At 62.1% G+C, this 61,501-nt stretch overlaps 5 protein-coding genes across 6 annotated transcripts; 2 read left to right on the top strand and 3 right to left on the bottom strand.

Annotated features, from left to right (window-relative positions):
- Nucleotides 1-274: 274 nt before the first annotated feature.
- On the bottom strand, nt 275-3,297 carry PPP1R14A (protein phosphatase 1 regulatory inhibitor subunit 14A). Of its 2 annotated transcripts, XM_060258498.1 has the most exons (4): nt 3,041-3,297; nt 1,051-1,131; nt 932-961; nt 275-642 (listed from the first exon to the last, which is right to left on the bottom strand). In XM_060258498.1, exons 1-4 carry the CDS (start codon nt 3,257-3,259, stop codon nt 520-522), a joined length of 453 nt encoding a protein of 150 aa, XP_060114481.1. In that variant the 5' UTR covers nt 3,260-3,297; the 3' UTR covers nt 275-519. The 2 variants fall into 2 exon arrangements, with proteins under 2 accessions (XP_060114481.1, XP_060114482.1); XM_060258499.1 differs by lacking the exon at nt 932-961.
- A 593-nt stretch (nt 3,298-3,890) lies between these two features.
- On the top strand, nt 3,891-8,835 carry SPINT2 (serine peptidase inhibitor, Kunitz type 2). The gene is made up of 7 exons (XM_060258500.1): nt 3,891-4,043; nt 4,436-4,600; nt 6,396-6,464; nt 6,667-6,723; nt 6,818-6,988; nt 7,234-7,311; nt 7,516-8,835. Exons 1-7 carry the CDS (start codon nt 3,920-3,922, stop codon nt 7,671-7,673), a joined length of 822 nt encoding a protein of 273 aa, XP_060114483.1. The 5' UTR covers nt 3,891-3,919; the 3' UTR covers nt 7,674-8,835.
- A 1,863-nt stretch (nt 8,836-10,698) lies between these two features.
- On the bottom strand, nt 10,699-13,255 carry YIF1B (Yip1 interacting factor homolog B, membrane trafficking protein). The gene is made up of 7 exons (XM_060257812.1): nt 13,064-13,255; nt 12,873-12,977; nt 12,181-12,259; nt 12,016-12,073; nt 11,654-11,809; nt 11,394-11,487; nt 10,699-11,241 (listed from the first exon to the last, which is right to left on the bottom strand). The coding sequence occupies exons 1-7, from the start codon at nt 13,253-13,255 to the stop codon at nt 11,086-11,088; spliced, it is 840 nt and encodes a 279-aa protein (XP_060113795.1). The 3' UTR covers nt 10,699-11,085.
- Nucleotides 13,256-17,835: 4,580 nt separating this feature from the next.
- Nucleotides 17,836-22,558, top strand: KCNK6 (potassium two pore domain channel subfamily K member 6). Its single transcript, XM_060258366.1, has 3 exons — nt 17,836-18,168; nt 20,756-21,151; nt 21,783-22,558. Exons 1-3 carry the CDS (start codon nt 17,838-17,840, stop codon nt 22,031-22,033), a joined length of 978 nt encoding a protein of 325 aa, XP_060114349.1. The 5' UTR covers nt 17,836-17,837; the 3' UTR covers nt 22,034-22,558.
- Nucleotides 22,559-24,038: 1,480 nt separating this feature from the next.
- On the bottom strand, nt 24,039-44,438 carry LTBP4 (latent transforming growth factor beta binding protein 4). Its single transcript, XM_060257949.1, has 29 exons — nt 44,216-44,438; nt 38,241-38,465; nt 36,847-37,088; nt 36,366-36,471; nt 35,474-35,551; nt 35,230-35,355; nt 33,023-33,187; nt 32,684-32,855; nt 32,373-32,488; nt 32,163-32,294; nt 31,754-31,879; nt 31,535-31,660; nt 30,593-30,718; nt 30,249-30,374; nt 30,048-30,173; nt 28,965-29,090; nt 28,745-28,867; nt 28,311-28,442; nt 27,919-28,050; nt 27,713-27,838; nt 27,465-27,611; nt 27,110-27,334; nt 26,847-26,924; nt 26,619-26,747; nt 26,367-26,510; nt 25,583-25,735; nt 24,771-25,142; nt 24,531-24,680; nt 24,039-24,223 (listed from the first exon to the last, which is right to left on the bottom strand). Exons 1-29 carry the CDS (start codon nt 44,436-44,438, stop codon nt 24,075-24,077), a joined length of 4,401 nt encoding a protein of 1,466 aa, XP_060113932.1. The 3' UTR covers nt 24,039-24,074.
- Between the last annotated feature and the right edge of the window lie 17,063 nt (nt 44,439-61,501).

Genomic DNA, 61,501 nt, shown 5'->3' with positions numbered 1-61,501 from the left:
CAGCTGGGGTGGGGGTGAAGAATCTTCCTGGAGGGCAAGGGTCAGCAAGCCCTCCTCTTGGACTGGCCGGAGGGGGGAGCCGGGAGCACAGGACCTTGTGGAGAAGCAGAGCTGGGCTGCAGGGGGGGCCCTCGTTTACCCAGAGGCAACAGCAGCCTCCAGGCAGCCCAAAGAAACACCCGGGGAGCCTACAATGAGATGGGGGGGGGGGGCAAGTCAACCTCCACGTGCCGCCATCCCCCCCCCCCCCACACACACACAGCTGAGCCCGCAGGAGCAAAGACTGAGCAATTTTATTACAGGGTAAAAGCAGCACAAAGACCACATCTTACTATACAGAGTTTTATACAAAAGGAGTAGCAGGCTTGGGAGGGCTGCGGGACATCAGACTCCGGGGGCAGGGATGCGTTTGGGGCAGGGGCCAGCCGGGGGCTGCCTCCTTGCACCTTGAGCTGGCTCCCCCCCTCCCTCCCCACGTTCTGCAGCAGCTTCTCTTCCCAGAGCTCCTGCACCCCTTGCCTACTCCCCGCTCTCCGGGCCCCGCCCGCGGGAGGTTTCCAGGCTGTCTGGGCTGGTTGTCCGCCGGAGGACGTGCTCTGTCCGGAGGCCACGCAACTTCTCAAGCAGCTCCTGGATGAAGCCCTGGGGTGGGGGAGAAAAAGCATGTCTAGCCCGCTCTGCCCCCCTCCCCAAGGACGGCCAACGGGGCAGCCACTGAGGGGAGGCCAGTGGGACTCCCCATGTCCCCAAGGCGTGTTGGCCTTCACCAGCTGCCAGCCAGAGCCAGACTCACTCTGGAAGAGCCAACTGGGAGAGGAAGGCCCCCCCTCCAGGCAGCTCCTGCCCTACTCCTGGACCTGTGGGGGGCAAGGAGAGGGCAGAGCAGAAAGGGGGGAGCAGCCATCCTCCCCCTCCCTGCACAGACACCCACCTCTGCATCGCCGCACGACTCCAAGAGGCCCTAGGAGGAGACAAGAATGAGAGATCGTCCCAACAGCAAATCTCCCCACCCAGGTTGCCTGAGGAGAGGCAAAGGCCTGCCCGCCTCACCTGCAGCCTGGCGGCCCTCTCCGCATCCGTGCCCATCTCCAGAAGATCGTCAATGTTCACCTCCTCAGGCATCTCGGCTTCCTGCAACAAGAGCAGTCAAAGTTCGTCAGGCTGGCCGGCCCCTTCCTTCAAGAGCAGGGGGGCGCCAGGAGACAGGAGGTTTGGAGGCAGACCCTGCCCTTCACGCAGAGTGGCCCCCAGTCTCCTTCCCCCGGGGGGCAGGTGGGGCTGAGGGAGCTCTGAGAGAGCTGTGGTCACCCAGCTGGCTGCAGGTGGAGGAGGAGAGGGGACTCAAACCCGCTTCTCCCAGGTTAAAGTGGGCGCTCTTAACCATGACTCCACGCTGGCTCTCTGGAGGGAAGGCATGCCCCCCCGCCCCCCCCCCATCTCTGTGCTCAGGGGAAGGTGTGTGCAGGAGAGAGGCCACGGCCGGCCCCAGACGCTCTGGCCCCCCAGGCAAGGCTACCTTCGGACCCCCCCTCACACTGAGTCACATGGGGAGCTCCCAGTTTGGTGCCCCGGGCAATTACCTAGCAGCGGGAAAGCCTGGTGCCCTCTCCCCTTCTGGGTCCCTACCAGCCGCTGCTACTAACTCCCCCCCCCCCCGGCTCCCCCAGCCAGAGGGGGCAGGGCCCGGGAGCAGCTGTGTCTCCTCTTGAGCACCCTGGAAGCCGCCTCGGAGAGGCCACCAAAGGCAGCCTGGCTGTGGCAAAACGCTGCTGGGGACCTTCTGCAGGCGCTCATCCAAGGGGGAGGAAGATCCGTCTCCTGACTGCTTCCCAAGGGGGTGGGGGATGCAGGGCTGCCCCCTTCTGCACTGGTGGGAGGTGTCTGCCAGCATTCCCAGTCCTGAGGCTGCTGCTTCTCGAAGAGGGGAGGGGGGAATTGGGGCCATAATGTAGCCCAAGCCAAGCTCTGCAAGCACATCTGTGGGCTTCCTCTCAGGCCCAGTCGGCTCCCCCGGGACCGGATGCGAGAGAGGCTGCAGAGAGCGGCCCTTTCCTTTCATGGCAGGGTTGAGGCGCCCTGGCTTCAGGAATCTGTTCTGGGGGGAGAGGGAGGGGGAAGCGGGCCAGAGAGGAGGCACAGCTGCAAAGGGGGCCGCCTGCACCCACTCCCTCTCTTGACGCTGCCCCCCTCTAGAAAGCACCCTCCGCCCAAGGCTGGCTCTTGGCAGAGAGAGGAGGCTCCCAGCCGCCCTCCACACCTCTTTGGGGTGAGCTGGCAGCCCCCCCTCCCCGCACTTAGGGGGCAAAAGCAGGCCGAGCCCTGAGGATCTGGCCTCCAGCTGCCCCCCCCCCCCGCAGGGGCAGGGGCCCAGGGCTTTTGCTGTGGCATGGGCGCCTTGGGAGCTCCTGAATCCTGCCCCGCCAAAGAGGAAAGTAGTGAGAAGGACAACGGGGGGAGGGGGAGGGGAAGATCTGTCCAGAAGAAACGGGGGGGGGGGATGGGGGAAGGGATTCCTGGCCTCCTTGCAAGGCCCCCCCCCAAACCCATTAGCTGGCTGCCAGGGCCAGCTGCTGGAACGGGAAGGAGCCCCCCCCCCTGTACACAGACCGGTGTTCGCTGGAAGGGGGCGGGGGTCTGGGGCATCCGCTCCTGGCTGCCAGGGGAAAGAATTGACAGGGGGGGGGGAGGGAGCCGACGAGACTTCCAGGCAGCACCATTCGTGCCCCCCGCCCCCCTCAGCCAGATGCTCCCCTCTCCTCCAGCGAGGCAGATGGCGTCACCTGACCGGGAGGGGGGGGGAGACCCTACAAGAGAGAAGAGTTGGGCCCGAAGAGGGGAGGGGGTGACACTCCAGCAGCCCCTAACGCCTCCCCCAAGAGGGCTCAGGGGCCGCAGCGCCTCTGGAGCGCCTTCTCTATCCTCCCCGCCCACCCCCGGCCTCCTGCAACTCGCGGTTCCTGCCCGCAGAGAGGAGACGCCGTCGGGGGCGTCCAGAGAAGGGGGGCGAGGAGAAAGGAACCCCCCACCCCAGCCTTCTCACCCTGCCCCGGTAGAGATCTTCCAGGCGGCCGTCGATCCACTTCTCCGTGTCCAGGCGGCGCTGCAGCTCCCGCCGGTCATATTTGACGGTGACCCGCGCCTGGCGCCGCTGGATGCCCGGGCTGGGGGTCCGCTCCGCCCGGCTCAGCGCCGGAGACAGCCCGCCCGAGCGCGCCGGCGATGCTCGGCCCAGCCGCCGCCCCACGCGGTTCGCTGCCATGCCTGCACAGCCCCGACGGGGCGCCCGGCGGCCACTTATAGCGGGGGCGGGACGGGGCCGGGCTGGGGGCGGCGCCGCGGGCGGGGGGCTCCTTCCGGCGGGGCAGGCTGCTCCCGAGCGCCGCCTCCTGGCCGGACCCTCAGCTCGGCTCGACGGCGGGCTGGTTCCGCGGGACTGAAGGCCCGGCCATCCCCTCCAGGCGCTGGGCCGGGGAGCCCCTTTGGGGCCACACGAACCTCCTGCTTGCCCTTGGGAAGACGCGGCGAGGGGGGCAGGGGCCAGGAGCGCGTCCTGTTTCCACCGGCCAGGCGACCCCTCCTGGGGGGGGGGGGCGACGGCGCGGAGTCCGGCGGCCACGTGGCCTGCTGGGCAGGAGCCCCCTCTTCGGACCTCCCCTCCCCTCCCCCCCCGACCTGGGCGGCTCTTCCCCGGGGGGGCGGGGGCTGGCGCGGGAGGATCCCTCCGGGCGTCCTGCGCCCCTCGGCGGCAAGAGAGCGCAGCTCAGGCCGGCCCGTCCAGTCTCACGCGGCCCCGCCCCTCCCCTCCCCTCCTTTGTGACGCGTGGGGGCGGGGCTCACCTGCGGGCGGCGGCGGCGGCGGGGGGCGGCGAGAGCGGGCGCCGCGCAGTTGCCTCGGGAGGCGTCGGAGAAGGAGGCAGCCATGGGCTGGCTCGACGGGGCGCTGCGAGCGGGACGAGGCCGAGGCGGGCGGCCACTGGCGCCGCTGGAGCTGCTGCTGCTGCTGGGGGTGGCGACGGCGACGGGCGCGGCCAGAGAGCCGCCAGGTGAGGGTGAGGGGGGCACGGGGGGCTCTGGGGTTCCTCCTCGGGCAGGGCGGCGCAGCGGGGGGGGGGGGGAGGCGGCCGCCTGGAACTGCGTCACACACACACCTCCCCCCCCCCCTGCCGGAGAGGCGCTGGAGGGAGGCGGCGGCCCCGAAGGCGAGGGCTGCGCAGCGGCCGCCAGACCTGCTCGGGCACTTTGGGCTGCCAAGCGGAAGTCTCTCTCCGCAGCAGCCACCTGGGCCGGGCTTGGCAGCAGGCGGCAGGGGAGGGCGTGCCCTTCTCGCCTGCCTGCCCCTCCCCCCCCCCCCAGCAGCGGGGCCCGTGGGGCTGAGCTCCGACGGCTGGGGGCTGGCCTCCCTCCCTGAGGCGCGGCTGTGCCTGTGTGCTTGCAGACGAGTGCTTGTTGCCCCGCGTGGTGGGCCGCTGCCGGGCTGCTTTCCCCAAGTGGTGGTACAACGCCTCCGCCCAGCTGTGCCAGGAGTTCATCTTCGGGGGCTGCGGAGGCAACTCCAACAGCTTCTGGTCGGAGAAAGAGTGCTTCCGGACCTGTGTCCCAGGTGAGGGCCGATCCCCCCCCCCTCCTCCGCGAAGGTGCTGAGCCCCCCACAGCACGCCGGCCTGGCCTCAGCACCCTTCAGACCCACACTGCACAGGCCGGAATGGGGGCGCCTCTCCTCCGGGCAAGAGGTTGCCTCGGGCTCTTTTCATGTGACCTCGGCTTCTCGCTGGATTTCTTCCAAATCCAAGATGTCTGGCATATTTTCAGCAAACTTTTAGGCCCTCACCAAGATCAATGTTGTGTCCTGTTAATTTAAAACCTACAACCATTGATACTCTCAAACAGAAATTCACATTTAATTGGACTGAAAATTCCTGGCATTATTTAGGAATCCAACTCCCAGTGGACTTCACCAAATTTTATGAATAGAATTTTTTGAGAATCTACAAAGAGATACAATCTCTTTTGACAAATGGAAACTTGGTCAGACAGTTTAATTATGATTGAATCTTTTATTCTACCCAAATATTTGTTTTTATTTCAGACCCCCCATATTCAAATCCCAAATAAAGATCTAAAACTCTGGCAAATGGCACATGAAAAGAATTGTGGCCAGTTAGCTGGCTTTCTACATTGTTGGTGGTTGCGCTCATTTATTAGCCAGTTTTGGAAACAATCCTATTTATTATCTAATTAATCTTCTGTTTAACCCAGAAGTTTTACTTTTAGATAACTGACCAGAGTCTGTTTTCAAATTTAAAAGAGTGAACTGATTTTGACCCAGCTGTCAATAGCCAGAGTGCCCCGCCCCCCACATCTGGCATCTTGGGAAAGCCAATTGTGGGAAAACTTTATTTGAAGCAGAGTTTTGTCACATTTTTGAAAGTTAACTCCTGAAAAACATGAACGGAAATGTGCCGCTGTATAAGACATTATACCTGTAAACTCCTTATATACAATTTACTTTTGATCTGGCTAGGTTTATATAACATTGTAACATTTTATTTATATCCCGCCCTCCCCACCGAAGCAGGCTCAGGGTGGCTAACAACATATCAATCCATACAATAGGTTATACATAAATTTAAAATCAACAATCAGCTTAAAACATTCCAATTTAAAATTAACATTTCTGGTGCTATTCTGTTAAATGTTTCTGGGTTTTAATGCAATGCTAACTGTTAAGCATATATTACTCTCTTTATCTGACATTTTGTGTTTTCTGTATGATTATTTTGATAGGTTGTGTATGTTAATTTTATAATACAACAGGCGGCCTAACTGCAGCTTGGGAGCCACATGTGGCTTTTCCACACATCTGCCGTGGCTCTCAAAGCCCCCACTACCCCGTCAGCTGGCCTAGAGAAGGCATTGCTCTCTGTAACTCACTTCTGCAAGCCAAGCCAGCTGGCTGCTTGGAGATTGCATTTAATGTTAAAGTTGTTTTCTTTCTCTCTCCCTCACCCATCTTCCTTCCTTCCTTCCTTCCTTCCTTCCTTCCTTCCTTCCTTCCTTCCTTCCTTCCTTCCTTCCTTCCTTCCGTCCGTCCGTCCTGCAGCTCTCAAACATCTGACGTTTATTCTATGTGGCTCTTACATTTAGCAAGGTTGGCCACTCCTGTATATCTAGTATTAGCAGGTATTTTTAAAAGAGACGTCTGGCACATCTTCGTCACTCGCTGGGGTCCAGCTCAACAGACTCGATGGCCCTGAATTCCCCTTCTGGCGCTTGGAAACCCAACACCAGTTTGGGAGTGGGCCCTGGGCACAGGAACGATCCCGGTCCGTCTGTCTGACTCGGGCTGCGGCTCCTCTGCCCGGCTCAGCCTGACTTGGGCTCCTCTTGGCTTTCAGGTGGAGAAGAGGCCGTGACGGGCACTCGGCTAACCAACCCAGGAGGGGCAGAGAGGCCTGCCACGGAGGGTAAGGGCAGAGGGAGGCACGGTCCTTGCCTGCCTGGGCTCAGGCTCCTGGCCCCCCGCTTTGCCTGCCGTCTTTGGGGGGGGGCAACGGCAGCTGTTCCCCAGTGGGGGGCAGGGAGGCTTTGCAGGGACTCGAGGGGGGGTCGCTTCAGGGGCAGGGGAGCAGCCTGTGCTCTGACCTGCTCTGTGCTCTCTTCTGCCAGCCGTGCCCACCTCCGGCCCCCGTCGCCCCCCTGCGGAGGACACGATCCGCTTCCAAGGTGAGGCTTTGTTCTCTGGGGGTGGCCTGCACTCCCGTGGTGGGGGGCAAAGAGGGGGCCACTGCAACAGCCTGCTGCTTCTGTCTCCCGGCAGAATTCTGTGCCGCTCCGCGGGTGACGGGCCACTGCCGGGCCTCCTTCCCCCGCTGGTTCTTTGACACGGAGACCCAGAGCTGCAAGATGTTCATCTACGGGGGCTGCGGGGGCAACAGCAACAACTACCTCCTGGAGGAGGACTGCCTGGCCCAGTGTGCAGCAGGAGGCCGTAAGGAAGGCCAGGCGGGCCGCGGGGGGGAGGGTGGCATCTCTGCCAGCCGGGCTGAGGGGGCTCCTGGGTTTGCTTCATGGCGGCACAGGGAGGGAAGAAGCCATCTTGGCGTGTCCCTCCGCCCACCCCCAGTCCCGGGCTCTTGCTTCCCTCCTTGCAAAGAGCAGAGCCCTGCAGCTTCTGGGCTCTGGAGAGGAGGGCCTGCCCCTCACCAGGCTGCCTTCATCTCCCCACACTTGTAGAGCTGCCCAGGGAGCCAGAGGAGGACCTCAACACACACGGCCCCCTTTTCCCCGACGCAACGCTGCATTCCACCAGAGGTCAGTCGGGAACCCAAGCCTCATTCAGGAGAGAATGGACCCCTTTGGCCAAGGAGGCGGGGCCAGCCTCAGTCTGCATTGCTGCTGAGCGGGGGGGGGGTGTGTGGAAAGAGGTGGCCCTCCTGGCTTCTCTGAGAGGGAGACGTGGGCGGTGGGCATTCTCTTCCTCCCCCGCCTGACGCCTCCCCTTCTCCCCCTCTGCAGCTGTGATTCTGGCTGTGCTCCTGGCTCTCCTGCTGGCCGCTCTGGTGCTGGTGGGGGTGAAGATCTGCCGCCACGGCCGGGAGCCCTCGCTCAGCACCGTCTGGAGCACCACTGTGGAGGACAAGGAGCTCCTGATGAGCAGCGGCTACACCCTCTGAAGGGGTGGGGGCGGGGGGGCGCACTCTGGGGGCTGTCTCTAGCACATGCTCTGTGGGAACATGGATCATCAACCTCTCCTCTGCGTCTGGTCTTTGGCTTCCGGCTCTTCTGCACAGCTCCCTCCTCCTGCCCCGGGGCTCTCCCCCTCCCCCCACTGGGGAGGGGGGCTGCCTTCTGGCTATGACCAGGATGTGAGGGAGGCTGCAGGGGGAGAGAAGTGCCCCCCACCTGTCCTGTTGGCACCATCTGCAAGGAGGCCCACCTGGGAGGTGTCAGCAAGCCCCTCCTCTTCTGAGGCCGAGGTGCAAGCAGGGAAAGGCTCAACGGGGTGGGGGTCACATCTCCAGCCTCCTCTGCCTCCCCCCAGGAGGGAAGTCTCGGCCAGGTCCAGCTGCTTCGGGGGGGGGGGGGGGCTGCCTGTGGAAGGTGGGAGTGAGCTCTGCTGATGCTGCTGTTTCCCCCCTGCTAGCCCTTCCTCTCAGCCTCTGTGGGGCCAGGGGGTCTGCTCTCAGGCGGGGGCTGTAGGGCCTCTCTGTGGCTCACCCCCTTCCCTACAAGAGAGGGCCAGCAGGCTTGGTGATGGGACCTCCGGAGAGGCGCCGACGAGCACCAGGCTGCACTGACTTCTGGTTGAGCGCCACTGAATGCCATGCTTCTGACGGACACCGGCTTCCTTCTGGAGCAAAACCAGCCGCTGAGGTGTTTCCTAGGAGGAGGTGGGGGCCAGGGGCTCTCAGGACCAGATGCCTGGGGCAGGAGAGGGTGGGCTCTTCTTGTGCCTGCCGCTGAGCGCAAACGGGGGGGGGGGCTCCTGAGGACAGAGCCTGGCCCTCTCCTCTCTGGGGGGAGGCCTTTGAGTAGAAGATGGTTCTCCGTTGCCCTCCTTGCGTTCCCTTCCAGCACAGCCCCCTGCCCAAGCCCTGCCGGGTGCAGCCTTTGAGCCACTGCCTGCCCCTTTGCCTCCAAGGGGCAGCCATGGGGCAGGGAGGCGCCCCGAGTGAGGAGTGGAAGAGGAAGAGCTGCCTCTGCTGGAGCCGCTTCCGTGTGCTGCATGTGGAGGATTTTTATACTTTTTTAAGAAATTGAAACTTGATTGTGTGAAATATTTGTGGGATGATCCTTTTAATACCAGAAGGTCTTTGAATAAACCAACAAAAGGAAGTGTGTTCTTGTAGGAGTGAACAGTCTTGTCTGAGGGGGGGGGGGCTTCAGGGCTGGAGGAGGCAGCTGCTTTCTGCCAGATGTGTCCCAGTGAGATGGGGGCTGAGTGGGAAGCGCCCCCCCAAAGGTGAGCTGGGAGGCGTGGCCTTTGGCAGGGCGGGCTGAGTGGCCCTGCTCAGGAGCCATGCGGTGGAGGCTTGGGAGCGAAACTTCTGCTCTGGGACCCTCCTTCCTGCGTGAAGACAAGAATGTGTGAGCTGGGGGACACTGCTCAGGGTGGCTGCCCTAGATGTTGAAGAGCTGAGGGTTGCCTCGCTGGGGCTGTCCAAGGGGTGAGCTCCACCCAGTGCTGAATGAGCAGGGGGGGGCAAACTTCCCGCCAGGTGTGAGCTCCCCCCTTTCCTGCCCTGCTGTGCTACAGCATCTGGGACTCTGCCTGCGTTCTGGCAGGGGGGCAGTGGAGAAGAGGCAGGTGATCCTGGCAGCTGATATCCACTGCTGCCTTCTCTAACCCCGCTTCCCAGTGCCTGGACAAATGCTGAGGGTCAGAGATGCTCCAAGCTCATCCTGCACTGAGCAGGGGTTGGACTAGATGGCCTCCATGGCCCCTCCTGCCTCGGAGAGCCTGTGCAGCTGTGGCCAAGGGAGGGGTGGGGAGTGGAGGGAGCAGCCAAGGGGGCTTCTCACCCTCCTCCCTTCTGGCACCTGCCCAAACAGACCGGTTCCCCAGAAGCTGGAGCTTGGTCTGAATTCTCTGGCTGGGAATTGTTTGATGGCAGAAGATGTGGGGGGCAGACTGAGGACAGGCTACTGAACCCTTCGGCAGGTGAGCCTGGGTTTGCAAAGAGCCGGAGGACCCGGAAGCGAGCGAGGCACAGCTGCGCCCTCCAGCCCATCGGCCGCGCCTGCACCGAGACCTCGGAGCTTCTGCTGCGCCCGAGATGCCGCCCCCCGCCCCCCCTCTGCCCTTCGCCTGCAGAGATCAAGCCAGAGCCCCCCAAGGCGGAGGAGGGCCCCCAGGCCAGCCCTCCCCACAGACAGCCGCAGGAAGGGGAGCGGAGGGGCGAGATGGTGGTGCGTGTGCAGGGGTGGGAGGAGGGGGAAGTAGGGGCTCGCTCCCCCCCCAGCCTCCTCCACTTCCAGCACCTCCTCCAGCCACAGCAGCAGCAGTCGAGCCTAGGAAGGCCTGGGGGGGGGGGGAGGGAGGCAGGCCGGCCAGGCAAGCCCCTGGTAGCACCTCTGCCTGGAGGGGGTTTGCCTCCCAAGGGCGAGGAGGGCTCTGTGTCCAGCCCAAGCCAGGACAGGCAGCTGGAGAAAGCACCTCTGCCTGGTTAAGCTGCCCAGCAGGGCGGCTGGGGAGAAGCGCTGCAGCCTCTTCCCCTTCCCAGCAGTAGCCAGGCCCCACTCTTCTGCTCTCCCTCCCTCCCCCTCAGCCCCCAAGGCAGCAGAGGAGAAAAAGCAGAGCCCCTGCCTGGCCCCCCTCCCCCCACCACACCAGAGCAGAGCAGGGCTCCAGGAAAGGCACAGCTCACGACCTCACTCCAGCCAGCTGATTCCCTGTAAATAAAGGCTGGGCCTCCCCTGCCCTAGAGAATACTCCTGCCTTTGTGCAACTTTATGTAGGAAGGAGCTGAGAAACCTCGCCTTGGAGCCCAGCAAGCGGGTGCACTCCGCCCAGAACTAGGCACCCGAGAAGGCATCTGTCCACCTCCCCCTCCCCTTCTCCCACCCACTGAAGCCCCTCAGAGCAGAGACAGGTGCTACTGTGAGGGTGAGTGTTGGAGCCTCCTTTCCATGAGGAACCAAAAAAGCTGCCCCTGCCAGCTGATCTCTGCCCTCCCCCCTTCAAGAAACAGAGAGGTGTGCCAGCCCCCCTGGGGCAGGGGGTTGCTCTTTATTTGCTCCATGTTGGGACACAAGCCACCCACCTGGCAGCATTGAAACAGAAAAGCGAGCCCCTGAAGGGGTGGGGCAGGATCTCTGCCACAGTAATACTGACACACAAACTAGCAAGAATGTAAACAGATGCCAGGAGACATGTTCCAGCCAGGCTCACAGGCCACTGAGGGGTCCACGCAGAGTGACGGGGGAGAGCCGGACAGTCACAGTGCAGGGCATCCACTCACCATGCCCCCCAGCAGGCTGCTGCCCCCCCCCCATGTGCTTTGGGCCGAGTTGGAGAGGGGCTGCCCTGTCGATGTCCAGAGACACCTGCCTCCTAGCTGGAGCTGCCCAGCCTCAGCTGGACCATCAGCGAACAAGGTGGAAAGTGAGCCAGTACATGAAAATCGGCTGCAGGCCGGCCACAGCCATGGTCAGGTACATGCGCAGCTGGTTCTTGGCCCCCCGCACCAACACCCCTTCTGCCACTGCCTCCGACAGGATCTTCAGGCGCAGAGTCCGAATCTGTGGCAGGAAGGAACGGGGGCTGAGAACAGGCCCTGGGCAAGGATGGCGGTGAAAGGTGGGTGGGCACGGGCAGGGAACACCAAGGAGGAGCGGCGGGTCCCTGCCCCGGTCGTGCCTTCCAGGTCTCCCACCCCCACACCAGTTCTTACCGTGAAGACAAAGATGGAGAGGCAGCACCAGCTCAGCAGCAAGAAGTAGCCCATTTTCCCAAAAAGCAGGCCAGCCACAAGGCCCACAATCATCCTGGCATGGGGGAAGCGGGGGGGGGGATGATCAGGGAGCACCTCTGGCCTGTCCCATGCCCCCCCCACCCCGCATCAGCTCCAAAGGGCAGTGAGGCAGCCGTGACTGACCCACCCTCCCTCCCTCCAGAACAGGCTATGCCACGGCTGCTCTGCCCCCCACTCACCCCACATATTTGTACCCTGAGAAGGCGACCAAATCGATGGTGGTTAAATCCGTGTTGACCGTCACGAGGTAGAGGCTCAGGAGAATGGCCAGGACTTCCACAATGAGCCAGGCCAGGGCCGAGCTGGCTTGCAAGCCCAGCAGGTCGGGGGAGAATCTGCAGGGGGTGGGAGATGGGGAGGGGAGGGGGGGAAGGGAGGCTCCCTCATCTTGGGGCAATGAGCAGGGAGGCCCAGGAAGCCCCAGTTTCCGGGAGTGACAGTGGGGCAGGGGGTCTAGCCCAGAAATGCCACTGGGCAGGCCTGGCCGGGCCCTTCCCCTCTCCCAGGGATCCCAGCAGAGAGGCTGACGGGAGGGCCTCACCTGTCCTGCGTCCCCAGGGCCAGCCCTGCCACCAGGATGTAGGTGAGGAAGGCCATCACTGCGGAGGAGGAACACGGGGCATTAGCATCGCTGAGCAAGCCTCTCTGGGCAGACGGGGTGGACCAGCAGCAGAAGCAGGCCCTGGCGGTGGGGGGGGGGGGGTACCTGGAATGTAGAGGTCCGGGGCATTGACGTCAAAGCGGGGAGCCACGGGGGTGTCCTGCTGGTAGTGGACCTGCCAGTCCTGCTGATAGAGATGGGAGCACAGAGCTGAAGGAGCAGCCCAGGGACCCCTCCTATCGCGGGCTGGGGGGGGGGAGGCCATGTTGGGTCAGGAGGTCCCCCCCCCGCCCCCGCAGAGCCCACCTGGTGCAGGAAGGGGAAGAGCAGCAGGCCCAGCTTCCTGCCCACGTAGAGGGTGGACCTGCCAGTCCTGCCGGTACAGAGCTGAAGGAGCAGCCCAGGGACCCCAGGGGGGTCCACCAGCGGGGCCAGGCCACGCATCCTCCGTCCCCACCTGGTGCAGGAAGGGGAAGAGCAGCAGGCCCAGCTTCCTGCCCACGTAGAGGGTGGACCTGCCAGTCCTGGCGGTACAGAGCTGAAGGAGCAGCCCAGGGACCCCAGGGGGGGCACCAGGAGGTCCACACGAGCAGCCCCTGAGGCCAGCGGCGCATCCTCCGTCCCCACCTGGTGCAGGAAGGGGAAGAGCAGCAGGCCCAGCTTCCTGCCCACGTAGAGGGTGGACCTGCCAGTCCTGCCGGTACAGAGCTGAAGGAGCAGCCCAGGGACCCCAGGGGGGGCACCAGGAGGTCCACACGAGCAGCCCCTGAGGCCAGCGGCGCATCCTCCGTCCCCACCTGGTGCAGGAAGGGGAAGAGCAGCAGGCCCAGCTTCCTGCCCACGTAGAGGGTGTCCACGGCGAAGTAGCACTTCAGCTTGCTCAGGGGCACGAAGCGGTCGATCTGGGGGGGGAGAGGGGGGGTCAGCGGGGGCGTGGCCAAGGGCCGCCCCGCCCCCCCTCCCCTCCCCCCCGGCGGGCCTGACTCACGCTCCCGCGGACGAGCTGCTTGCCGTGGGCGGCCAGGGAGGGGCCGTAGGCGGCGGCGAAGGCGGCGGGGAGCTGCGGCGGGGGAGGGGTCGGAACGGCCTCCCTGGCAGGGCTGGCGGAGGGGGACGCCCCGCCCACCCCGGAGGCCCCGCCCCACTCGCGCGCCCGGCCCGGCCCGGCCCCGCCGCTCATGGCTGCTGCTCCGGGAGAGAGAAGGGGGGAGGACGCTCGGCCAATGGGAAGGCACGTCCGGGGAGGGCGGCCGGGGGCGCGGTTGCTAGGCGACGGGGCGGGGCCTCCCCGCATTGGCTGGCGCTCTCCGCCCGGCCTGCCTGCCTGCCGTCAGAGGGGAGGGCGGCTGCGGAGCCCCGCCCACAGGAAGTTGCCTGCAGCCGGAAACCCTCCTGGCGGGGCCGGAAGCGCCTCCTGCAGGCGGGGCCACGTGCACCGCCAGCAGCGCCTCTGGCCCGGAGGACTTCGCTTCATTCCCTGCTGAAGCTGAGCGCCCTTCCCCTCGGAAGGGAAGGCGGAGGACGAGCAGGAACTGAGCAGCTCCGCCCACTTCGTCACCTGTGACAATTCCGCTTCCTCGCAATGGGCCTGCCATAGCCCTGCTTTTTCTTACTCTGAACGTAAGAAAAGAACCCTTTTTTGCTGCTTTTAGCATCTTTGGGCAGCTTAAACTCACACTGAGCTTTAGCTTTCCTAGCTTTTTCTCTGCAAGCACTGGGGATTTGTTTATATTCATCCTTGGTTATAAAACGCCCCTTCCAATTCCTAAAAGAGTCTTTTTTATTTCTCAAGTCTTTAGAGAGCTGTTTATGGAGCCAACTCGGCTTCTTCCATTTTTTCTTCTCATAGGATTGCGCTTTCAGTATTTGGCTTTTAAGAAGCTCCCATCCCTCTTGAACCCCCTTCCTCCTAAGTATTTCTGACCAGGGGGTTTTACCCAGCATAGTTCTAAGTTTGTCGAAGCTTGTCTTTCTGAAGTCCTGCCTATATCTGACTACATGCAGCTTTTCTCTTCTCCAAGTCTGTAAATTCCAAAACTACATGGTCACTACTAATGCTCCCTCTAAGCCATGTAGTCTTGTGAACAAAAATTCTACTTTGTGAGCTCCCAGCATTAAAGTTGTGAGCTATTGCATAAATTAGTTTGCTTTGGGGCTGTTTTTCCTGAGCTAAGACAAAAATGTTTGAGCCAGAGGGCAAAAGTCTGTGAGCTGGCTCCCATGAACTCAGCTTAGAGGGAACACTGGTAACAACTGCCCAGGGCACCCCCTTCTTTTACCTCATCAACCAGTATGTCATCGTTGGTGAGAATCAAGTCCAAGACAGCAGGTCCTCTTGTTCCCCTCTCCACTTTCTGGCAAATGAAGTCAGCAAGATAAGTCAGGAATTTATCTGACCTTTTGTTTTTAGCACAGTTGGACTTCCAACAGATATCCGGGTAATTGAAATCTCTCATGACCACTGTGTCCCTTCTCTCGGAGAACTTTGTAATCTGTTCTAGGAGTGCCTCGTCCAACTCTGCCTGGCTTGGTGGTTGATAGCAGACCCCCATCGTAATATCACTGTTATTTCCTACTCCTTTTATTTTTACCCAGAGACTCTCAACTGAACTTCCACACTAACTTCAGACAGATTAATGCTGCAGCCACAGCAAAAGTTTCTGATGGCAAACAATACAGAATCAGGGTCTGAAATCCATTGTGTTCCAAAACGGAGGTTGCAACTGTGTCCTTTCAGGGCCAAGCTTAACTGGATTAACAATAGGGATAAGTTCTGATCTGGCAGTGACTGACCAGGAAAGAGAGCTTCAGGTCTCGTGGTGGTGAGCGCAAAGAAAAGGTAATGGGAATGAAGAAAAGCCAATCCTGACAAGAGAGGGGTCCTCTGGGTTAGTCAAAAGGCAGAGCTGGGACCTGAGCACTCTCCGGCCTTGGATGCGGCTACACTCCCCTTGGAAAGCCAGCTGGGAAGTGCTGCTCGACACAGTGGTCACCATAGGAAACCAGGCAGCTGCAGTGGCTCGGAGCACCTTTGCCCAGCTCTGGCTGCGTCTGTTCCTGGGCCAGTCAGCTCTAGCCACAGTGATCCATGCCCCTTAGTTAACCTGGACTGGACTACTGCAGTGTGTTGTACTTGGGGCTGCCCTTGAAGACTGTTTGGGGGCTGTAGGTAGTGCAGAATGCGGCAGGGAGATTGCTGGTCTGGGCCAGCTATTGGGAGCATGTGACCCTGACAGTACAGCAAATACACTGGTGATTGATCTGCTCCTGAAACCAAATCACGGTGTTGTTTTTGATCTTCAAAGCCCGATGTGGTTTGGGGCTGGGGCACCTGAACATTCCTGCCCTGGTCAGGCAACTGGCTCCCTTCCTGTCTCGCTCTGACCTGGCCACAGTAACCCACGCAACTGCCACCTCCAGGATAGACTGCTGAGCTAGCTTGATGTGGGCCTACCCGAGACTGACCTGGAAGCTCCAACAGATCCAGAATGCAGCCATGTGAGTCTTGACAGGGACTCTGGGATGGCTCACGTTCAACCTGCACTGCATGAGCTGCAGTGACTTCCGGTAGAGCACCAGAACAGGTTCAAGGTGTTGGTTTTGACTTTTAAGGCTTTAAGCGGTCAGGGACCCACACATCTTTGGGACCACCTCTCTCAGTATGCCCCCAGAAGAGTGTTACATTCACGAAGAAAGAACCACCTGGGCCCAAGAGAGATCCAGCTGCGCTCAGCCAGGGCTTTTTTGGCCCTGCCCCCTACCTGGTGGAACTTTCTGCCAGAGAACATTTGTGCCCTGTGAGATTTGTTACGTTTCTGCAGGGCAGGAAAAGCAGAGCATGTCGTCTGGTACTCTCATGTGCTCCATTCTCTGCACACGTGCGCACACACACATCGGAAATTTGAAATTTTCTCATCACCCTGGAATGGGTTGAATTATTGATGTATACATTGTGTATTTTTGTTGTAGGATTTCAACTCCCAGTATTTATTATATGTTCCTTTCTGTTGTAAGCTGCCAGGGAAGGGCGGCCTAAAATTAATCAAATAAAAAAGTGTTCTGTTTTTCCGAATACTGTGAGGAGGCAGGAGTTCTGCAAGACAGAAAGGCGGGTAATAAATGTTTTAAATAAGGAAACAATTTCCGTTTGCGGCAGCAGTTATTGCAAAGGGGAACTCTGTGCTTGGGACTATCAGAAACAGGCTGAAGGAAGCACTTCTGACCACCAGGTGTTCACAGTTTGGGGAAAGCAAAGCTTTGGAAAAGAGGCAGAGGCCACTTCTTGAAGGAAGGGCTCTCCATCATGGGCTCTGAGCCAGAATGACTCAATGGAACCTCCCTGCCCAGAAACCGCACATTTCCCAGCACCAGCTGCTGTGGGAGGGGCAAGTAGAAAGCCTCCAAGCCCAGGATCCACTAAGGGGCAGGGGTCCCAGTGTGGTCCAGCCTCCCCCCCCCCCTTGGCAGAGATGCTCCTAATTCCCGGGCTAGCTGTGTGTGGGGGGGGTGGGGGGTGCCCATCCAGTCTTGCTGCAAGCCAGTTGAGAGGCCCAGCTGGGCCCCAGGGCAGGCATGTGATGTGCTGTGTGCTGCCCTCCCTTCATGCCTTTTTGTCAACAGACTGTGGACTGTGGAACCCACCCACCCAGCCAGCCACTGGGCTGGGGCGCAGGGCATCCTTGCTTTTTTGCTGTCCCAGCGAAAGAGGAGCCTGCCCAGCCCGGCAACCTCTGGCCAGGATTATCTTGTCCCTTCTCTCTGGCCCGGCCGTGGGGCCAGTCACCTCCGAGGTGACGGCTGATCTTGTGCCTCCATTTCTGCTTCCAGCAAGTCGGGCTCTCCCCCTCCTCTGGCCCTGGAGAGGCTGCCTGGAATCAGCCGTGTGTCTCCCCAGTCCTCTGTCTCCAGTAGGTCAGCTTCAGCTCTCCCTTGGGGCTGGTGGCGCCACTCTGGCTGGCTTCTCACCTGACTGAGGTGCCCCCGACCAGCCTCTGCTGCCCACAGAGGGGAAGGGCCATCCAGCGCTGCAGGTGTGTCTATGGGGCTGGGGTTAGAGTGGCCCAAGGTGCTGCCCTCACTGGTCTTCCTGCCCTGCCTCCACACTCAATAGGGATGGCGCAGAAACGGGCTGGAAAGGGAAAGGGCATGTGACCCACACCACTGCATTCGTGGGTCTGTGGAGATTCCACACAGGCAACGCTCCTGAGGCTGAATCAGACCCCCCCAGGCTGGCAGTCGGGCTCTCTCTCTCCAAGGCCTGGGGCAGAACCGGGTTCCCCTCCCCCCCCCCGGCTCTTTTCACCGGAGAAGCTGCCAGTGGGGCTTGAAGCGGGGACCTTCAGCCCTGCCATGGAGCCCCAGCACGTGAAGCCGCCGCACTGAACCAGCCCCCTGGGGTCCCTCAAGGAGCGGCTGCTCAGAGGATCCCAGAGCTGGAAGGGCCCTCCAGGGTCATCTAGCGCAACCCAGGCCCTTCACAACTACCACAGCCCCAGTGGGCCCAAAAGGTGGCCAGACGGCGACACAACCCCGCTCCAGGACCGCTGGCCAAACCGGCTCTCCGGGGTCTTTTTCTTGGCCACCCGCTCCTGCCTGCGCCTGGAGGCGACGGGGGTGGAGGCTGGGCTAGGGGGGCTCTCCAGAGGCCCTCTTCCTCCCTGGAGGCCCCGCCCCCGGCAGCCCCGCCCGACGGGCGCCGCCAAAGAGGCCGGCAGAGAGGCGGGGCGGGGCCTGGCGGCGGGCGCTGGGTTGCCGGGAGGGCCATGCGGCGCTGCGCCTTGCTGGCGTTCTTCGCGCTGGGCTACGCGGGCTACCTGCTGCTGGGCGCGCTGGTCATCTCGGCCGTCGAGCGGCCCTACGAGAGCCAGCTGCGGGCCGAGCTGCGCGATCTCAAGGCCGCCTTCCTGGCCAGCAGCCCCTGCCTGCCCGAGCCCGCCCTCGAGCACTTCCTCGCCGCCGTCCTCCGCGCCAACCGCCACGGCGTCGCCCTCCTGCCGCCCCCGCCGCCCCCCAACGCCTCCGCCGCCGCCGCCCCGTCCAACTGGGACTTCGCCTCCGCCTTCTTCTTCTGCAGCACCCTCGTCACCACCGTCGGTGAGCGAGCCCCCGCGGGCCGGCAGGGGCGGGAAGGGGGGGGACGCCAGGCCGCTCTGCTTCCCTTGGGGGCGCCGCTTGAGCCGCCTCCCCTCGGGCCCGTCCGCCCCCCACGGCAAGGAGGAAGCGGGAGGCCCCCCAAGCCTCCACCGTCCTGCGCTGCGCTGCGCTGCGAGCCTGGCGGGCAGAGGAAGGGCCGGGGCGGCTGGGGCGAAACAGGCGGAGTCCGCAGTGAGGCGCCGGAGGAAAGAGCGCCAGGGGCGGCGCAGCCCAACGAGGAAGGAAGGAAGGAAGGAAGGAGCCCCCGGGGCCGGGCCCTGCAGGCTGCTGTGCGGGGCCTTCACACCGCCCCCCCCCCGCCCCGCCCCGGCTCCAGGGGCTGCCTGCGCTTCCTTGGCCCTTGGCTTCCTTGGGGAGGGGAGTGTGCCCTGCTTCCTCCTTCCTCGACAGCGGCCGCCTGTTTCCGCCTTCAGGGGCTGGGCTTGGGGGAGGGAGCTCGGCCAGTCCCTGTGGGAGATGGGGCGGGGGGCTTCCCTCAGCTGAGCCTGCTGCTAGGAGCAGACTGGAGGATGCACCCCCCCCCCAGGGGAAGAGAGGCAGGGTCCAGAGCACGCAGCCGGCACTCCTCCTGGGCAACACCCCTTGCCCTGTGCCCTGTTTCTTTCCTGGGCGGGCACCATGCCAGGGCCACGTCGGTTCATCTTGTGACACCCAGCAGAGCCAACTCATCCGCTGGGGAGAGGCTGGGCCACGTCCGGCAGTTCCAGGGCAGGGACCACATCTTCTCCTCCGCACCCGGGGCCAGCAACCCCTCTCTGGCCGAGCCCAGCTGGCCCTTGCTGCTGCTGCCACCCTTGGGGCTTAGCGGGGGGGGGGGGCTGTGCTGGCAGGGCCCGGCTGGCAGCCTGAAGGAAGGTGGGGAGAGTTCGGCCTTCGTGGCCGGGAGGGAGCAGCCCGCTTAGAGGTCTCTGCCTGGAGCTGTACCCCTGAACAACGGGCCCTGGCCAGCAGCAATCCCCACTGCTTTTGGCGTTCTCCTTGGGGGCCGGTGGGCCAAACCACCTCTGTCTCCACCTCACCTGCACCGGCTGTGCCAAGGAGCAAGCCAGTCTCCTGGCAGGTCTCTGCTTCACCCAGGCTGCCCGGTGGCCGAGGGAACGTGCCCCGGTAGAAGATCAGTGGGTCCCCTCTGCTGCTTGGAAGGGGCGCTGCCTCCCCCTCCCCTCTGCCGCTGGGCACAAAGGCTCCCATTCAGCCCCCGCCTGTGGGTCAGCTGGCCTGCGTGCTGCCTGGGGCCTCCTCTGTCTGGCACGCCCCCCTCCCCACCCCACCCCAGACTGGGGCTCCCGTTGTTGGAAAGGAGCCTTAATCCGCTCACCCAAGCCACTGCCCGGAACGGCTTGGGCCGGATTAACACATGACCCCCCTGCTGCCACTGGGTGAGGGTCACCCGCAGGGCACAGAGGGCGAGGCCTTCCCTGCTCCTGCCCCCTGGCTCTGGGACCCCAAGGGGGACTGCCTCAGAGGGGGGGCAGCTGGTAGCCACAGATGGGCCTCTCTCGCCTCCGTGAATCGGCCTGGCCCCCTTTTAAAGCCATTGCGGCTTCCACCAGCCACAAATGCCACAGTTTGCTTGTTTGTTGTATAGTGAAGGGCTCCATTTGTCCCTTCTCAGAGTGCTGGTGTGATGGGAGCCCGAGAAGGAGGTCTCTCTTGAGAGCCAGTTGGGGACAGTGGTGAAGTGCGCAGACTCTTACCTGGGAGAACCGGGATTGATTCCCCACTCCTCCTCCGCATACACCTGCTGGTGTGACCTTGGGTCAGCCTCAAGCTCTCTCAAGGCTGTTCTGCTCAAGAGCAGTTTCTGTGAGGGCTCTCTCAGCCCCACCTGCCTCACAGGTTGTCTCTTGTGGGGAGGGGAAGGGAAAGGAGATTGGAAGCCACTCTGAGACGCCTTTGGCTAGCAAAGGTATAAATCCAGTCTCTTCTCCTCTTCTCTTGCCTCTGCCTGCTTTGTGTTAGAAACCCCCCACCCCTGTTTTTCTTTATGTCCCTCAGGCTCTTTCCTCCAATAGGGTCTCCCAGGCTTTGGCCACCTTGGGTTCCGGACTTGAGGGCAGCTGACTTGGGGGTCCTCTCCCCCCCCCCCAAGTGCCTGGGAGATGTAGTTTGAGGTGGCTGGGGGGGCAGTGGTTGGCAGGAGCTGGGGGGTTGCAGGTTTCCTCTGTTTCTGGCTGTTCTGGTTCCTGGAGGGGGATAGGAGAGGACTCCTCGAAGAAAGCAGAGTTGGAGTGCTGCTCCTGTCCAGGGGGAGGGGGCGAGGCAAAGCAGAAGAGCCCATGGCCTGCTGGGTCTTTGACTTCCATCCCAGAGGCTAACATCTTCGGCTTCCAGAGCCCACTTCTGCGGTGCCCAGTGGGGGGGGGGGTGTTGTCCAGGAAGAGAGTGGGGGTGGGGGGTGGAGAAGGAGCAGGGCCCCCCACCCCAACGCCAGGCTGCTCTGCTTCTGCCAGCCTCCCCCCTTCCCGGTGGCTCTGCTCCTGCTGATGGCCCCTTTCTCCCCTCCCCTCCCCTCTCCTCGGCCAAGGCTACGGCTACACCACGCCCCTCTCCGATGCCGGCAAGGCCTTCTGCATCTTCTACGCCCTGCTGGGGGTGCCCTTCACCATGCTGCTGCTGACGGCCACCGTGCAGCGCCTCGTCAGTGCTCTGACCTCCGGCCCGCTCGAGTCCCTGGCCCTGAAGTGGGGCTACACCCGCCGCATCCTCTCCTGCGGGCATCTGCTGGTCCTGGCGGCCGTGGTGCTGGTGGCCTTCTTCCTGGTGCCCGCGGCCATCTTCAGCACTCTGGAGGAGTCCTGGAGCTACCTGGACGCCTTCTATTTCTGCTTCATCTCCCTTTGCACCATTGGCCTGGGGGACTATGTCCCGGGAGAGCAGCCGGGGCAGCCCTTCCGCCCCCTCTACAAGATCTCAGTCACAGGTGAGCACCCCTGTACGTTCGGGGGGCGGGGGGCGGGGCAGCAGAGGCCGCATGCAGGGCCGGCCCATTAAATTGCCACCGGACGGGGGGCAGAGGCTGTGGTCCCCTGATGTCCATCTCTGCAGTCCTAGAGGGGTGCCAGTCCCAGGGGGGAGACCTCCGGCCATTACACCTGCTCCACAGGTGACAAAGGTCAGCTGTGCTGGGAAAGGGGCTGCTTGGGTGGGTGGTCCCCCCCTCCCCCCGCGCTCCACCCCCTTGCCCAACTCTGCCAGCCCCAGGCTTCACGCTCAAAGGCCCAGGAATTGCCCCAGCTGGGGTTGGCACCCCTTGTGTCCGAGGAAACCTGCTTGTTCCTTCTGTTCCTGACTCTGCCGTGGGAACTTGGCAGTAACCTTGGCTGGGCAGGGGGACGGATGAAGCCAAGATGCAGCCGGGGAGGCTAGATGCAATGCCCCCAGCCGTGGCTAGAGGGCAGCAGAGAGGCTGCTAGGGGGTGTGGCCGGAGCTGGCTTCCTGCTTTCCCCCTGGCAGGGGGTCGGGCAAGGGATGCTGGGGCAGCAGCACAGGAGCCCAGCTCCTGGGGATGCACCTCCTCCACCTGCCGCCTCCTCGTCTCTCCCCCTGCCAGTGTACCTGCTGCTGGGCCTGGTGGCCATGCTCTTGCTGCTGCAGACCTTCCACAAGGCCGCCGAGCTGCACGGCCTCTCCGACCTGGTCCTCCTGCCCCAGGACCCGCCCCACGAAGAAGAAGAAGAAGGCCACCAGCGCATCCTGGAGGGCCACGGGCCTCCCTCGAGGGAGCCGCCAGCCGAGGCCACCCCCGTCCAGCCCCCGCTCGGCCCTGGGGGGCAGCCAAACTATGCCTCCATCAGCAGATAGCGGCCGAAGCGCCACGGTCCTTGGCAGGCGTGGCACCTGCTGGAAGGGCAGCTTCTCGCTTCCTCCCTTCGCAGGGCCTCTCTCCCAAGGCCGGCAGCAGAGGCAAAACAGATACTCTGGCTTGAACGGGGCATGATGCTCTCTGCGGCTGTTCAGATTTACCTGCACAGGTGTGGGGTTAGTGCTTAAAGGCAGCTGCTCTACTCGGCAGTGGAGTCTGGCCCTCTGTGGCCCTTGATGGGCAAGATCCGGCCGTGGCTCAGCCTGTCCCTTCAGGGGAGGGGAGCCACAGTCCCATTTTCTCTTCTTCTGCCATCTTTGCACCCTCCGCTTGGCGCTGGCCGATCTGGCAGGAAGCCCCTTCCTTGGGGCCAGTCTGCTCTTCTTATTAGAGAGAGGAAATGTCACGGGGGAGGGGGGGATTACACACACACACGTCTTCTATGGGTTTTGTACACAACCTGATCAATTTGATTACAAATGTGGTTTTTATTTTTTAATAAAGTCATTGCCAATAAAGACAAACTTTTCGAGAGATGAATATCGGGGCCCAGGTGAGCACAAAGCACAGTCACCTTCCAAGGGACAGGACTGAAGAGAGACGGGAAGGGCGAATGGACTCTCTGCCCTGGAAAGCATTTGTTTGGGGCTTCTGACACACACTTTAATGTAATGCAGAATGACTGGACACCTTTGCGGTAGGGGACTGGACTTTGCAGGTGGCAGGGAAGAGAATGCCGGCCAAATTCTCTGTTTCTTGGGTTTCCAAATATTCATGAGTTTCAAAGACCTGGCAGCCCCTTAACATGGGGGGGTGGAGCTGCCCCCTAAACAAGCAGTTTTCTGGACTGCCCCCACCCACCGCTGGCTACATCTGCTTAGCTCTACTGGGGAACCTGCTAAATATGGGGACAACAATCCCCCGCCCATTTCCCAATTGAGGCCAACACCAGTCTTTAACAGAAAACCTTTATTGTTCCAGTAACAGCGGTGAATTTTTTGGGGGGAGGGAGATTGGGATCAGCTGGGTGTGGCTGGAGAGAGCCTGGCAGACATGGAGGAGGCTGCGGGGGGGAGGGGAGGGGGAGATACTGCCTTGAAATGACCAGACCACCTGCTGGAGAACTTGAGGGGAGGGAGTAGAAGAGGCAAGGAGAGTGGGGGCACAAGTGCACGCCAAGAGCTTAGCCCCTCTCCCCAAGCCAGTCTTGCTTCCCCCCCCCCCCCCCAGCCAGTAAATGTCAATTCCCTCCCAGAGAGGTCACCTGCCCACCTCAGCATCAGACCTGCGTTGGGGGTTGCTGCGTAAGGCACGTGCTCCCTGAAGCTCTGAGGACGCCTGAGCCCTTCCTTCTGGCCCCTCCACCCCTGCCCCATGTCCCCGGGCAGGCAGGGCACCGTCTTTGTTGGGCAGCTGACCATGGTGGCAGAGCTTGTTCCCAGACCCACCACTCAAGATCAATTCCTGGAGCCCTCGACCTCTTTGGTGACACAGTGTGGGGGTCGCTGCCACAGAAGCTGAAGGCCACGGCACAATGGCTGCCGCAGCTGGCCTTCAGTCCCCTGGGGAAGGTTCGTGGGCTGTGGGGGCCGTGCCTGCCAAGGGGATGCTGCTTGCAAAACCTCCACAGCCCATCAGCTCTCCAGTGGGCAGCCAGGAGCCTTGCTGGAAAGGGGTTGGCAGCTGGTGCATCCTGGGCCCTTCCTTCCCTCCCTCTCCACCTGGGGGGGCCTGCCAGCTCCAGAAGGCAGGAGTGGGGGTGGGCTTTGACCGCAGGAGACCTCAGGGCATTCCCAATGGGGGAGGGAGAGAGCAGCTCCAAGTTGCGTTTGACACCCGAGTTCTCCAGCTGCTGTTCTGTGGTTGGGGGACTTCATTCCTCTGAGGAAGCCCCCCCCCTTAGCCCCTGGGGGCCTCTGAGGCACTCTTCCCTGCCTCCTCCAAGGAGATACAGAAGGCGGGGGGAGGACCAGGCTGTGCAGTGCTTCTCCCTCCCCTCCCCATCTGTACAGGCAATAAATACTGGGCTGTCTCCCCAGCTCAGCCTCGGCTGCGAGGGGCAGGGACACAGTGGGGAGGCTGCCCAGCGGGTACCGTGCCACGCGGGCACAAACAACGGTAGAGGCCGTCCATGTTGAAGCATTCACCTCCCAGGCAGAGCTCCTCCACTTCGGAGCATTCGTCAATATCTGGGAGAGAGGGGAGGGAGGGAGGCCGTCAGCACCCACCCCACCCCACCCCACCTGCTCTCCCAGGAGGCAAGGAGAGGCCCGCCGGGCAGCCAGACATGCTGGGGCCAAAGTGCCAGGCAGGTATGCGGGACAAACAAGCTGACAGTGCAGGGGGCACCCCAGAGGGGCCAGCCGGACGAGGGTGGGGAGCCCCCCTTGTCCAGCCGCTTGTCTCCAAGGCCTTCCTGCCTCCCCCCCCCTGCACCGTCCGTGAGCCTTCCCTGCCCGCCCTCGTGCTGGTGGGACCAGAGGGAGCGGCTCTCACCAAGGCAGGCCATGCGGGTGGGGTCCAGGCGGTATCCCTCGTGGCAGAGGCAGGTGAACCCATCGGCGACCCGCACGCAGCGCCCGTTCTCGCAGCCGCTCAGAATGCCACATTCTTCCGAGTGGGCAGCCCCAAAGTCCTCAGCACGGCCTGGAGGGGGCAGACGGGGGAATGGGGGCTCCTCCTCCGCCACGCCGGAGTCCAGCTGGCTCCCCCCCCCCGCCCACCACAGTCACTCACGGTAGTCTTCACTGGCCCGGCCCGGCCGCTCAAAGGGGACTCTGCTGCTGCTGCCACGTGGTGGGTAGTGCCATTCGGGCTCCGGGGGGTATCCTCCACGGGGGGGCTCCCCCAAGCCGTCCTGCCGCAGGTCGCCGTAGGAAGGGTCCTCAAAGTCGCTGGCCTCGTAGGGCGATGGGCCGTAGAGCAGCTCCCGGGGATATGCGTCATAGTCAGGGAGCCGTGGGGCTGGGCGGGCTGGAGGAGCGAAGATCTCGGGGCCATAGGGCACAAATTCCCCACCCCCGTACTCAAAGGGCAGCCCCAGGCCCCCGGGACGCACAGGCCCGTAGCTGGGAGGGCGAAGGACGTTGCACAAGGCCTCAAAGTCCTCTGGGGAGGGAAAGACAGCAGGAGGGACTGGGAGGAAGCCTCCGCAGCACCTCTCCCCGCCCCCCCAAGCACAACAGGTGTTCTGCAGCACACTGGGCCTTCTGAGGCAGGACCCCCGAGCCCGGGGATCGGAGCTGGACCCCAGAGGCCACATGATCCCTCCGCCAGCCTGCGCGGGACAGACAAAGGAGGGCTCCCCCCCCTCGGTGCCGTCCTTTGCAGAGAACTGGGAGGGGGATCCAGAGGGCAGGGCGGGGGCTTCAAAGCCTGGAAGAAACGGCATCTGCCCCCCCCAGGCATAGATGAGCCCCCCCCAATGTTTGACCGGAAGCCTTACCAGCCAGCAGGGGGAGCACAGGCCCTTGGCCCCCCACCCCAGCTTGCGATGAGCTCCACACAGGAGGCCTCGCTGCCTTCTCCTCCCAACCCTCCAGGCTCACCTGAGTCGCGGGCGGGGCAGAGGGCACAATCCAAGCTCCAGGCCTCTCCGTAGAGGCAGCAGCACTCCGTGTAGGTCACCCGGCGGTCCAGGCGTGGCCGGCTGCACACCAGGTCTGGCCCCACCTCCTGCCAGCACATGGCCAGGTTGGAATCTGCGGGGGGGGGGACAAGCGAGCAGGCCTGAGAGAGGTGCCCCCCCAATACAAAGGAGCCTCTTGGGATGGAAGGGTCAAGAGGGCAGGCTTTTCAATTCAGAACATTGGAACCGGAGAGAGCCAGTCTGGTGTCCAGCTCAGAGCAGCAGACTCTGATCCGGAAACCCGGGTTCGATTCCCCCCTCCTCTCCCTCCTCCACAAGACGCCTGCTGGGTGACCTGGCCAGTTCCAGTTCTCTCACTCAGTCCCCCCCAGCCTCCCCTCCAAATCTAGGTTACCACTAGCATAATGCTAAAAAGATCCAGAACTTGTGGCAGCCGGACAATCTTCGGGTCTCCTGGCTCTTCTACATACAATGTCATGCAATAATTATTGCTATGGGGGGGGTGCCCACTGGCAGGCAGAGACAGGGGGGTTAACAGCTGGATCTGGATCCGTCCTGCAGATCGGCCACCAGAAGGCGGCAGACATGGGGAGGGGGGGAGAGCTGCAGTCTATGCTCCTAAGGAACACACATCCCACTACCACAGGTGCCCCCCACCCAGAGTCTCTCATCCATCCCCGGCCCCCCTTGGACAAAAGCCAAGGCAGGAGAGAGAGGGAAGTAGACCCCCCCCCCGCACCCACCTTGGCTGTCATTGGCCACGCAGCGGTGCTGAGAAGCGTCCAGGACCAGAGGGGGGGCGCAGGAGCAGTAGTAGGAGCCGATGGTGTTGATGCAGTGCCCCCCCACGCAGGGCTCCGCTTCCTCGTCCAGGCACTCATCATTATCTGGGGCGGGGGGGGGGGGGGAGAAGGGCATCAGGATCCGGAGGGCGGGGCGGGGTGGGGGTCACTCCTCAGATTCCATGGGGCCGCCACCCCCCCCCCTTGCCTCACCGATGCATTCCAGGTGCTGGGTCTCGTAGTAGTAGCCGCTGGGGCAGTAGCAGGTGTAGTCGGGCACCTGGTTGACGCAGACCCCACCCTTGCACACCTGGGAGCTGAACAGGGAGCACTCGTCCACATCTGGCCCCAGGAGGAGGAGGGAAAACGCGGCTGAGAAGCAGCTCCTGAGCCCCTCCCCCGCCAGCCTGCCCAGGAGAGCTGGCTGCCCCCCGCCCCCACCCAGAGCAGCGGGGAGAGAGTGCCCACCTGCAGGGCCAGCAAAGCCACTCCCGCGAGGGCACAGCGTCCGGAACTCCGCTGGGGGAAACCAGAGGGTTAGTGCCAGCCTTGGCCTTCTTGACTCCCCCCATCAGCAGCCTCCAGCCACGTGGAGGAGGAGGAAGCAGGAAGCTGTTCCCTGGGGGGGAGCACAAAGCTGCCCCTCCTCCTCCGCCGCCTGAGCCCTTGAACGCCCCCACGCCCCTCCCCTGGAGCCCTCTCACCTGTCCCCGGGGGCGGGCACTGCTGGATGTGGCAGTCGAGGCCCCAGCCGTGGCCCAGAGAGCAGCAGCACTCCTGCCGGGTGGCGTTCCATGCCAGCACGTTCTCACAGGCCTGGGCGGCGTTGGGGTCATAGTAGCACTCCCGCCGGGTGCTGTCGCTGGGCCCAGAGGCGGGGGGCTCCGGCACAGAAACCCCCGGGCGCCTGGGGGAGGCTGGAGGCCGCGCTGGAAGAGACAGACTCGGATGGAGGGCTGGAAGGCTCCCCCGGGGGGGCACCAGCAGGGCCTTGGGGGCATCTCTAGCTGCTCCTCTGAGACCCCCCTCCCCTCTCCGGCCCCACCCCCTCGCACCCACCTGCGGCTCCCGGGGGGCGAAGGCAGCGTCCCGTCATGGGGTCAAACTCCTCGGCAGGCCCAGGGCAGATGCAGAGGAAGGAGCCCTCCACGTTCTCGCAGGGGGCTGCCCCACACACGCCCTGCAGGGTCTCGCACTCGTTCACATCTGTGCGGAGAGGGAGGCAGGTGGCAAGCTCAGCCCCTCTGGGGACCCCCCCCCCACTCCGCACACCTGCTGCAGCCTCCCCTCCCCCGAGCGCCCCCTACCCAAGCAATGGTGGCCGTCCTGGGCGCTTTCGTAGCCCTGGTCGCAGATGCACTGGAAGGAGCCGGGCAGGTTGTGGCAGACGGCGTGGGCACCACACAGCGAGGCATTGCGGCACTCGTCCACGTCTGCAGGGCAAAGCAGCCGGGTCAACAAGCCCTTTGGGCCCCACCCCAATGGCCCAGGCAACCCCCCCTCTCTCACTCACCCACGCAGTGCCCAGTGGCCGTGGCCTGGTAGCCGGACTGGCAGCTGGCTACGCACTGGAAGGCCCCGGGGGTGTTCTCACAGCGCCTCTCCCCACACGCCTGGGCCCCATACAACTGGCACTCGTCGATGTCTGCAAGGAGAGCAGGGGGGCCGGGGAGAGGAGGGGGGGGTCTAAGTGGCAGGAAATCTCCGGAGGGAGGGGGAGCCCAGCTGAGGGGCTCCCTGGGATGGAGGCCCCCCATCCCTTCAGCCACAGGAGGACAGCCAGGGCCTGCCCCACACCTCAGAGGGGGCCCAGCCCCACCCCAAAGGCCGGCTGCCTGCAGCATCTCTGGATGCGGGTCAGTTCCATCTCCCCTGCCCCCGGGTACTTCACCCCACAAGACTCACCCACGCAGTCCCCGCTGGGGCTCACTTGGAAGCCCCCCTGGCACTCTGCCACGCAGCGGTAAGAGCCAGGAGAGTTCACACAGCGCTGGGCGCCACAGAGGGCGGCCCCATACTCCTGGCACTCGTCGATATCTGGGGTGGAGGGCAGGGAGAAGGCAGCTGAATGGCCCTCTTGCCCCCAGTCCCTTCAGGAGACGCACACAGCAAAACAGACCTGGCAGAGCGGCACCCCTTCCCCCCAGCCAGCCCTGCTGGATCTCGGGGGGGTGGGGAGCGCCCAGCAAATGATCCGCAGGCCCGGGAGGAGAAGAGCCAAAGCCCTGGGGACTCTCCAAGGCCGAGGCAATCTCCGGTCTGCAGGCTCCCAGTGGCCCCCCCAGGTGTGGAGAGGGGCAGAGTCAGGCCTCGTGTCCTCGTGTCCCCAGACAGCTCACCATCGCAGGAGGCCTTGTTGGGGCTGCTTCGGGTGCCCGGGGGGCAGTAGCAGCTGAAGGAGCCCTCTGTGTTGGCACACTGTCCACCAGCACACACGGCACTGCTCTGGCACTCATCGATATCTGTGGGCGAGGGGGGAGCCATGTGCTGCTTGCTGGGGGGTGCCCAGGACCCCCAGAGGGTACCCCACAGCCCTCCCTGCTCCCCCGGGTCCCTTACCCAGGCAGGAGGCTCCACTCGGGCCAGGGGCAAAGCCTGGGGCACACAGGCAGCTGTAGGAGCCCTCCGTGTTGAGGCACTCCCCCCGCGGGAAGCAGAAGTCCCCCTCCAGGCACTCGTTGACATCTGTGGGAGGGGAAAGAGGAGGGCGTGGCTGGGCTGAGCCCCTCCCCCCTTCTGCCCGTGTCCAGCCTGGGCAGCCCCCACTTGCAGCTGAGAACCCACCTCCCAGCCATGAGTCCACTTCTGACCAGCAGGCAGCTGCAAACCTGGCTTGGTGCCTTGAGAGGGACCCCCCTCCCCCCGATTGTCTCTTTGCCAGCTGAGCAGCCTGCAGCCTCCTTGCCCAGCACTGACAGGTTTTGTGCGTTGTGCAAAGGATGCCCAGTGGAGGCTCAGTGTCTATCGACGCACTCTGTGCGAGGCCTGCCTCTCTGACGACCACAGCAAAGGGAAGGAGGCCGACTTATCGGGGCCCACCCTTTGACAGCGCCTGGGCCCCTTCACACAGCAGGACAGACCTGGGCGGCTCTTCCTTGGAGCCACGGAGAAAGAGGCCCTGGCAGAGTGGCACCTCTTCCTCCCAACCCCCCAGCCAGGCCCTGATGCCCCTCAGGCAGCCCTGGTGGATTGGGGGAGGGGGGGCAGGGGGTGGAGGCGTGCCCAGCAAATTCTCTCTTAGGCTGGAATCGCCAAAGAATGTTGGGGACATCGCAGTGGTGAAGTGCAGGGGCTCCAATCTGGGAGAACCGGCTTCGATTCCCCTCTCCTCCACAAGCAGCCAGCTGGTGTGGCCTTGGGTCAGCCGCAAGTTCTCTCAAGAGCAGTTCTCAAAAGAGCTCTCTCAGCCCCACCTGCCTCACAGGCTGTCTGTTGTGGGGAGAGGAAGGGGAGGAGATGGGAAGCTGCTCTGATAAATCCATCCAACCCCCTCCTCCTCCACAGATGCCCCCAACACTGCAGGCCGGAGCCAGCCCCCAAAACCCCCAGGACCCGGCAGTCTTGAAAACCCAGCTGGGGAACAAGAAGATGCCCCAACGGCCACCGCTGGGCCAGGGGTGTGTTTGGGTCAGAGCCACTCGCCTGCACAGGGGCCTTCTGGGGCCTCCATCCGGTAGCCCTGCCGGCACTGGCAATGGAAGGAGCCCTCGGCATTGGTGCAGAGCCCGTGGGGGCCACAAGGCGACCGGGTCGAGCACTCGTCGATGTCTGGAAAGAGAAGCCCTGTGATGGCGGCCAGGAGACCCCCTCAGAAGCCCCCTCCCCACCAGCCGCTGCTCTCACCCAGGCACTGGTTCTCCGTCAGGCTGGCTCGGAATCCGGGGGGGCAAAGGCAGCGGTACCCGCCAGCCACATTCTCACAGCGCCCAGAGCCACAGGGCGGGGGCTCTTGCTGGCATTCATCCACATCTGCAGAGGGCACAGAGATGCACCCCCAGGGCCCAGATTATCTGGCTAGGGAGCATAGAAGGCCATGAACTCTGCACATGGCCAGACACTCTCCGTCACCAAGGGCGAGCTCCAGCCGGGCTGTCCAGTTTCTGAGCCCAAAGGAAACCCAGCTGGGACAGCAGCTCCACTCCCCCCCACCCTGCCAACCACTCCCCCCCTGGTTGGGGTAATCTTACCCACACAGTGGGCCCCCTGGGGGCTGGGCTGGTAGCCTATGGGGCAGGAGCACTGGTACCTCCCAGGCAGGTTCTCACAGCGGCCCGGGTGGCAGATGGACGGGCTCTCCCGGCACTCATCCACATCTGGGGGAGCACAAGAGGCCTTGGCATTCTCCTCCTCCTGGCAGCAGGGGGAAGATGGGCTCTCTGCACATGCTCAGAGGCAACCCTGCTTTACCGCAGCCTCCAGGCTGACCCGAGAAACCACGCCCCCTTCTCGGGGGTCTGCCGAGGAGTTGGGAGGCCACCAGGAGGCCACTTCTCATGGGTGCTCTTGTCCCCTGTCCCTCGGGGTCCACGGCGTCAGGCTGGTAGCCACTGGGGCAGGCTGAGCACTAGCAGCCTGGCCCGTTCTCCCCACAGGCAAGGCGCTCAGAGAGAAAGGAAGGACTGGGGCATGGAGTCACACACCCCGCCCCCTCTTTCAAGGGCTGGGGGGCACCAACAGGGGGCACCCAGAACAAAGGTCTTGGGCCTTCTTGGGACACCCCGGAGGGCTCATTTGCCTGGAGATAACACCTTAGAATAGGGGAAGAAAACGGTGCCAGCGCCTACTTCAGCCTCCTGCATGCGGGGGCGTGGGGGACGGCTTGATGCTCGCTGGCGAGACCCTGCAGAGCGGCCCTGCTGGATCACCCCCTGCGGGGTCCGCACAGACCTGCCCCTGTTGCCTCCACTGCTGGCAAAGAGCGTGAGACGACCCCGCCCTCTGCTCCCGCACAGGCACTGCCCAGACCGTTCACACAGCAGCCCTCTGCCAGCCACCACCACACCCCTTGGCCTTCTGGACTCGGAAGCCACCTTGGAGGCAACAAGGCCTCAGGGCACCGTGAGGCAGCGAAGCCTGGAAGGAGGACCCCCCGCCTTGCCCAAATCTCTCCCCAGAGCCTGCCCCGTTACCTCGGCACTCCAGGCCAGCCGGGTCAGGACGGTAGCCGGGAGGGCAGGTGCAGTGGAAGGAGCCGGGGGTGTTGTGGCAGTGCCCGCTGGCACAGGGCGAGGGGCTTTTTGCACACTCGTCAATGTCTACAGTGGGGGGGATAAAGGTACCAGGTCAAGGAAGGGGGGCCCAAGCCCCTGTGCATCGCCCCCCCTCCACTGGGCCCCCGCAGGACTCACCCTGGCACTCCGTTCCAGACGGGTCAGCCTGGTAGCCTGCCCGGCACCGGCAGCTGTAACTGCCCCGGGTGTTCTCACAGTAGCCGTTGGCACAGGGGCGGGGGCTCCGCCGACACTCGTCCACATCTGGGGAGTGAGGCACAGAGGAGAGCAGAGGAAAGACCCTGCTGCTGCCCCCTCCCCTCCCCCCAGCCCAAGCCTGCTGCCCTCCGGAGAGGAAGGGGCCACACTGCTCTCCAGCAGGCCTTGCCTTGCCTTTCACCCCGCCTGTTCCCAAGCAGAGCATCGGCCCAGGGGCAGAGTCCCTTCTCAGCCACCGCCTGCCAGGCCGCCCCCCATTCCCCCCTCCCTTGCACATCTGGCCAATGGCAGCGTCCCCCGGCTCCCCCCGCCCCACAGCCGCACTCACCGACGCAGTGGGTGCCCTGCGGGCTCAGCCAGTAGCCGCGATCACACACGCACGTGTAGCCCCCCTGGCGGGGAATGCAGCGGCCCGGACCACACACCTGGGGGCGCCGCTCGCAAATGCCCTGCCCGGCCTCTGCAGGAAGAAGGCGAGACGTCCACAGCTGCCTCCTGCCCTCTTTCCCTCCCCCGCCCAGCCCAGCCCAGGCTGTACCTGGGGGCACTGCTGGCGCTGCAGGGCCAGGCGGCGGAGTGGGCACAGCCCCCGGGGGCTGGCGCTCCAGCAGGACTGTGGGTGGGGGGCTCCAGCGCACTGCAGAGGAGACGGGGCTGGCGTGAGGAGGAGGAGGAGGAGGGGGCAGGGGAGGGGAGGAAGGGGAGGCTGGTGCTGTGCCCCCCCACGGGAATAAAGCCGCCCCCTTACCCCCCACACCTGGCTGGAGGAGGGCTGGCTAGGCTGGCCCCAGGGTGGGGCTGGCTGTTGGGGGGCCTTCTTGCACCCAGGGAGGGAGGAGGGGGACGTACGGGTGGGGGGGGGCTGTGGGGGGTGGCAGGCGGGCCACGGGTTCCCGCCCACTGGGCTGGTGGCTGACGGGTACGCGGGGCAGGTCCTGGCCCAGGTAGCGCGTGTCAAAGCGGAGGTCGGAGGCCGAGTAATGGTAGCCAGGGCCGGCCGGGCAGATCTCCTTGAACCCATCTGTCAAGGGAGGCAAGACTCACAGCACTGCTTTGGACCCTGCGCCCCCCCCCCCCCCCCCGCGCCAGGCCTGCTACGGCACCCAGCCGGAGCTCCACGGCAGCCCAGATGCCGCTCTGCTCCCTCCCTTCCCTTCCCGGCCCCCGCTTGCCCAGGCAGGGCCTCACCTGAGCCAAAAGGTGGGCAGCCTTCGCAGCCGTGCCCCCAGGCCTTGCCCACCCGGCTGCAGCAGCAGATCTGCTTGGTGATGTTGCGGAGGATGGGCAGGGAGCAGCCCCCCTCCCGCAGCACCCGGAAGCAGGGCCCTTTGGCCTCCGAGATGACGTGGTGGGCTGCGGAGAAAGAGGCAGGGAGAGGGAGGAGGGGCAGGCCTCAGGGCCCCCCCCCCCCCGCGGGGCTGCTCAGCATTCAGGCCCCCCTTTCACCCACAAAGGGCCCAATCAGGACCCCCTTGCCCCCCCTCCAACTGCCCAATGGGGCGGGGGTTCCATTCTTCCGATTTTACCAATAGGGAGCTCAGACTGGGAAACTGTGAGAAAACCACAATGACACCCCGAGCCATTCCCCAGCACAACAGGGGGCTAGAACTCGCACCCTGGGCCCACTGCCAGGAGGCTGCAAGTTCACATCTTGTGAACAAGGGGCTCAATGGAACACAGAGACACCCACTCACATCTGACGGCAAGCAGACTCTGCACTTAGCCCACGGAACCCAGAATGGCACCGAAGGACTGCCCGTTTGCAGCCAGAAACAGAGGGAAAGAAGGCCGCTGGAAGAGGGCACAGCAGCTCAGCAAGGCAGACAATAAAATAAGCGATGTGTTTGCCTTTTCTTCAGATGGGGGGGGGGGGGGGGCTGCCCTGCTTGCAGGAAGCAGGTGTAATTTGAGAAGGTGAAGGGCCTTGAAATTCCACACTGGGGGGTTGTATAAGTTGGGTCCATGTTCCCCATAGCCACACAGCTTTGAACACATAAATGAGAGCCCAGACAGCCCCAGAACACTGCTGGGGGGGGGGCTCCTTTCATAGAATCCTAGAGTTGGAAGGGACCTCCAGGGTCATCTAGTCCAACCCCCTGCACAATTCAGGAAACCCACAAATGCCTCCCCACAAATTCACAGGATCTTCATTGCTGTCAGATGGCCATCTGTTTAAAAACCTCCAAGGAAGGAGAGCCCACCACCTCCTGAAGAATCACAGAATCCTAGAGTTGGAAGGGACCTCCACGGTCATCTAGTCCAACCCCCTTCACAATGCAGGAAACTAACAAACACCTCCCCCTAAATTCACAGGATCTTCATCGCTGTCAGATGGCCATCTAGCCTCTGTTTAAAAACCTCCAAGGAAGGAGAGCCCACCACCTCCCAAGGAGGAAGCCTGTTCCACTGAGGAATCGCTCTAATGGTCAGGAAGTTCTTCCTAATGTTGAGTCGGAAACTCTCCTGATTTAATTTCAATCCTTTGGTTCTGGTCCTGCCTTCTGGGGCCACAGAAAACAATTCTGCACCATCCTCTACAGGGCAGCCCTCCAAGTACCTGAGGATGGTGATCACATCACCTCTCTCCCCTGACCTGTTTTCCCACACCAAAGCAGCGTGGTGGGGAGACTCTTTATACCTCCTCTTTGAAGCTGAAATGCTTCATGTTCCCCCCTTCCTTCAGGAACAGGTAAAACAAACCCCTTAAGGGCAGAAGGCAGCCAATTTTTTCAGATCCAAGGCTTCAGTGCCCCTCTGGAGCCTGGCAACCTTCTCTGCCCTCCCCAATTCTGAAGCAGATGAGCCCCTTCCTGCGTGGGAGGCGGGGCTGGGATCAGAATTCACTGGCTGGCTGTGGGAAGCCGCTTCCCTGCCGGGGCCTGGGTCCCTTCAGCCACGATGCACGTTGTTGGTCAGATGGAGTGGGCAAGTACCGAACACCTCCAGTTTGGGGGTAGGGAGGCCCAGATCTGTTCCACAAGAACCTCTCTCTCGTTATTTCTCAATTGTACATTTGACGCAGACAAAAACCATCACACAGGATCAGCACACAGGATCGGTTTTGCTGTCCTGGCAATGAAGGCTGATCCTGCCTTGGATGGGGGGCTGGACTAGATGGCCTCTATGGTCCCTGCCAGCTCTGCGTGATTCTTTGATGCTTCTGTGATTCTTATCTAGTCTCTGCCCAGACTTCAGGCTGCTGGGACTTCTGACATCTCCCTCCACCCTGCCGGCCAGCCAGAGGTCGGGAGAAGGTTAGCTGATGAGAAACAAGAAAAACCCAATCCCACGGTCCGACGTGGGCCAAGGAGGTTTGGGGGTCGCTACCAGCAGCAGACATCAGGGGGCAGCACTTGCCCAGCCTGGCCAGGGGGGGGGGAGGGATGGGCACTCACAGATGCAGCTGCTGCGGGAGGAGTCCAGGATGTAGCCCTCGTGGCAAAGGCAGGCGAAGCTGCCGCGGGTGTTGGTGCAATCCCCGTTGCTGCGGCAGTACAGCCTCTCCTGGCACTCGTCAATATCTGGCAGGTGGGGAGGGGGACAGACAGAAGGCTGGGGGGGCACGGGGGAATGGGGATGACAAGAGAGCCCCCCTCCCGGGGAAGAACCGGAGAGCCACGCAGGCCCCCGCCCACTCACCCACGCAGGAGCCGTTCTGCCTCCGAAAGCCCTGGGGACAAGACACCTCGTTCCTTCCTGCGGCACCACCAGGGTCCCCTGAGGGGCGGGGAGAGGGGGCTGAGAGAGAGAAGAGGGGCCTCCGTTGCCCCCTGCCAAGCCCTTGAAGACCCCCAGCCAGGGCCGTGGCAGGAGCTCATGTGTGGTAGGGCCTCCTGCAGCATTTTTTCTTTTGGGGGGGCAGGGGGCCACCCAGTTTGGCCCTAAACACTTTCTCTGGTTCTCTTGTAAAGCAAAGCCCCCCCACCGCCCCATCTAACTCAGTAAACCTTCCAGGGGGGTCAGGCTGCAAGTAGGCTTCTCTTCCCAACCCGCCCCCCCAGGCCGATCTGAAGCCCCTCCAGTAGCAATGCTGCACTTGTTCAGAGCGGCAGCAAGTGGCGGGGAGCAAAGGGGGCAGCTTGAAGCCCTACTGATGGGAGGGGGGGTTGAATGGAGTGGCCTGCCCCCCCCCCCGGGCCCCGCTACAGCTACTGGCCTGCCCCCAACCCAGGAGTTTTCACCAGAGGAAGTCTACAATTAAAAGGACGGCTAACTATCTTTTCCCCACACACCCAGCCTCTTTGCGTGAATCCTGTCTGCCTCACAGCACAGAGAGAGAATCACAGCAGTAAAATAAGGGAAGGAACTGGGGGCAGATGGCAACCCCCCCATGCCCAGTCCCAGAGTGAGAGGAGCCATCCCACAAACAAGGAAAAACCTCCCCCCACTCTGCAGCGTGCCTTTCCCCCTGCTCTGGAGGTCACCTTTGCCACTCCCCTCTCTCTCCAGCTGCGGGGGGGGGGGGGGAGCACACAAGCCCGGTTGGCCTCAGCCCAAAGCAGCAGAGCTCCCCCCCCCCAAAGAGCCCTACCTCCATCCCCACGGCTGCACGGCTGGCAATCCTGGACACCCCAAGCGACACCATGCCCACGGCAGCAGATTTCCCGGGTGCGCAAGCCAGGCAGGGGGGCGCTGCACTGAAAGGAGAGGCAGGAGGGGGTCAGCGGGCCTGCCTCAGCCGCAGGGCAGAGAGGGAGCCGCCTGGGTGCACTGGGGGTGGGGCAGCGTCTCTGAGCTGCCTCCCGCCCTGCTGAGGGGAGCCGGGCCTAAGGCAAGACCACCAAGGGCCACCTCCTGCGTGCCTTCAAGGCCCTTGCCCATGTGCCCACTTGTCTTGTGTGGGCATGCCCAGGGCAGGAAGATGGAGAGGGAAGACGGCTGAGGGCTCCTTCCTTGAGGACTCCTCGAGCCAAGCGGAAATGCAGCCCTGCTCAGTGACCTGGAACTAACGGGAAGGCAGTCAGATTCAGCCCGGGGGATGGGGGTGTGCAGCAGCCCCAGCCCTCCGTCACCTCTCCGCCCCGCAGGTGCCTGAAGCAGTAGCCAAACCCCGAGTCCTCGCTGTAGCCACCGCCTGGGTCCCGAGAGCTGCTCTGCGCCAAGACGCTGTAGAGGGCACGAGGGGCGAAGGGGAGGGCGTTGGTGTCTCCCGTGGGCAGCTCCTCCGCCTCCTCCTTCACCCGCTCCACTTGGTGGATGGCCACCGAGGCCTCCGGGGGGTGCTCCACGTGGACGTTCACCATCGAGGCCACGCCTGAGAAGGGGACAGATCACAACAGCCGTCACAGGTGCACCAACATAGGAGCATCTGAAGCTGCCTTCTACTGAGGTCCATCCAAGTCAGACTTGTCTACTCAGACTGGCAGCAGCTCTCCAGGGGAGGTTTTTCATGCCTCTTTGCCTGGACCTTTTTGAGTTGAGGAGATGCTGGGGATTGAACCTGGGACTTTCTGCTTACCAAGCAGATGCTCTATCACTGAGCCACCATCCCTCCCCTAAAAGGGGGAAAGAGAGAGGTGTTGTCCCTGCAAGGGGCAAGGGGGGGGGCTTTGCCCTCTGCTGGAGCCACTCCCTCCCTCTTCATGCGGGCCCAGCAGCCTCCAGGAACAGCAGAGAGAACATTATAAACTCCCAGATATGTCCACCCAGCTGATGCCCCTCTCAGGCTGAGAGCCAGTCTAGTGTAGTGGTGAAGTGCACGGACTCTTATCTGGGAGAACCGGGTTTGATTCCCCACTCCTCCACTTTCAGCTGCTGGAGTGGCCTTGGATCAGCCATGGCTCTCGCAGGAGTTGTCCTTGAAAGGGCAGCTTCTGTCAGAGCCCTCTCAGCCCCACCCACCTCACAGGGTGTCTGTTGTTGCGGGAGAAGATATAGGAGATTGTAAGCTGCTCTGAGATTCAGAGTGAAGGGTGGGGTATAAATCCAGTATCATCTTCTTAGAGAGCCAGTTTGGTATAGTGGTTAAGTGTGCAGACTCTTATCTGGGAGAACCAGGATTGATTCCCCCCTCCTCCACTTGCACCTGCTGGGATGGCCTTGGGTCAGCCAGAGCTCTCATAGGAGTTGTCCTTGAAAGAGCAGCTTCTGGGAGAGCTCTTTCAGCCCCACCTACCTCACAAGGGTGTCTGTTGTGGGGGGAGAATTTGGCCCCTATTGATTACATCTCCACAAAAGCCCCCCCCCCCCCCGTCTCCCCTCTCTTTTATCCCACTGGAGACCATTTTGACCTCGACCCAAGGCAGCCTCCCAGGTCCCTTCTTGCTTTGCAGGGCCTGGGGGAGCTCCAGCCAGACCAGACAGCTGAAGGAGCCCCTCCTGCCTTCTGTGCCCTCTGCTGGCCCCGAGGGGCTCCGTCCCCCCCATCACCCCAGCCTTCCACCAGAGCCCCCAGCACACCCCTTACCATCATGCTCCTGGCGATGGTTGGCAATGGGCAGGGTGTAGGTGGACTTGGTCACTGCCCTCTGGGCGGGAGAGGCCTCCTCAGCTCCTCGGCGGGTGGGGCCCTGGCTGTGGGAGTGAGGCAGCGCTGGGAGGTGGCAGAACTTGCCTGTCCAGTGGGGAGGGCAGAGACACTTGTCCTTTTTCAGACAGACCCCCCCATTTTGGCAGATGAGAGGGCATAAGACTGCAGGAGAGAGAGAACCAATCACTTGGTGCCACATCTGGCCTGCCATAACATCAGACCAGTGAAAGTCCATCTGGTCCAGCCTTCTGTCTCACAAAGGAGCCACCCAGTTCCTCTGGGGGGGCAACAACAGGGCAGAGAGACCGAGGCCTTCCCCTGAGAAGAACATCAGAAGAGGCCTGCTGGATCAGAACAGGGAGGGTCCATCTAGTCCAGCCTCCTGTCTCACACAGTGGTCACCCAGTTCCTCTGGAGGGCCAACAACAGGGCAGAGAGGCTGTGGCCTTCCCCTGAGAAGAACATCAGGAGAGCCCTGCTGGATCAGACCAGGGAGGGTCCATCTAGTCCAGCCTCCTGTCTCACACAGTGGCCAGCCAGTTCCTCTGGAGGGCCAACAGCAGGGCAGAGAGGCCAAGGCCTTCCCCTGAGAAGAACCTCAGAAGAGCCCTGCTGGATCAGACCAGGGAGGGTCCATCTAGTCCAGCCTCCTGTCTCACACAGTGGTCACCCAGTTCCTCTGGAGGGCCAACAACAGGGCAGAGAGGCCGAGGCCTTCCCCTGAGAAGAACCTCAGAAGAGCCCTGCTGGATCAGACCAGGGAGGGTCCATCTAGTCCAGCATCCTGTCTCCCACAGGGGCCAGCCAGTTCCTCTGGAGCGCCAACAACAGGGCAGAGAGGCCGAGGCCTTCCCCTGAGAAGAACATCAGAAGAGCCCTGCTGGATCAGACCAGGGAGGGTCCATCTAGTCTAGCCTCCTGTCTCACACAGGGGCCAGTCAGTTCCTCTGAAGTGCCATCAACAGGGCAGAGAGGCCGAGGCCTTCCCCTGAGAAGAACATCAGAAGAGCCCTGCTGGATCAGACCAGGGAGGGTCTATCTAGTCCAGCATCCTGTCTCCCACAGGGGCCAGCCAGTTCCTCTGGAGGGCCAACAACAGGGCAGAGAGGCCGAGGCCTTCCCCTGAGAGGAACATCAGAAGAGCCCTGCTGGATCAGACCAGGGAGGGTCCATCTAGTCCAGCCTCCTGTCTCCCACAGGGGCCAGCCAGTTCCTCTGGAGGGCCAACAACAGGGCAGAGAGGCCGAGGCCTTCCCCTGAGAAGATCCTCAGAAGAGCCCTGCTGGATCAGACCAGGGAGGGTCCATCTAGTCCAGCCTCCTGTCTTACACAGGGGCCAACCAGTTCCTCTGGAGGGCCAACAACAGGGCAGAGAGGCCGAGGCCTTCCCCTGAGAAGAACATCAGAAGAGCCCTGCTGGGCCAGACCAGGGAGGGTCCATCTAGTCCAGCCTCCTGTCTCACACAGTGGCCAGCCAGTTCCTCTGGGGGGCCAACAACAGGGCAGAGAGGCCGAGGCCTTCATAGGAACATCAGAAGAGTCCTGCTGGATCAGACCAGGGAGGGTCCATCTAGTCCAGCCTCCTGTCTCACACAGGGGCCAGCCAGTTCCTCTGGAGGGCCCACAACAGGGCAGAGAGGCCGAGGCCTTCCCCTGAGGTTGCCTCCTGGCCCTGGGACCCTGGAGGTTCCGTTTAGTCATCTTGGCTAGTAGCTGCTGACAGACGTACCCTCCATCAATCTGTTCGATCTCCTTTTCATCCTATCTGTGTTCATGGCCATCACTATGTTCTCTGGCTGCAAATTCCAGTCACTCTCTATAAAGGAGTCTTTCTTTCTGTCTGTCCTGCACCGCCTGCCCATCAGCTTCAAGGGATGCCCTCGAGTGCTAGTATTTTTGGGACGGGCGGGGGAGAGAAATTTCTCTGTCTGCTCTCTCCACCCCAGGCATAATTTATAAACCTTCTGCAAAGTCCTTTTCGAGATACGGAGACAAATGACGCCACACCACAGATGTGCATTAGGGCATTACAATATGGGCCGTTTAATGTTCCGTCCCTTTCCTAATAATCCCCAGCATGGAGTTTGCCTTTTCCACCACTGTAGCCCCCTGGGGCCACTTTCATTGACCCCAAGATCTTCTTCCCTCTCAGTCCCAGCAAGGACTTGCAGGCGGGGGGGGGGGGGGGGGCTGGCATATCCCAGCATGTGACCTAACCTCATATTTCCAAGGAGGCTTGAAACAACTCAGTCACAGCAAGGTCTCTGCCCCCCTCAGCTCCTGTAGAGACCCTGAACTCCAGCTTCTCTGACCCCTAAATCCTTCCTGGCTTCTCTGCCCCCCACCGGCCCTCAGAGAAGTGCTGTCTCCCAGGGCAGACTGGGGAAGAGAACAGTTGCAGAAACCTCAGCTGGCATCCAAGAGAGGCAGCATGCTGAAGAGGTGTGCTGCTCAGCCGCTCCTAAAGAGAAGCATGCCACATACATGGACTCCACGGCATGCCCCAAAGAGGTATCACCGTTCAGGCCCTCGTCTGTTGGTTGGCAGAGGCCTCCGTGGCTCCGTCAAAGAGACTTGGGCTCAAAGCACAAATCTGGGGGCACATCCCTGAAGACTCTTCCAGCGGGCATTTGCAAGCACTCCAAGGAATGCCCACGCACACGCATGCAAAGTGCCCTCTGGGCCACCAGCCACACCTCCCCCAAGGGTGAACCTGCCTCAGGTGAGTGAGGCGTTGTCAGTGGGGAATTGCCCCAGGCCCCTCCCTGGCTGTGCCCCACTGCAAGAGGTCTGCTCATCTGGCAGCTGCCCGCCGGAGGGCATTCTTGCTGGTGCCCCCCCTTGTGGAGGAGACGGCTGCCACCCCTCAGGGATTCTGCAGAAGGGGCACAACTGAAACATCCAAGAGGTCAGAAACTGCAGCACAGCGAAGGGCTCAGGAGAGCAGTGCCGAAGGCCACGTTCATGGCCTCTCCCCACCTCCTCTCCGGCAGACCTGGCCTAAGGTCGTTTGTGGGATGCCCTGTTCCCTCTTCCTGTGAGCCGAGGCCCGTCGGCCTTTGCACTGAAGACGGTCTTATTGTGCCCAATGGCGCCATTTCATATTGCGGAACCCGCCCCAAGTCGCAGCAAGGAAAGTGGGTGCAACAAACAGGCAAATAAAGAGATATTGGTTTTGCGAGGAGGGCACAGGTGAACAGCAAGCCTGGCGCTGGGGAGTGCTGCAGCATCACTCGAAATGACCGCTTAGCTGCCCAGTGGTCTCAGGAGAGCGCTCTGCCTTCCCCTCCCCAAGACGGCTGCAGGAGGAGGCGGGGCTCAGCTGCCCTCCTGCTCTAGTCCGCCCCCCCCCCTTGGGCATCCTTCCTTGGGCCTGGCCCATGAGGAGAGGATGGAGCCAGGCCTCCTCCGGTGGGAAAGGGCGGGCTGCCTGCTGCACAATCTCGACTGGCCAGACAGGCTGGGTTGTTCTTGGCTGTGCCCACCAGGCCTCTTGGGATGGTGTGGAGGAAAAGGAGGGCTGCATGTCGGCCAGGCTGGCATGGAAGAGTGAGGCTGCCACTCCAAGAGAGGCCGGCCTGGGCAGAAGGCAGCTCAACAGACTGGATGGGGAGGGGGGGGTGGAACAGAAGGCCTGTGGCTCAATGGGAGATCCCCCCCACTTTGCATGCCAACCCCCAGCACCCCCCCCAAAGGTTCAGGGAGCAGGTGGGGTGGAAGGCTCAGGGCCCGGGGCTGCCCTCCACAGATGGGGGCAGGGAGGGTCCAGCTCCCACCCCAGCTGGCTGCCAGGCGAGACGAAACAGTCCCCGTCCTCTCTTGCCTTTGAGTCGGCAGCGCTGGGGTCTTCCTTCCCCTGCTGGGGAGCGGGGCTGAGCCAGAAAAGAAGTCCAGAGGGCTCCGAGGAGGGGCTGGGAAACACAGACAGGGCCTGGCTCCTCAGCAGAACCAGAGATGTGCCCCAGCAGCCCCCAGCCGCACCACTAGCCCCGAGTCTGGGAACGGCTGCCCCCCCAGCGAGACCCCTGCAGGGGAGGCTTCCCACGGGTGGGCTGGGGGTGCAGAGCAGCTGTCTCACTCCCTCCAGCTGCCGCCTCGGCCCTGGGGGCAGGGGGTGTGGCCAGTCCCTCCCTGGCATCTGCAGGCCCCTGCCGGGCAAGGCTTGACATGGGGGCGGCTGGGGCTCACAGGAGGCAAAGTGCAGAAGGGCCCGTGAGGCACTGAATGGGAGGCGGGAAAGCCTGCCTCAGGGCATGCACAGAGGGCTGCACCACATGCCTCTTAAAGTTCAGCACCGGGCACATGGACCCCCATCAGGTGAGACCCCCAGAGCCTGCAGAAGAGCTTGCCTGGATGCAAGACCACCACCCCCGGCCCCCCAAGCACAGTCTGGCCTCACACTGGTTTGGAGGCAGGGGGAAGCCAAGGGCAGGCTCCCCACGCTGCAAACATCTGGAACTGAGGTGGGGGCAGAGGGGAGAAGAGCCGTGCCCCCCAGCCCCCAAAACTCATCTCTTGCCTTGGGGCAGGTGCTGCTCTGCTCACAGGGAGCCCCCGGCTGGACACAGAAGGGAGGCATCCGCAGAGGAGGACGTCCAACAGCCTGGCTGCCGAGACACCTCTCTCCACAGCCACCCCCACAGGGAAGGCAAGCCCCCCTTCCACGAGACACCCTCCAAGGCACTCTGCAGCCGCCCAGAGGAGCTCTCTCCCCTTCCTCTCCACAGCCCTGGGAGGGAGGTGAGGCCGAGGGTCACCCAGGTCTCCAGGTCCCACTCGCTCCCAGGCAGGCCCTGGGCCAGGCGCGCAAGAAGCACTGCTTGGATTCCCCACCTCAGGTCCAGAAGCTCCCAGAATCCCCCCCCCCCATACACACATGGGGAGAGACAGGGAAAGAGTGTGGAGCAGCGCAGTGGGGGGGGCACTGCCGGGGCTGGGGGGAGGCAGTGGAGAGAAAAGGAGGAGGAGCTGGGGAAGGAAGCCAGGCCCCCTGGCTGTGGGCCCAAGGCGGCCGGTCCCATCTGGCTGGGGCAAAGAGCCAGCCTGCTGTTTACCCGGACAGTCCTCTGCGCAGGATCCGGGCTGGAAGGGGCCCTGACAGCGCAGGAGAGAGCCAGGAGGAGGGGGGGGGGGCAGAGAGAATGCCTGGCCCCCTTGACCCAACATGCCCCCCAGCCTGCCTTGGGGGGCAGTACTCACCTTTGCCACTCCAGCTGGGGCAGGGGGGTTGCCCCCCATCTCACAACAAAAGGCTTCACGCTCTCATGCTCTCCCCCCCCACCCCCCCGCGGCCCTGATCCCACGCACAGAGTCAGCACTCTGCAGCCGCAGTGCAAGAAGACAACGAGGGCTCCTCGGCAGGCAAGACCCAGGCTCTGCGCCACAAGGAGCGGGTGAGAAACACCCTCTGGCCCACAGAGGGAGGAGGAGGGGGCGCTGCCTCTTTGGGGCAACCCCAGCTCCCCCCAGCGCCTGCAAGGGGCAAAGGCCAGCAAGAGCTCGACACCTTCTGTGCCTCAAGGCAAGTGGGGGGCTCAGGCCAGGCAGCCAAGAGCCTGAAGAGATCGGAGGAGCCCTGCAAACCGCCCCCCCAGCCCTGCCCCCTGGGGAAGCCTCCAGTGGGGCCACGAGAAGGCCAGCAGGGAGGCATCGCCTCAGCCCCCTCTTCCATCTGCTGCTGCAGCAGCGGCAGGGAGTTCCGCCCATCAACCACCTTCCTGTGGAGCCAATGGGGACCACTGCCACTGGCTGCCCCCTTCCCCCAGACAGCGGAGAGAAGGTGCCCACAAGGGGGCAGGAACGCCAGGCAAGAAGGAGGGGCGGGGGGCTGCACTCCCCTCCTCGTAGCCCCCGGATGGAGGCGGGCCCACATCTCCTCTCCACTGCCCCAGCAGAGCTCCCCCAGTACTCACAGACGCGGAATCCGGGAGCCCCCTCAGCCGGGCGGGCCTTCTCCCCACTGTACAGTGTGGTGGCATTGCCACGCTCGCAGTGGTTGGTGCAGTGCCCCTCGCGGCAATGCACCCTGCAGATCATGGGGGTAAAGAGCACTTTGAGCCTCTGCGCGCTACCCAGGAGCTGGCCCCAGCCGAGCACCAGCCCCACCACCGTCAGCAGGAGGCGCCCGGCAGGCATGGCCCCCTGCCCTGCCCTGCCCTGCGCGGAGAGCCCAAGACGCCACCGCCACCACCGACCCACCAGCTAATTGAAAGCAGCCGGGCGGGCGGGCAGGGGGTGGGGTGGGAGGGGGTGGGGGGGTGGGCGCGGAGCCAGCAACAATGTTTACGAGGGACCGGAGGAGAAGCCGGGAATGTTAACTCTTCTTCCGCTGCTTCCCACAAGTCCGGCTGAGGCCTGGCTCAGCGCCCTGACGGCGGGGGGGGGGGGGGGGGGCAGGAGGCAGCAGACAGGGGAGCCCCCCCCACCCACCCAGAAGGAAGAGGTGCCAGGAGATGCCCCCAAGCCCCCACTGCCGGGAAGTGCCTCTTGCAGACGTCAAGCCCGAGTGTCACTTGGGAGGGGACACGCCCCGCAGCAGGGACCCTCCCCCATGAGCCCCCCCTGCTTCCCAGGCACCCTCTCCTCCTCCCCCCTCTCCAGGAGTGACAGCAAGAGCCCCACCCACCCCGGGGGTCAGCTTCCACCACCCACGGCCCCCCTTCTGGCCTGGGCAAGGCAAGAGGGCTTTCCTCCTCCTCCCAGGAAGGGGTCAGGCTGCAGAGCTCTGCACGTCCCTGCCGGAGGCTCCTCTCCCTGTCTCCCCCCCCAGCTCCCCCTCCTCTTCACCGGACGATCTAAAGAAGCCAGCCCTGGCCCTCTGCCAGATGGCTCCTTCCCCCACTGACCAGCTGTTTCCAGCTGCACAAAAGCCCCCCCAGAAGCCCGGCAGGCAGGCAAGCAAGGCGGGGGGGGAGGGGCCCCAGCCACGACAGACTGAGCCCTCCCCCCCCCCCCAAGGCTTGCAAGCTTGGGTCTGGGGGCAAGAAGCCCCAGGACAGGGAAAGCCTTTCACTCAACAGCTCCAGGAAGGGGAAGGGGGGGGGTTCCTGGTGAGCTCCCCAGGGAAGAGCCAAGCCTGTAAGCAGAGTGTCTGCCCCGCCTCCCCCTCCCTCCCAGCACTGCCTGACATCATCTGGAAAAACTTGGGGGGGAGGGAGAGATGAGGGGGAGGGAGCCGGGAACAATTGTCGGATCCAGCGGGGTGGGGCCAGCTGGACACAGGAACCATTCTCAAATCGTGAGGGGGGGAGCCCAGCCGTCACAGCCCGCCCTCCTCCTCCTCCCCACATCTGCACTCCACACAGCCCCACTCAGCCCTGAGCCCCGCCTCTTGCCCCTCCCCCTCACCTTGGGGCTTTGGGGAGGCCGTGGGGGCACGTCCAGGAGAGCCGTGTCGGGAGGCCAGGTGCTCAGCCAGGATCGTGGCCATCTTCTCCATGGGGCCCAAAGCCTTCCTCCGCTCCAGGACAACCTGCAGTTCCGAAAGCCTGCAAAGGAGGTCAGGGAAGCGTGGGGGGGGGGCAGTTAACCACAGCCAGCCCCATCTCCGGATCCCTCCCCTATCCTCCCCCCAAAATCTAGGAGACCTTGCTGAGCGCCCTCCTCCACCACCACCTCTGCTTCTCTTGCCCCCCTTTGAGAAGCCTGTCTGTCTCTGCCCCCCCACCCAGCAGGGTCTTCCCAGCAAGGCCCCTCCCACTCCGAGGGGCAGCCGGGCTTTTTGCCAGGGCACCAGCAGGGGCAGGAGTGAGGGGGGCTGGCCTGACCCGCCCCATGTCCCCCCAACCCTTTCTTCAAAAAGGTCAAGAAAGGCTTGGGGGCCCAGATCCGCCACTTCCCGAGGGGAGTTCCCTCAGAGGAATGCTGGCCCGCCCGTGCCAAGGCTGGTGGGGCAAGGGTGGCATTGGCCAGAAATGGCAGAGCTTTGAAAATGGGTCCCCCCCCAGTTGCTCGTGAGAGGGAGGGGGCAACTGCTTGCCTCGGGGTGCTCCTTGCATTTCAGCGCTGCACCTGCGAGGCCTTGGCTTGGGACCGATGCAGTTCCTTTCGGGTTCCCACCCGCTGGCCAGTCCCTTGCGAAAACACATGTGGGGGGAGGGGGGGCAGGTGCAACAGAACCAGGCTGGAGTCCAGTCAGGCACCCTGAAGGCCAACACTGCTTCATGCAGGCTGGGAGCTGTTGGGTGCCCAAAGCCCCCCCCCCCCCCGCCTCAGACAGAAGGGAGTGGAAACAGAAGCAAAACATCTTCCGCTTTCTGTAGGCTACTCTCCTGCCCCCTTCTAGATGCAGGACGATCATTTCTGTCTCTCTTCCCTTCTGTCTGACGCAGGGGGCTTTGCACCAAGCTGTGTTGGTCTTCAAGGTGTCCGACTGGACTGAGAAGTCAGGCAGGGCAGGAATCCCTCCGGCAACAAAGCCTCTTCCAGTGTCTCCTCCTCCCAGGCAGCTCCCAGCCCCACTGCCCCCACCCCGCTGCAAAGCCTGGGGAAGGGAGACCTCCTCTGCTCCCCCCCACCCCACACACAGCCTCCTGCTGCTGCTCCAGTCACTTCCTGTCTGCCCAGATGCTTTCTGGCCTTGCTGGATCACAGCTGAACTTTGGGCTTCCCTTAGGAGAAAGCGGCCCTTGGCGGCTGGCACTTGCCTTTCCAAAGCTCCTCTTCAGTTGCGGCCCTTTGATGACCTCGGGGACTCCCCTCTACTGAGGGGCACCCTGACCCTGAAGGACACAAAGGAGAGCCCTGCTACGGCAGACCAGTGAGGGTCTATCTAGTCCAGCATCCTGTCTCCCACAGGAGCCAGCCAGTTCCTCTGGAGCGCCCACAACAGGGCAGAGAGGCCGAGGCCTTCCCCTGAGAAGAACATCAGAAGAGCCCTGCTGGATCAGACCAGGGAGGGTCCATCTAGTCCAGCCTCCTGTCTCACACAGGGACCAGCCAGTTCCCCTGGAGGGCCAGCAACAGGGCAGAGAGGCTGAGGCCTTTCCCTGAGAAGAACATCAGAAGAGCCCTGCTGGATCAGACCAGGGAGGGTCCATCTAGTCCAGCCTCCTGTCTCACACAGGGGCCAGCCAGTTCCCCTGGAGGGCCAGCAACAGGGCAGAGAGGCCGAGGCCTTCCCCTGAGAAGAACATCAGAAGAGCCCTGCTGGATCAGACCAGGGAGGGTCCATCTAGTCCAGCCTCCTGTCTCACACAGGGACCAGCCAGTTCCTCTGGAGCGCCCACAACAGGGCAGAGAGGCCGAGGCCATCCCCTGAGAAGAGCATCAGAAGAGCCCTGCTGGGTCAGACCAGGGAGTGTCCATCTAGTCCTGCCTCCTATCTCACACAGTGGCCAGACAGTTCCTCTGGAGGGCAGACAACAGAGCAGAGAGGCCGAGGCCTTCCCCTGAGAAGAGCATCAGAAGAGCCCTGCTGGATCAGACCAGTGAAGGTCCATCTAGTCCAGCCTCCTTTCTCACACAGCGGCCAACCAGTTCCTCTGGAGGGCCAACAACAGGGCAGAGAGGCCGAGGCCTTCCCCTGAGAAGAACCTCAGAAGAGCCCTGCTGGATCAGACCAGGGAGGGTCCATCTAGTCCAGCCTCCTTTCTCACACAGCGGCCAACCAGTTCCTCTGGAGGGCCAACAACAGGGCAGAGAGGCCGAGGCCTTCCCCTGAGAAGAACATCAGGAGAGCCCTGCTGGATCAGACCAGGGAGGGTCCATCTAGTCCAGCCTCCTGTCTCACACAGTGGCCACCCTGTTCCTCTGGAGGGCCAACAACAGGGCAGAGAGGCCAAGGCCTTCATAAGAACATCAGAAGAGCCCTGCTGGGTCAGACCAGGGAGGGTCCATCTAGTCCAGCCTCCTGCTTCACACAGTGGCCAAACTGTTCCTCTGGAGGGCCAGCAGCAGGGCACAGAGGCCGAGGCCTTCCCCCGAGGTTGCCTCTTCTTGGCTCCGCTGGCCGAAGCACAGAAGTGACACCCCCCCTCCCCCCGCACCCCGCCAGGCTCACTCACGTCAGCGGCCGCCAGCGGACTGCCAGGGAGGGCCGGGGCTGTGGGGCCGAGGTGGGGGGTGGCCGGGAGCGTTCGCAGCGGGGGCCCACAAAGCCTGGGCGGCAGGAACACCGCTGTGGGGCTCGGCACTGCCCTCCGTTTCGGCAGCGAGGGGAGCAGATGGCTGGGGGAGAGAAGCACAAGGGGGGGGGGGAGAGCAGTTAGTGCCCGAGGCCTCCCCACTGGCCAGCACTCGCAGGGAAGGAAGGCCCACACACCAAGCCCCACAGCCCACCCCAGGGCCCATCCTTGGAGCAGGTGGCGACAGGGGCAGCCTCTGCAAGCACTGGCCTGGGCTGTGACTGCCCCCTGCAGGCCATAAGCAGATCTGCAGAAGCTGTGAGAAATTTGGGGGAGGGGGAAGAAGCAGGTTACATTTGGGAGAGGGGATGGGTCCAATATCTGAGCATGTGCAAAGTGCAATCTTCTTGCTTTTCATTCACATGTCAAAAAATGAGCCTTGCTCCCAGGTAAGCATTTTGCAGGGGGAGGGGAGGGGTGTGGATGGTCCCCTCCTGTGCTTTCACCTGCACCCTGCACCCCCCCCCCCCCGTTTCCACAGGGATGCTGTTTTGGAACATGGGGGGCCCCTCCTGGATTCTGCCTGAGCCTTTTGAGCTCCCTATGGCCTGCCCTGGCCCTCCCTGCCTCCCCAAACCCCACATACCTTTGGTGCACTTTCCCGTCTTGGGAGCCACGGACCAGCCGGGGCAGCAGGCCTCAGCGCAGACATTGGGCCTGAAAAGAAGAGTCAAGGGGGCAGATGTGCCAGGAGTCGGCTCTCGCACTCGCACCCTGCGGAGAAAACTGGGCTCTGGCCCGGCTCATCAGCCAGCACCGCTGGAGTGGGGGGGGGGGCACGCCTGCTTCTTCAAGGGGAGGGGGCTGTGCAAAGAGAAAGCCAAGAGGGGGGGCTTCCTGTTCCAGCAGCCACTCTGTCTGAGGTCATCTGCCGCTCCAGCTGGGGCCTCCTCGCCTCCCAAAATGAATCCAGCAGATGGTGCAGAGAAAGGGTGCCATCCCCCTCCCCACAACCCATGGCCTGGCTCCCCCTCCGGCATGGGCAGCAGCCCAGCCCCCCCCCCCGCATTTCACAAGGACTTTGGGGGCATCTTAAGGCTGGGAAAGACCATAAATCCAGCCCCCAACAAAAGTGTTTCTGGCCCTGCGCAGAAAGCCTTCTGCTCACTGGACGGGGGAGGGCGGGGGGGGGGGGGGCTCTAGCGCCAATGCCCGGCTGTCCCTCTCCCCAGCCCCTCGCCCTGGCAGCCCTCCCCCCAGGGACGTCTTGGCCCCACTCACAGGTCCTCCTCTGGACACGAGGGGAGGCTCTGCCCCCTCCCCCCCACAGCCCCAGGCCAGCCTCCTGCCCCCCCCACTTGCAACCCAGCCTCTGAAGAGCAAATCCCCTGCATCCCCCCCACGCCCCCCCCGAAGGCATCCCTGGGGGTGGGGGGGCTGGGAGCCCTCCAGCACCCCCCCACACACACACACACCGCTCGCCCCCCAACTGCTCCCCTCCCCTCCTGACATCCACCCCCACACGGCCCGGGCTCCTCTTGTCTCCCCCCAGCAATTCCTCGCATTCCTCCCCGCACTGCTGGGCTTCAGTTACTAAGTGGATTCGCAGCCGCCCCTTCGGCAGGCAGGCGCTCTCTGGCTCCAAGCCCTCCCCAATCCCCCCAGCCCCGTCGCAGGAACTGTCCCCAACGCTCCACGCCCGCCCCCCGCATCCCGCCCCGGGACTTCTTCTCCAACTGCTCGGGACAGGAGACCTCAAGGCAAGAACAAGACAGTCGTGGAGCACGTGCAAAGCGCCTCTCCACGGCCCATGCCGTCTGGCCCAGCCAGGCGCCCGGGGCTCCCGGCGGGGAGGGAGGGGGGGGGGGGCGGCGGCAAGAGGAGCCCGACGGGCGCAACCCCTCCCAGGAGCGCGGGGGGGGGGGCAGCGAGCCTTCACAGCGGCAGGCGGGGGGGGGGGAGGAGCTGGAGAAACGGCGCCCCACTCTGGCCAGACCCCGCCAGGCAGGCGGCCCCGAGGAGAGGACCCCCCCAGGCAGGCGCCCCCCCCGCCCCGAGGAAGTGGGCAGGGCAGGCGGCCGGCAGGAGGAGGAGGGGGGGAGCCGCCGCCCGCCCCTCCCCTCCCCTCCCCTCACCTGGCCGCCTGCGGGGGGCGCCGGGCGGGGCTCTGGCGGCGCCTGTGGCGGAGGAGCGTGCCGGGGCCAGCTGGACGGCGCGGCTCTTGGGCGTCGAGCGGCGGCGGCGGCAGCAGCAGCGCCACTAGGCAGAGGGCGCTCAGAGCCGCCGGCCGCATCCTGCCTGCCCTGCCCTGCCCTGCCCTGCCCCGCGCTGCAGCAGCAGCAGCAGCAGCACCAGGAGCGGCGCCGCCGTCGACGGGGCGCACGGAGAGCAGCGGCGGCGGGGACCGCTTCGCTTCGGCCAATGGGCGCCCGGCCGGCCCCGGCTCGCCTGCCCCTCCAGCCCGCAGCCAATCGCCAGCCAACCGGCCGCCGGACGGGGAGGGGCTCCGGCCAAGGCGCAGGTGCCGTCGGGGTGGGCGCGCTCCTTCCGACACGGCTCGGCTCCTCGCCCCAGGGAGGGAAGGAGAGGGCCCCGAAGGAGCTCCCAGCCGGGATCGGAAGGCACCTCTCCCCCTCCCGCCTCCTTGGTGCCAGCCCCGGGAAAGCCCTGCCCCCCCCCCCCGTGGGCTTTGCGTTCCCCTCGCGCTCAGGAGGAAGTGCCCCCCACCCGCCCCAGTGTTCCCTCTCCGCTGAGCGAGGGAGCCGGCTCACAGATTTCTAGCCTCCAGCTCACCCGTTTCTGTCTTAGCTCAGGGGAAATGGCCCCAGATCACACTCATGGAGAACTTTTGCTCACAAGACCCTGCAACTTAGAGGGGGCCTTGCCCCCAGGCCCCTGCCCTGCCCCGGCTTCATCCCCCCACGGCTGCACAGCCCCCAGAGGCCAGGACAGGCAGGGAGGGGGGGCGGGAGGGCTCACTGGGGCCAGCCCACCACTTCTGTGCCGCAGGCAGCCCTGCCCAGGGGATCCGGCCCTCCATCCCCCAGGAGGGGTCAGCTGGGGCCGGCTGCCCCACAGAGGCTGCTCTGCTCAGACAGGTCAGCAGCAGCTCCTCTCCCGGTTGCCACCTGCCCAGGACCCTCCAGGAGGGCAAAAGAAGAGCTCCCCACCCGAGGGACCACCTCGTCCAGCATCCTCCCCTCTCACTCAGGGGCCAGCCGGTTCCTCTGGAGGGCACAGAGGCCACGGCCTTCTCCCGAGGGCAGGCTGCCTGCTGGGCTCCAGGGGCTGACTGGGGAGGCCACAAAGAGCCAATCAGAGGAGGTTGCCCTTGCCTTCCTCCCTCCCTTTTTGGTGGTCCCCATCCGAGGACAGGGGCCAGTGGACCTCTGGGACTACCCCTCCTGGTACATCGCCCCAAGAGCCTCGTGCTCAGAAGATCAAAACCCACTGGTGGCCCTGGGTTATCCAGCCGTCCTCAACGAGAGGCAGGGCCTTTTCAGCTCTGGCTCCGTCCTGGTGGAACGCTCTGCCCAGCCATCTCCGTGCCCTGCAGACCTTGCGGAGTTTCCCAGGGCTTGTAAAAGAGAGATGTTCTGCCCAGCCCACTCTGGCCTCCTCCATGATGGGTCCCTGATCCACCTGAGGGAGGGAGGGAGGGAGCAAAGTGCAACTTGATGCCATCCTCCAGTCCTGGAGCTGTTTGCCCTGCAGACCGGAATGCAGGGTTTGCTTTATTTCAGCCTCTTGTGGGCTGCCCAGAGCCCTTCAGGGAAGACAGTCTACCGAATCCATTCGCAGCAGCAGCCACAACCTGGGCTGAGAACCAGCATGGTGTGCTGGGGGTTGCGGACGGTGAGCTCTGATCCGGAGAAGCCAGCTTGTTTCCCCAGCCGTCCTCTGCCTGAAGCCTGCTGGGCCAGCCCCAGTCGCTCCGCATCCTCTCAGCCTCACCTGTCTCCCCTGGACCGCTGTGGGGAGAGGAAGGGGAGACAATTGCAGGCTGTGTTGAGGCTCCCTGGGGATCTGATGAGATGGGGCAAGGGGTCAGGAGGGCAGAAGTGGACCTTTAAAGGGATCTCTGCTGGGGCTACCCCTCCCCCCACTGGCAGTGAAGTCCCTCTTTTAATTACTCACTGGAGAACTGGTTGCCTGTCAACTGCGTGCTGGAGGGGGAGAAAAGGTGCTCTCCATCCACTCCTGCATCATGTTACTCCCCCCCCCCAGCTTTCTTTTTTCCTCCACAGAATTGCCCCTCCGACTCTTCAGTCTTCCCACATAGGAAAGGGGCTTCAGTCTTCCCTCCCCCCCAGCTCTGCTGTGTCCTTTTTGAGACAAGTAACTAAATCTGCACCTGGTGCTCCAAGTGAGGCCTCACTCTGTCTGTACAGGGGGCTTTATAACACTGGCAGTTTCAGCTCCTGCCCTGCCCTGCCCTGCCCCCAATGGTGTGAGCCCTCGAGGGGCTGCGGGACTCTGCCTCTTTGCTGCTGCTCCCACTGAGGCCCCACAGGCCTCTTCCCCAGCCTGTCTCCAGAAGTCTGGATTGGAATGGTGCTTCCCAGGAGCACTGCCTTCCATTCCCCCCACCGAAGGCACTGGGCACATGGAGGCTGCCTTGAGAGCAAGATCCTCCGGGGATCCTTCGCAGGCGCTTTTGCTTGTCTCCGTGCTGAAGAATTTGGCATCGTCTGCATCCATGGCCCCTACCCGGCTCACCCCTGATTTGAGGGCATGTGCAAGCAAATCACGTAGCCCCATTGCTTCCTGCCCTCCACTGCTACAATTGCCTATTTATTCTGCTCCCTGTCCTTGAGCCACTCTTTAATGCCTAAGAGGAGCTGCTCTTTTATTCCACAATAGCCAAGTTCACTCTGGAGCCCCTGGTAACACAAGAGAAGCTGTGCTGGATCAGGCCAATGACCCATCCAGTCCAACACTCCGGGTCACACAGTGGACAAAAAACGCAGGTGCCCTCAGGAGGTCCATCAGTGGGGCCAGGACACTAGGAGCCCTCCCACTGCGGTGCCCCCCAGCACCAAGAAGACAGAACATGCTCAAAAATACTGGCCAGAGGCTCAGAAATTATGTCCAGAAGTTATTTTAGTACCCTTGGGTGCAGCTCATCTGGCCCTGAAGACTTAGTTTCCCAAAAGGAGTTCCCTTTGTACCCCCCCCCCGTCTGTTTTGCAGTTAATTTAGGTATCTATCAAAGGCATGGAAGGATACCCCGTTACTTTTCTGCTTTAGACTCCCCATTTCAGCTCTGAGTCTTGACCCTGGCTTGTCTAAACGTCTTCCCATTAATAGTCCTTCTTGGCAGATGGAGGCAAATACCTTTTCAATGAAGGCTCTGTCCATGTGACTTCGGAGCCCTTGATTCATTATCTCGCATTATTTTAGAGTCCCTGTGGCGCAGAGTGATAAAGCTGCAGTATTGCAGTCGAAACCCTCTGCTCACAACCTGAGTTCGATTCCAGCGGAAGCTGGTTCAGGTAGCCGGCTCGAAGTTGATTCAGCCTTCCATCCTTCTGAGGTCAGTAAAATGAGTCCCCAGCTTGCTGAGGGGAAAGTGTAGATGACCGGGGAAGGCAATGGCAAACCACCCTGTAAAAAGTCTGCCGTGAAAACGTTGTGAAAGCAGTGTCACCCCAGAGTGGAAAACGACTGGTGCTTGCACAGGGGACCTTTCCTTCCCTTCTTGCCTTACACTGTAAACAGTTTTTGTCTAAATACCTTCAGCACAATGTTTTCACTAAGGAAAAAATTAATTTACCTTTTAGAAGATGTTAATCCTCAAACTACAGCATATGTTGCAACATTTTTAACAGAAGCTTATAAAATGAAGTCTAAGCACACCACTATATCTTCATTGTTGGACACCTATTTACCCTTGACTTGTCTGACTGGCTGTTATTTTAATTGACTGCTTCATGTTCTTGTTTTTATCACTTCTCAGGCCTCTGCATTTATTCCTGATTGTAAATCACCAGCGCTTTTATGCCAATAAAGATATGAATTGAATTGACTTAGTTTGAAGAAACTAGTGGTGCATTCCGAGTACACTAAATGTGTTTTACATCTGGATTTTTGCTATTCTTACAGTAAAAATCCAGATTTTAAAGACATTATTTAGTGTAGTGTGAACGCACCACCGGTGCTGATGTATTACCCCTGGGCTGCAACTCCCTTCCCTCATGTTCTGTCCCTGCCATGTTTTCTGCCACCTTTTCCCTCACCAGAGAAGACTGAGGGAAAGGAGGAATGGAGCCGGAGCCGTTGTGCCCTCTTTTCACTTTCCTGTCCCCTCCAGGGCCCTTCCATGTCCTTGCTTTTTCTTCCTTGGAACAGAAGAACCCTTCTTTGTTGTTTTTAGCATCTCTCACTAGCCTCAGCTCATTCTCAGCTCTAGCTCTCCTCACTCTCTCCCAACTTCTCTATTTCACTCAGTTTGTCTGACTCCCTCACTTCATCTCCGTGGCTCGGATCTGGTCCACGTCCCACACTTTCCCCCGTGAACACAGATGCAAACCATTCCTTCCGTCTCTCTCCCATCTCCCTTTAGCCCTGCTTGTATCCCTTTGCCATCCAAAGGCCCAGTCCCTGCTTCAAATATATTGAAAGAAGTGGTCATGATCCAAGGCCTGGTGATGCCTCTGGGCTCCATAGAAGCCTGTATCAGAGTAGGCCATGAGAATTCAGCCCCTGGACGGACTCTTGACCTCTGTGTTCCCTTCAACCTGCCTGGTACCCAAGGTGATCAAGAGAGGTCTTTTCCCAGGTGAGGGCTTGTGAGGAGCTGCTGCCCACCTGCCCCTGGATTCGAGGATGCATGGGGGGGGCACCCTTGGAAGCACCAGAGAGGCTCTGGACAAGCTGCCCTCCCTGAGCGGCCTTCCAGCAGAGCGGAATGTGGCTTGCTTGGCTTGACACGCCACAGCCGCTAGATGTTTCCATGCCCACAAGCTTGCTTGAAATGCACAAAGCAAGAATTGCCCCCTTGGGGTTTCTAAGCAGAGAAGGGCAGGTGGGGTGGGGGCTGAGGGAGCCCTCCAGAACTCCTCCACTTCCTCCCTCCTTTCCCGCATGTCTCCCAGCTTTCTGCCAGCCCCAGGAAGTGACAAGGAGGTGCTGGCCAGCCAACCCCCGCCTCCCCCAGAGCAGTGGGAGACCTGTTTTACTGCGGGGGGGGGGGGGAAGCCACACAAGCCACTGCCAGCACAACCCCCAGCACCAAGAGAACCACCCGGGCCACTGCAGCACCGCTGGAAGCGTTGGAAGCAGGGCCTCGCTCAGTCTCCTAGCCTCCGACTTGAGGGAGACAGCAGAGAGTGCCAGAGAGGTCATCCTCCCCTCCTCCTACTTGGATGCCACCCCTCTGGTGGGTCGACTGCTACTCTCCCCCGACACCTCCTCTCCTCTCCACACCGCCTTCGCCTTCTCTGTCTTGGCCTCCCAGAGGGCAGGACACGTCTCTTGCATCTTTAGCTAGTTAGAGTCGAACCCTCTCTCTCTGCCCTGTCTGGTCCAGAACGGGGCTCCATACAAGAAAGGACTCGGAGATAAAGAGGCTCCGTGTGCAGCTGAGTTTCTGCTCAGCCCACACAAGCCAGCCAGCCTCTGCTGCCGTTTGTGCCTTGAGCCAAGAATCCTCCCAGAAGGACCATGGAAAGGCTCCCTCCCCCACCCCCCTTTTGGAACGGGGAGGGGGGAGCTCAGACACCTCTGAGGACAGGATTGCAGAAGCCACCCAGACTCTCAATGGGACAGTAGCGGAAGCTGGCTCTGGTGGTCTGGAAATCCGCCCCCCCCCTTCCTGGGCCTTCAACACCGGTTGCTGCAGCATAGGAGGGGCAGCTCCCTCAGGCATCCATCCTGCCCACCCACACCTGGGGCTGAGCACAGCTTGAGCCCCTTCCACCATCCCCCTGCCCTCCCAGTAGCCCCTGGGGCACAGTAGGGGCACACCATCCCTCTGGGTCCATAAATAAGTCCTGGTATTTATTTCAAACTCGGTTGCATATAAAATTTCACAACGACCAGGTGGGTGTTACAAAAGTCCAGGCCGGGTCCCGCTCCGCTGGAGTGAGGTGTCCCCCCCCCCGTTTTGGCACACAAAGGTGAGGCCCCTGCCCAGGGGAAGGGGGTGGGGAGTGGCTGGCTGTAGCAAAAACTCTCTGCTTGGAAGAACAGGAGAGGGGCCCTGGGGGTGGGTTTTGTTTAGTGTTTAAAAAGTGGGGTCCAGGGTTTCGGCCCCTTCTGGCAGGCTGGGGGGTTTCTCCCCTGCCTGGGGTGGGGAGGGGTGGCAGCAAAAGAGGCCCCAGCTCCAGGAGAGACCGACCACAGGCCCTGCAGCGCCTGGCCTGGCCTGGGGCCACGTCCCTTTGAGCCCTCCCCTGAGAAACCAGCTGGGCAGCAGGTTATGGACATGGCTGGAGGGGCCTGAGCTCCGGCTCCCCCCCCCCCCCCGGCCAGGCAAGTGGCAGGAACTGGGGCAGCAGATCTTTCCCCAGAGGTGGCAAAGAGGCCCTCATGCATGCCCCCCCCCCCTTTGGCTACAGCTGGATCCCGTCTTCTCAGGTCACTCTGTGGGTTGCCGCACAGCTTGGCTCCACCCTTTAGCAAAGCGCTTTAAGGGAGGGGGCTTGGTGAGAGCCCCCCTCCCACAAATTTCCTCTGAACTGACTCACGTTGCCTCCCCCGGGGGGGGCGGGTGTTAAGGCTGGGGGGCACAAGGAAGATGTCTCCTGGCAGAGCCCTCCGTGGGAAATGCCAGGGGAGGCCGGTTTGGCAGCAGGGAAGACTGTAGATGCCCACCTTGGGAGTGGGGCTGGCAGTGGGAGGGGGCTGGTGTTGCATTTGGGGAGGGCGGCTGTGCTGGGAGAACGGCCCCCCCACCTCCGAGGGAGCTGGTGGTCAGCGCCATAAACAGCCTGCCCCCTCCCTGGCAGTGCTGGCTCGCTGGAGACGGAGGGTGGCGCAGAAGGAGCCGCCTTGTGCTTGTTGGTGGGGAGATGGGGGGGCAAAGGCCAGGCAGGCTCCCTGATTGGCTGCCTCCTCAGGTGGGGGTCAGGGGACGGGAGCCCTCCCAAGGCCTCTCCCATGGTGCCAGGACACTTTGCGAAGCCCTATGCCTGGCCATGGGTGCCCACTCCTCTCCCACAGCCCCAGTCCCAGACGCAGTAGCAGCGGGCAGCAGGAGAACCGAGGCTCTTGGGTGAGTCTGCACCAGTTCCTGGAAGTGGCCAGGCCATGGCAGGGAGCAGAGAGGCCCTCCTGGGGGGCCTTCGCCCACCCCCATCTGGCCGGGCTCGGCTGCGGGGCTGTCCCAGGGCAGCAGCTGGCGCTTTGTGACCAGAGGGCTCCACAGGCAGCGGGTTCAGATAGTGGTGTAGACGTAGACAAAGATGATGACGAGGAGGTTGAGGACGGTGCCCACGATGCCCAGCAGGGCAAGAACCCCGCTCCTCCCGCTCCTCCTTGGACTCCGGGGGCCGTCGGGAGCCAGGCCCCTCGCCCGCCCCTGCAGCAGCAGCCCCAGGCACCATCGCCACGTCCAGCTTCTCAAGCCGCACCTTCAGGTCCACCTGCTGGGGAGGAAGGGCACGGAGTCACGCCAGTCGGAGCCACGGGAGTCTAGTGGCACCAGCAAGTCCCATGGAAACTCTGCCCAGCCACAACCCACCCCATGGCGGCTCCCGGCCAGCCTCCCTCGCTAGAGCGCCAGGCCTTCTGCAGGCCAAGCAGGGGCCCCACCTCTCAGCCACAGCCCCCAGGAAGAACGGCCGCACTCAGGGAACCGGTCAGCAGCCCAGGGCGCCTCAGTCTGCAGTGCGGATGCTCTTCCCAACAAAGAGGCCAGGGGAAGGCAGCCTTTGCAGGGCCCCCCCACTCCTGCAGAATGGGCCCCCCAGACCGAGGCCACAGGCCCAATGGAGAACCACAAAGGTTTGACTCTTGTGTCACAAGGCCTGAGAACGGGCCTTACCTGCTCCTGCTGCATGGGCTGGCTTAAGAGGCAGGTAGGCCTGGCATGGACAGGCTGCCTTTGTGGCCTTGGTCCCCCAGGTGTGCACATCCCCTCACCTGTCCCCACAGGACAAACTTCAGGGGTCTGACCAAGTGGGAGCGTTTGCCACATTCCACAGGGATCGTGTCCAGATCACGTGAAGTGATGGTATCGCTTTACTCCACTCTGGTAAGACCTCACCTGGAGTCTTGTGTTCAGGTTTGGGCACCGCATTTTAAGAAGGATATAGACAAGCTGGAATGGATCCAGAGGAGGGCGACAAAGATGGTGAGGGGTCTGGAGACCAAGTCATGTGAGGAAAGGTTGAAGGAGCTGGGCATGTTTAGCGTGGAGAGGAGGCAGCTGAGAGGTGATAGGATCACCATCTTCAAGAACCTGAAGAGGATGGTGTGGAGTTGTTTTCTGTTGCTCCGGAAGGTGGTGAGAACCAGAGAGGATTGTGAGGAACTCCAAAGAGATCTGTTGAGGCTGGGTGAGTGGGCGTCAGCATGGCAGATGAGGTTCAGTGTGGCCAAGGACAAAGTAATGCACATTGGGGCCAGAAATCCCAGCTACAAATATAAGTTGATGGGGTGTGAACTGGCAGAGACTGACCAAGAGAGAGATCCTGGGGTCATGGTAGATAACTCACTGAAAATGTCAAGACAGTGTGTGATTGCAATAAAGAAGGCCAACGCCATGCTGGGAATTATTAGGAAGGGAATTGAAAATAAATCAGCCAGTATCATAATGCCCCTGTATAAATCGATGGTGCGGTTTCATTTGGAGTACTGTGTGCAGTTCTGGTCGCCGCACCTCAAAAAGGATATTATAGCATTGGAGAAAGTCCAGAAAAGGGCAACTAGAATGATTAAAGGTTTGGAACACTTTCCCTATGAAGAAAGGTTAAAACACTTGGGGCTCTTTAGCTTGGAGAAATGACGACTACGGGGTGACATGATAGAGGTTTACAAGATTATGCATGGGATGGAGAAAGTAGAGAAAGAAGTACTTTTCTCCCTTTCTCAAAATACAAGAACTCGTGGGCATTCGATGAAATTGCTGAGCAGTCGGGTTAGAACGGATAAAAGGAGGTACTTCTTCACCCTAAGGATGATTAACATGTGGAATTCGCTGCTACAGGAGGTGGTAGCAGCTACAAGTATAGCCAGCTTCAAGAGGGGGTTAGATAAAAATATGAAGCAGAGGTCCATCAGTGGCTATTAGCCACAGTGTGTGTGTGTGTATATATATATAAATATATATAAAAATTTTGGCCACTCTGTGACACAGAGTGCTGGACTGGATGGGCCACTGGCCTGATCCAACATGGCTTCTCTTATGTTCTTATGTGACACGGAATGTTGGACTGGATGGGCCACTGCCCTGATCCAACATGGCTTCTCTTATATTCTTATGTGACACAGAGTGCTGGACTGGATGGGCCACTGGCCTGATCCAACATGGCTTCTCTTATGTTCTTATGTGACACGGAATGTTGGACTGGATGGGCCACTGCCCTGATCCAACATGGCTTCTCTTATATTCTTATGTGGCACAGAGTGTTGGACTGGATGGGCCACTGGCCTGATCTAACATGGCTTCTCTTGTGTTCTTATGTTGCACCAGACCCAATGGGTTGAAATGAAATCAAAAGTTTCCGGCTCAACATTAGGAAGAACTTCCTGACCGTTAGAGCGGTTCCTCAGTGGAACAGGCTTCCTCGGGAGGTGGTGGGTTCTCCTTCCTTGGAGGTTTTTAAACAGAGGCTAGATGGCCATCTGACAGCAATGAGAATCCTGTGAATGTAGGGGGAGGTGTTTGTGAGTTTCCTGCATTGTGCAGGGGGTTGGACTAGATGACCCTGGAGGTCCCTTCCAACTCTATAATTCCTGACCGTTAGAGCAGTTCCTCAGTGGAACAGGCTTCCTCCTTGGGAGGTGGTGGGCTCTCCTTCCTTGGAGGTTTTTAAACAGAGGCTGGAGGGCCATCTGACAGCAATGAGGATCCTGTGTTTGTAGGGGAAGGGGTTTGTGAGTTCCCTGCATTGTGCAGGGGGTTGGACTAGATGACCCTGGAGGTCCCTTCCAACTCTAGGATTCTATGATTCTTCAGGAGGTGGTGGGCTCTCCTTCCTTGGTGGTTTTTGAACAGAGGTTGGATAGCCATCTGAGAGCAATGAGAATCCTGTGAGAAGGAGAGCAGGAAGGGCTACATCAGAACTTAGTTCTCGTGGCCCTTTCTTAGATGCCCAGGAAAATGCCGCTTGCTGCTTTTTCTCCAGCCTGGTTTTGCCAGGGATCCTGGGCCTGGAGCCTGCAGGGGTCACTGGGTGTGGGTGGAGGGAGGGGGGGAGTCCTTGTGGACTTCCTGCATTGTGCAGGGGTTTGGACTAGATGACCCTGGAGGTCCCTTCCAACTCTAGGATTCTTCAGGAGGTGGTGGGCTCTCCTTCCTTGGAGGTTTTTGAACAGAGGTTGGATAGCCATCTGAGAGCAATGAGAATCCTGTGAGGAGGAGAGCAGGAAGGGCTACATCAGAACTTAGTTCTCGTGGCCCTTTCTTAGATGCCCAGGAAAATGCCGCTTGCTGCTTTTTCTCCAGCCTGGTTTTGCCAGGGATCCTGGGCCTGGAGCCTGCAGGGGTCACTGGGTGTGGGTGGAGGGAGGGGGGGAGTCCTTGTGGACTTCCTGCATTGTGCAGGGGTTTGGACTAGATGACCCTGAAGATCCCTTCCAACTCTCTGATTCTGTGATGAAACTTGTTGCTCTTTTGGGTGCCATGAGACCCCTCCCCTCCTTTTTGCGCACCAGACGGAGAGGGCAGCTTTCTCTCTGCAGTTGATCATGTTCCAGCCTTTCCCAGCTTTTAAGATCCATGCATGGCCCCTTCCTCTGAGAGAATGAGAGACAGAACTGGGGGGGGGAGCTTTCCCACCCCACGCCACTATTCTGTGGCATTCCCTTCCCCTGGGGGCTGGCCTTGCCCACGACACCTTTTTCTGCAAGGCCTTCCAATGCAATCAAAACGGGGACCTGTAAAATGCTTTATGGGGTTTCTGAGAGAACAGCAGGCTGATCTTCTAGGGATGGCACAAATGAAATTCTTTCCACTTGCTGTGAATT

This window comes from Heteronotia binoei, chromosome 17 (assembly GCF_032191835.1).
Source record: "Heteronotia binoei isolate CCM8104 ecotype False Entrance Well chromosome 17, APGP_CSIRO_Hbin_v1, whole genome shotgun sequence".
Classification (NCBI taxonomy): domain Eukaryota; kingdom Metazoa; phylum Chordata; class Lepidosauria; order Squamata; family Gekkonidae; genus Heteronotia; species Heteronotia binoei.
Note: the sequence above shows the minus strand (reverse complement) of the source record. Positions and strands in the feature narration are given on the sequence as shown.

Bases quoted from the DNA above. Each gene is read 5' to 3' on its own strand.
- PPP1R14A (XM_060258498.1), bottom strand. From the start codon at position 3,259: ATGGCAGCGAACCGCGTGGGGCGGCGGCTGGGCCGAGCATCGCCGGCG. The intron at 1,132-3,040 runs GTGAGAAGGCTG...CTCTTGTTGCAG, and splicing joins AAGATCTCTACCGGGGCAGG to GAAGCCGAGATGCCTGAGGA. The intron at 962-1,050 runs GTGAGGCGGGCA...GTCTCCTCCTAG, and splicing joins AGAGGGCCGCCAGGCTGCAG to GGCCTCTTGGAGTCGTGCGG.
- SPINT2 (XM_060258500.1), top strand. From the start codon at position 3,920: ATGGGCTGGCTCGACGGGGCGCTGCGAGCGGGACGAGGCCGAGGCGGG. The intron at 6,465-6,666 runs GTAAGGGCAGAG...CTCTTCTGCCAG, and splicing joins AGAGAGGCCTGCCACGGAGG to CCGTGCCCACCTCCGGCCCC. The intron at 6,989-7,233 runs GTAAGGAAGGCC...CCACACTTGTAG, and splicing joins CCAGTGTGCAGCAGGAGGCC to AGCTGCCCAGGGAGCCAGAG.
- YIF1B (XM_060257812.1), bottom strand. From the start codon at position 13,255: ATGAGCGGCGGGGCCGGGCCGGGCCGGGCGCGCGAGTGGGGCGGGGCC. The intron at 12,260-12,872 runs GTGGGGACGGAG...CTCTATCAGCAG, and splicing joins TCTTCCCCTTCCTGCACCAG to GACTGGCAGGTCCACTACCA. The intron at 11,810-12,015 runs GTGAGGCCCTCC...CACCCCCTGCAG, and splicing joins GCCCTGGGGACGCAGGACAG to ATTCTCCCCCGACCTGCTGG.
- KCNK6 (XM_060258366.1), top strand. From the start codon at position 17,838: ATGCGGCGCTGCGCCTTGCTGGCGTTCTTCGCGCTGGGCTACGCGGGC. The intron at 18,169-20,755 runs GTGAGCGAGCCC...TCCTCGGCCAAG, and splicing joins CACCCTCGTCACCACCGTCG to GCTACGGCTACACCACGCCC. The intron at 21,152-21,782 runs GTGAGCACCCCT...TCCCCCTGCCAG, and splicing joins CTACAAGATCTCAGTCACAG to TGTACCTGCTGCTGGGCCTG.
- LTBP4 (XM_060257949.1), bottom strand. From the start codon at position 44,438: ATGCCTGCCGGGCGCCTCCTGCTGACGGTGGTGGGGCTGGTGCTCGGC. The intron at 32,295-32,372 runs GTACAGCCTGGG...TTCTTCCTGCAG, and splicing joins AGCGCCAGCAGTGCCCCCAG to AGGCCGGGCAGGGCATTTGC. The intron at 24,224-24,530 runs GTGAGAGCCGCT...CCTCTCTCCCAG, and splicing joins CACCCGCATGGCCTGCCTTG to ATATTGACGAATGCTCCGAA.